The sequence below is a fragment of the Sceloporus occidentalis genome, unplaced genomic scaffold, assembly GCF_023333645.1.
Source record: "Sceloporus occidentalis isolate IW3139 unplaced genomic scaffold, rSceOcc1.0.p SCAF_3, whole genome shotgun sequence".
NCBI classification, from domain to species: domain Eukaryota; kingdom Metazoa; phylum Chordata; class Lepidosauria; order Squamata; family Phrynosomatidae; genus Sceloporus; species Sceloporus occidentalis.
The window spans coordinates 187,640,535-187,712,623 of NW_028316983.1; the positions used below are offsets into that span (position 1 = coordinate 187,640,535).

Genomic DNA, 72,089 nt, shown 5'->3' on the forward strand with positions numbered 1-72,089 from the left:
TCTGGCATAGCCTTGACCTGGCAACCTTAGAAAGAATGGTTCAGCTTAGCTGCTGGCCCTGCAAAATGTCTATTTGAGAAAAAGCCACGGTTCATTTATGTATTCTTGTCAATTACAAAACCGCTTTGCAAATAAAATGACAATATTTTTGTGTGTTTGCTTCTGATCCAAAGGTAGCAGTGTTAATCCCAGAATATTCTACTTGATTCCTTATTAACCGGAGCTCCCTGACAGAGAAGGCTAAATGTCTCACAAAACTACAGTTCCCAGAATTCCCAAGCACTGAGCCAGGGCAGTTAAAGTGGTCTCAAACTAGATTATTCCTGCAGTGTGTTTTGGACCTAACTTTCCTGAAAGCACAATGCATTGCTTTAACTCTTCAAAAGAACCTACAAAAGGCCTGTGTGTAATTTACAGGTTGTTGTTGTTGTTGTGTGCCTTCAAGTTATTTCCCACTTAAGGCAAACCTGTTGTAGAGTTTACAGATGCCAAATTCTTATTCTAAGCCAGCCCTTTTGAAATTTATGGCTAGTTTTACAACTTTCACATCCCATTTCACTCAGATTCCACACCCACAACTATGCATTTGTGCATATAGTGCATACCTTGCATTATGTGTTTGAAGTAGATGGCAACCCAGGAAAAGCTCCTTCTAAAATGCACCAATTCCTCTTAGAGGGGCCAAAAATACCCTCAACTCCCATTTGATCTTGGAAGCTAAGCAGGGTCAGCCCTGGATAGTAGTTAGACAGGAGACCACCGACGGATACCAGGTGCTTCATGGGCAAAAACACCTGGGACTAGTATCCCTCACCTATGAAATTCATGGGAGCTCCATACCTTGACAGGCAACTTGACGGAATATATATATATGACATACTAAAGCAAATGACACTACTTGCCGATAAGGAAACCATGCTTGCCACAGGGAAACATTGGGGAATCCTTGCCTATACTGTAGTAAGGATTCCCCAATGATTCCCAATGGGCAAATATTCCCCAATGATTTTCTATAGGCAACTATTCCCCAATGATTCCCAATAATTGTTCTTAACGCGGTGTGAAAGCGGGTTATCTCTGCAGTGCGGATGGGGCTTCTAGTTCTTCCCTTGACTTCCCATCCATGTCCCTCCTTCTCCCCGCCCAGGCCTCGCCCAGTCCCAGCCTCCTAAGTTCCGAGGGCGGGGAGAGGCCTGTGGCTTGAGTCCCGAGGGGAGCCGGGCGCCGCTTAGCCGCCAGGAGCCATGGGTCGAGGCCGGGTGACGGGGCTGAGCGTGAGCGACGTCCGCTTCCCGACCTCCTTGGCCCGCCATGGCTCCGACGCCATGGTAACTAAGCCAGGCCGCAAAATGGCCCTGAGAGAGGAGGAGGAGGAGGAGGCCTCAGTAGCCACTGGCGCCTCAGCCGAGATTGGCGCCGGATCCGCACTGCGGGGACAATCCGTTTTGACACTGCTTTCACATTCTGGCTCCATGCGATGTAGAACTGTAGAATTCGAAGCTATAGCCACGTTCGTCTCTAGAATCCGTTTGTATGCCCTTTAAATAAGAGGTTTGGACTCCAGCTCCCAGAAGCCTCGGCCCTCTTGGCTAATAGCCTGGGATTCTGGGAGCTGAAGTCCATAGCCCCTTTAAAGAGCACAGTTTGGGGACCACTGTAGAGAGACCTTGCAGCACCTTTGAGACTCACTGAAAGGAAGGAGTTGGCAGCATGAGTTTTCTATTAGACTCCAGCCTACGCTTAGCTAGGCCTGTCCCTGGCTTGCCACTCCTCGAATGCATCTGAGGAAGTAGGTGCAAGTCTAGCTCCTGCTGCCAACTTCTTCCTTTCAGTGAGTCTCAAAGGTGCCTCAGAATCTGAGGAAGGAGACTTAAGTCTAGGAAAGGTCCTGCTGCCAACTTCTTCCTTTCAGTGAGTCTCAAAGGGGCTGCAAGACCTCTCTCAAATGCTGTTTCTACAGACTTATCAGGGTTCTTATCTTTTAATTCCTCAGATGCATTTATTGCAAGAAAATGGTGCAGTGTCTACCCCAGACTTTGAGTGTAGGGCGCTTTTCCAATATTTTTGCAAGGTTTTCAAGAACTGACAACAAGCAGGACTCCAAGTTCCATGTTGTTGTTGTTGTTGTTGTTGTTGTTGTTGTTGTGTTCCTTCAAGGCTTGTTGGCCCTTGAGGTCTCTCTTCCAATCCTATGGTTCTAGGGTCCTGCAGAAATAATCCAGTTTGAGACTGCCCTGGTGCATTGCTGGGGAGTCCCAGGAGCTGTGGTTTTGGGAGGCATTAGCCTTCTCTGTCAGACAGCTCTGGTGCCACAATAACCTACAGTTCCCAGGATCCCCAGCACTGAGCCAGAGGAGTTAAAGAGGTCTCAAACTGGATTATTTCTACAGTGTGTTTTGGACCTTAGTCATTTCCGATTTACAGCAACCCTAAGGCGGTGAACCTATCATGGGGTTTTCTTGACAAGATTTGCTCAGAGGAGGTTTGCCTTTGCCTTCCCCTAAGGCTGAGAGAGTGTGACTTGTCCAAGGTCACCCAGTGCGTTTCATGGCCGAGCTGAGAATCAAACCCTGGTCTTCAGAGTCATAGTCCAACACTGAAACCAATGAGGCACAGACAGTACTCTAGCCCATCATAAAGACACCTGTTGTGTGCCTTCAAGTTATTTCCACCTTATGGCAATCCTAAAGCCACCTTCTCATGTGAGGTTTTGGAGCTGAGAGTGTGTGACTCACCCAAGGTCACCCAGTGGGTTTCTGTAGCCAAGAGGGGAATTCAACCCTGATCTTATTTTAATGTACTTTTATACTATTTTTAAATGATTTTGACCGTTTTAAATTTTATTGTAATTTTTAAAAATGGTTTTATCAGTGAACCACTTTGGCAGCAACGTCACTAGGGTTGGTGTCACCCAGCACAGTAACTCACGGTGTCACCCCCCTATTGACCATCTCTCATGCCACACCATACAGAATCCTTAGTCATGCTTTTTTTTGCTCATAAATTGCAATTCCCATATATCACTGAATGTAATGGTAATAGTTGTGACATAAACAACTAGCAAAATTAAGTTTATACTTTAAATTATCACACATACACAGAATAAATGTGTTTACATATACATAGTTTCATGTGGTTAAAGTTAAAATTTGGCAAAATGTGATGTTTTTAAATATTTTTTTTAAAAAATTAAAAATTAATTTTTAAAAATAAAATAAAAATTGAAATTTTAATTTGTTTTAAAAACCCTGGGGCCTCTCCTTTCTCCTCCCACTGAGCCTCACCCCACTCACACCATCTTTTCGGGATTTTAAAGAGATACAGGCAAATGCCACAGCCCAATTCTGCCAAAATGTAGATGTTTGAGGACCAGTGCTGTCGCATATTAATTAATTAATTAATTAATAAAATCTCCAGAGCTGTAGTCTGAAGCTCAAAGCATTATACCATGGTGGTTCATTCAAACATTAGGGGCAGATTTTCGTATGAAGAAAATATGTCTCTCCCAGACCTCAATGGGTGTTGATATACTAGTAAAGTCTCCCTTATCTGAAATACTTGGGAACAAAAATTCTTTGCTTTTTGTATTTGTTTGGATTTTGGAATATTTGCATATACATAATATCTTGTAGACAGGGCCCAACTCTAAACAAAAATATTCATTTCTGTTTTGGATAAATCTTATACACATATCCTCAAGTTAATTTTATACACAGTTATTTTTAATAACTTTGTGCATGAAACAACATTTGTGTACCTTGAACCATCAGAAAGCAAAGGTGTCACTATTTCAGCCACCCATATAGACAGTTTTGGACTTTGGAGTTCCAGATAAAGGAGACTCGACTGGTAGATGTATTCTTTCTTTTCTTTCTTTTTTTTCTGTCATGTTGGTAGCACAGTTGCCACCAGATGCATAGCCTGCTTTATAGATAGTGATGTACAGCTTGGAAAAGTTATTTCCTGGACTGTTTTTCAAAGAAGTTGTCCTGCTATTCCCTTGCAGTATAAAAAGAGAAAGGAGGGAGGGAGAAAGGAATGTAGCAGCACCTTTAAGACTCAACTGGTTTTTTATTTTCTTTTTGCATGATCTACTTCTTCAGATGCAGTTACAAAGTGAACTATTGTTGTTTTGGACTGTGACTCCCAAAATTGCACAGTTAGTATGATTCTGGAAGCTTTAGTCCAAAAAAGTGACATTTCCAAGTTGTCAAGTACAAGCCAATATTAAGTGTGTAAGGGTGTGTGTGTTGGGTGGGGAGGGGGGGGTTGCATCAACATTGTGAGTTTCTGTTTTTTCCCCCAGCACCCAGATCCAGACTATTCTGCAGCCTACGTTGTCATACACACAGATGCTCCAGATGGGCTCAAAGGCTACGGCTTAACATTTACACTGGGCAAAGGCACAGAAGTGGGTATGTTCTTGTAAAATCTCAACTAGTCCCAAATGTAATGAGTCAAACCATGTCTTGCTTTGCCTTTGGCAATGATCTCTTCATTGTAGACTATGCAAGGTGTGGTTTTGAGAACTTTCTTGACCTTTGTATTAATAAGTGATACATTGGTGCTTGGCTACACACAACTACATCTATGCAACGACAGTGTAGGTGGAAGGGCAGCAAATACTCTGGTGGTCTCCTCCTTTGCTGGGAGAAATAGGTGTAATGTTTAAAAAGCCTCTCATCCATATGAAAAGGAAGGGGATCGTGGGAAAAGAAGGAAGCTAGCAGCTTTTTAAAGAGGAACTGGTTTATGTTAGCATAAGCTTTCATGGATTTTTGGATTTAGATTGAAATCCATGAAAACCCATGCTAAAATAATATCCAGTGGTAGCTGTGTTGCCCATATAGTAAAGTATAGTATCATGCAAAATCCACAAAACAGCGATACCTTTATTGGACCAACCAAAATGTACAATATACATGTTGCAAGCTTTTGATGCTCCACTGGATTCTTCATCAGGCAAGGTGTTAAAAACCATACAGGAGAAAGAAAAAAAGGGTGACGATGTTAGTCATAGGCCTGTATTTTGTCACAATGTTGTGGTTGTTATCCTCCAGTCAGATGGTGTGGAAGGGTATTCATGCAGGATGGCCCCTCTTCCTTCTAGCCTAATTCTATTACAGTATGAGATTCTTAAAATCCAGGAAATAAACTTTAAATTCCATTAGCAAGATAAAAAGCTACAGCCTTTGATATCCAGTTTGTCTTGAATCTAATGTGAGGCTACAAGGCCATTTGTTAGGAAGACAACACTGAATTTCTTAGGAAGCCCCTATATTTTTGCATCAGGAAACTTAAGTGTTATTAAGGTAAAACATGCCAATGCAGTCCCAATTTAAAAGAAAAAATGTTTTACCTTTGTTGGAGGTGGAAATTTCAAAGTTAAAGGTGCTGCTCCTTTATCCTCTTTCCCTTTAATTTTTATACTACAACCAACTAACAAGGTTGTCTCTCTGTCTTAATAATAAGTTTATTTTGTCTCTCTGAAAACCTGTCTACATGAAGTAAGTGTAATCTTCAAATATATCTTATCCTCACTTCAGTCCAAATGTGCCTAAACGTCCTACAGTGATTTTCTAGGTAGGTAACACTGATGTGAAACTACTGGGTACATTTGGACCAAGACACACTGTCAGATATGGTATCATTTGGGAGAAGTGACACCACTTATAAATTCCATACTCACCTGGAGGCCACTATCAGAAAGGATACTTGTTTCTGCAGAAAAAATGAGTTTCTTGGGTACCTTTAAAGACATTCAGCAGAATAGATGTCACTGCTGAAATGAACTTCTACTTTGCAGCTCCCTGTAAGTACCATAGACCTGCCTTGGGCTGGGAAGCCCTTTAAGAGTAGATCTAGATGGGATGGGAGGTGGTAGAGCAAGGGAAACAGAACATTTGTTGCATGAGCAGACAAAAGGCTTACTTTTAGATTTCTTTTAAACATCTTAGGGGCTGTACAGACCGCCCTGAAAGGACGGTCTGCAGCCACCGCTTTCTGCTCCCAGTGGAGGCCCCAGCAACCAAATGGCGCTGCCTCCAGGAGTCCTAAAAAGAACCCACTCCCGGGTTCTTTTTAGGGTGTGTGCACGGGGTGTCATTGGCGTCCATGGATGGGGGTGAGCCATGATGGTGCCGCTGATGCACAGGAGTGCTCAGGAGAGTGGGGATACTCTGCTCTCCCGAGCCTTAGAATTGACCCCAGGATGGCGCTTTTTGCCCGTCTGTGTTGGGCCTTAGTTACCCTCTTCTGCACACTGTCCAGCTTGTCAATATCTTTCTTGGGCTTTGGTGCCAAGAACTAGCTACAGTATTCAAGATGAAGCCTGACCAAAGCAGAATAGAGTGGCAGGCACTATTACTAGTCTCAGTCTGAATACTATAGTTAATGAACCCTAGGCTTGCGTTGGCTTTTTTAGCCACAACATCCCACTGTTGACCCACAGATACCTAAACCAAACAGAAGAGAACCAACCAAAAAAGAGTTTTGTTAGGGACAACCAGTCAAATTTGAAACAGGGCTTTTTGTGGGTTTTTCAGGTTATGTGTCCATGTTCTAGCAGAGTTTCTTCCTGATGTTTCGCCAGCATCTGTGGCTGGCATCTTCATTCTCTGAAGATGCCAGCCACAGATGCTGGCGAAACGTCAGGAAGAAACTCTGCTAGAACATGGCCACATAGCCCGAAAAACCCACAAAAAACTATGGATGCCGACTTCACATTGATACAGGACATCAGGCCTGATAAGTTTTTAACAGATTTGTACATAAACAACATAGTTATAATTACAACCAAGGGTAATAGAACATTTCATATAACAGAAATGCCCGGCTCAACCACAGTGGTAATACCATTTAATAGGTAAAGGTAGTCCCTTGACATGAATGTCTAGTTGTAACCAACTGTAGGGGGCAGTGCTCATCTCCGTTTCTAAGCTGAAGAGCCAGCGTTGTCCGATGACTGCTCTGGTGGTTATGTGGCCAGCATGATTCCACTGAACACTGTTACCCATTGAGAAGTGGTATCTATTTATCTACTTGCATTTGCATGTTTTCGAACTGCTAGGTTGGCAGAAGCTGGAACTAGTGACAGGAACTCACCCCATCATGCAGCACCTGGCCAAGAACTGCCAACCTGCTGATCTTGCAATCAACAAAGTCAGCATCTTAACCACTTGAGCCACTCCATCCCATTAAATACCATTTAATAGACCAGTAAAAAAGAACAGAAAACACATGTGCAGGCTTTCAAGAGCTTGTTCAGTTTTTTGTATTCTTTTTGGTTGGCCAAAAATTACCACAACATGTACATTGTTTCATGGCCAGCACAGCTGCATTTGCTTTCTGTATTGATCAGAGTAATAGGTATGTAGATATGTCAACACTTAACGATGTCATTCAAGCTTGCATAAATGTGGTTTCATAAATAAATAAAAAGGAACAACTGCCTGGGTCCATGCATTTCAAGGAGTCATTTGGAAACATTTATTTTATACAGACACAACCCTAGATCAGCATATGGTTTTATTAGTTGCAAGCCTGTGTGTAAAAATGGTAACAGCAAGTATTTTAAAAATGAATAATATTAATGTGGCTAACTTTTAGGTGATATGGCAGTTATACCAGCCATTATTTTTGTCTAGAATTATTTTAGCTGCTTTTTTATATCACATGCCACTGCAAATTATTTCTCTGTGGCATAGTAACCTTTGAGTCGCTTGAAACTTCTGCTGCTGCCTGACAGAACAGTGACAAAAAGAAAATTAATCTATTAAAGCCTTTCCAACTATGCTTCAGTGTATTTTCTCAACTTCTGTGATCACATTATAAGCCATAATGTTGATCAAACAGCTGTGATACTACTAATAGGATTATGTACTTTTTAGTTCTGTTTTGATATCCTTTACTTTTTTTTTATTGCTCTCAGTTGACATAAGAGCAGTTTAGTAGTATGGGCAAAATAATGTCTAGATATACTAAAAACTGTCAAATTTCACTTCTGTTAGAAATGGATCAATGACACACACAGTCAGCACTTTTAGTGTTTTTTTTAATAAATAATAAATTAGTAGGATCCATAATCAAGCAGTATGCTATATGAAAAACCATTCTGGATCAGACCATAAACCTGTCTAGTCTTGTACTGTAATCACAGACATGCTGGCTTTCTTTTATTTGCATTCCAGAACAATTATGTCTTGCCCAGTAGGAAGAAGTTACATAATCCATCAGTGCAACACTGTTTTGAAATAATGGCTGCTATCTTTCCAGTTCCACCCTTTCCTTACTTCAAGAATGTGTCAGAAATTAGTTAACCTACACCTGATGGTTCTTATTGAAACAAGAGTGTGCAGCCTCCTTTCTGTTGAGAGCCCCATTCCCAGTAGGTGGGAAGAAAAAAATAATAATTGGACAGGTCCAGAGCTAGAAATAGGTGAGCTTACTTCAGTCTCTTTCTTTCCCTCCCTGGTAATCCTCTGGACAACGGAGAGTGCTCATAGCCATCAACCCTACTAGCCCCTTTTCTTCCATTACTTTGGGTGCATCTACACTGTATCAATAATGCAGTTGGATACTACTTTAACTGCTATGGAGCCAGCTACAGTTTAAACAGTTATGAAATAATATTTAATGTAAGATTGCCAAGGGCCATTGATCTGTGCAGAATCCTAGCCAAAACTGGTATTTCACCACCTATGCTGTTTAGTAGAATTGTTTATATGTTCTCTCTCCCATGTTTTTCTGAAGTCATTAAAGTCCTAATGCTTCAAAATATTTATTTTGTAGTTGTCTGTGCAGTCAATGCACTCTCTGTTCATGTGATCAATAAAGACTTGGATGAAATCATTTGTGATTTTCGAGGCTTCTACAGGCAACTCACCAGTGATGGGCAGCTCCGATGGGTAAGCCATTTCACAGCATTTTGTAATAAGGTAATGCAAGAACACAAGTGGGTTTTATTTTTAAGTAGATAATGAGAAAAAATAGACATAACTATGTTTGGGTATTGACTCCTCCCTTGGAGAAATCTCATTGGATAAAGCAGAAAACCAAAAAGTAACTTTCTTGTTGTAATCTAAGAAATACGGCTTGACATCATTGTTTTCATCTAGAAGTCGGATGCTCTCATTCAGTCTCCCTTTTAATCATGTGCACGGTTTTCACTACATCATGGATGCTGCAACTGTCAGAATTCTCCAGCCAACATGTCTAGAAGTCATGATGGTAGAGAGTTTTGAAAGTTGTAACTAAAAATGTTCTTCTTTAGGTTTACTCTAATTTTTAATATTAACAATACATTGTCTGTGCCACAATCTGCTCCTGGTCTTGTTTTTGGAGAGAGAATGGAGCTTTTCCATCTTCTGCCTGTAGTCCATCTGATTTATGCATTGTCCATCAGGTGATGCTCATGTATACAGTTGCCTCTTGGGTTGCCAGAAGTATGTGTTTGCAAAGAATAAACAGTTGGTGTGGAGAGCTGACAGAGATGGCCAGCCTGGTAAAAACCAATAGGAAGAGAGCTGGTAAAAGCTAGTAGACCTCATGTCATCACAGTGAAAGCTGGAGAAGATAAATAGGGCTGTTGCTGAGAGGGAGAGTCAGTTAAGGTTTCAGTTAAGTCCAGAGAGGTACAGTTGTAGTGAGGGTTCCAGTATGAGATAGGGACAATTAGGGGTAGAGTCCAAAAGTGAGGGGTAGGGCTTAGTGTTCACACTCTCCTAGCCCTGCTTTCGTCTCCCGACTGCCATCATGGTGTGTGTCTGTCCATATGGCGCACGCCATAATGACAAATGGGCAGTCCAGCACCCAAATGGTGCTGAGCAGAAAGGGCATCATCATGGCGCATGAGCGTGCCCGTGGCGCCCTTCCGTGAGGTTCTTCTGGAGGCCGTGGCGTCTGGTTGCTGCAGCCTCCATCCGGGGCTCAAAGGGGTGACGTTGAGCCGCCCGTCTATCGAGCCCCTTCATCTCACTTCCCATGACTCATGCTTCTCATATGCCATGTTCCTGTAATATGTGTTGTGCAGCTTCAGTCTTTCCTTTCACTAGTAAGCATGTCAGCAGCTGAATGTACTTTCAGTTTGAATCCAGTTACATCACTAACCACAACACTATCTTGGTCTTCCCCAGTAGCTCTTTGAGTGCTTTCAAATCCAGAAGTATAATCTTCTGGCACATAATTGAGTTTTCAAGGTCTTTAAGGGTGGTTTTACCATTGCTTTCTTCTGGGCATACTAACAAGCATTAGCTATGGTATCATTACTGTTGTCTCAGAGAGATCCTGTGCCAGTCTCACCAAGCTAAAAAAAAATTAAATTAATCATTGGCCAAAATACAACCTGAAGAATATCCCTTTAATGTTTAAAGAGAATAGATTTGCACTATTAAACCTAGTTGACCTGGAGCCAGAATAACTCTGGCCTGAAGGCAGGGCAGGGCAATAGATAATAGGGGGACTTGGAAGTTTCTCATTCATAGGGTCACCATAAGTCAAAGTAGACTTGACAGGTGTTAACAACAAATCCAAAATGTAATTAAGCTTCTGTGACTGGCTGTAAAAAGAAAGATTATATTTATGGTAATGACAAGAGATCTACTAGCACGTGTTACTCATTTTTCTTAGATTTGTTAGAGAGGGAAGAACTGTAATGAGGTTTCAGTTGAATAGAACTATTTATGTTTTGGGTCAGGGGTAGGCAATCTTTTTGAGCCGGGGGCCGGGTTGCTGTCCCTCAGACAACTGGAGGGCCGAAGCCAAAAAATAAATAATTAAATAGGTTTTTTAAAAAATTAAATATATCAATAAACCAGGACAAATGTAGGACAAAATTTTCAAATGGAAGACACTTTTTTTAAAAAAATGGAGGACACGCAAAAAATTTTGCTGATTTTTTAAAAAATGTTAATATAAATGCATGTTTCCGAGGCTTCTATAGACAATTGCCCCCCAAAGGCCCCAGTGGCAATCGGCGGAAGGACCGGGCTGGGGCCGGTCCCAAGGCCTTGCTGGGCTGCATCCGGCCCGCGGGCCGCAGGTTGCCTACCCCTGTTTTGGGTGTACCATTATGCTAGTGGCACCTGTGTGCTTTTACTGTTGCAAAAAGACCTATACTCCAACACTGGAAAGATAAACATTTCATTCCGTTGTCAGAAGGTCTTAATGCCTTAGCTATGCACAGGTGTATATTTATAGAACATTTATTGTAAAAAATTTGATCAATTTATATCAGTGCTCATATCATATGTATTTTCCTCTCCTTCCTTCCTTCCTTCCTTCCTTTCTTCTTTTTACGGAATCCTATTTTAGAAATCCTATAAAAATATTTTTTTAAAGAGAAGAACTATTTAATGTATAGTATTATACACAATGGCTTTGTAATCATTTTTAAATGTCAGGGGTTTTGTTCTTTCCCCTCTATCTGTGTGCATGTATATCATACTGAATGTCAAAAATTTGCAAGGTCAGAATTCACAAAGAAACCTTCAAACAGAGTATGAATCTGGTAAATGTCTCAAAATGTGCTAACAGACTTGCATATGTAGATAGCTTTAAAATGTTAGCCATCCTTGACCTAGGCAGGTAATGAGAAAAGTATTTAGGCAGTTGTGCCTAGGGACCCCCTGTGCATATCTGTGTTTGTAACTTTGTGAGAGCATGTTAGTGAGTACTAGCTGTAAATTACTACACCAGTGAATGGACCTGAATTCTAAATGTAAATCTCTGTCTCCTTTGAAGGTATTTTCACAGCCTGTCTGGCAGTCACTGTTTATAGACTTCAAATATTGCCAGGATCCAAGCAGTTTACTGTTCCATAAACAGGATGGAATCTTGCTGGTGATATAAAATGGCATAATCCGGGGTTTTGGAACTGAGAAAAGAAACATATTTCTTATGATATAGCTGCCTTACTGTAACCATTATGATGTTTGTTTTGTCAACAGATTGGCCCAGAGAAAGGAGCTGTGCATTTGGCCACAGCTGCCATTCTTAATGCTGTCTGGGATCTGTGGGCCAAACAGGAAGGAAAGGTAATGGAACAAACAGATAAGAATGGTACTGCATGGAAAGGAATGTGTGATATGTAGCCCACCAGATGTTGGACAACAACTCCCATCATCCCTCACTGTTGGCTGTGCTGAGCAAGCTTGATGGGAGTTGCAATGTCTTGAGGGCCAGACATTCCGCAGCTTGAATTAAGGCAAACTCAGTGCCAGTTTATGATCATTCTGGCTCATATATACAAAGAACAGGAAAAAGAACTGACTATGACTTATATATTTAACTTTTATATGTTCAAATTTCTAACTTCTGCTGATTAAAATTTTCAATTTCTGCCCCCCGCCCCTTCTTTCCCTTAAAAAAAGCCTCTCTGGAAGCTACTGGTTGACATGGTAAGAACTGTTTTAATGATAATACAGTATATTTATGTTTGTGCTGGGCTGGAAATAATGCTGTGGACCCATGATCCCACATTCAGGGCTCTTCTTGAATACATAGCGTGTGGCAAAAAGCCAAAACAAAATGTTTTCAAGTCTTACAGACTACACAGTTTGTTTGCAAAGCCTTTGCTTCCTGGATTGCTATGTGGAATGGTTTCTGCTTTAAGCAATTGTCTGTGAACAAATGCAGTACCAGATGTAAGTTGACCTTTATACTGCTATGTTTAAAGGTGTGTGTTTTTTTTAAAAAAAGTGCAATAAAAAAGATGTCATGGGTTCACAATTAAAGTGGGAAACCACAGTTATGCAGTGTCATAATACTTGATATTTTAAGCTAATTTCAAGTCTGATATGAAGAAAATGTAAGTAAATATTTCTACACATCTTTTTTGTATTAATTTTAAAACGTATTTCTTAGAGTTACTACTGTAGTGTCATAAGTATATATAACACTTTGCTAAAAATAGGTTTTGCAAGCTTTTATACCTAGGGCAGTTCACCCCCTGGGACACCTTGGAAGGCCACCCCCCCCCCTGATTTTTTTTAATGTATTATTTTATTTTATTATTTTTATTGCCATCAAATGTCCCCCAGCATGCCCTAGTGGACATTAAGGCAATTTCACCACTTTCTTTGCTCTCCCAGGGCCATTTTAAGCCTAGTAAAGTCTTTTTCTTAGAAGAAGTGACCCAGAGGTTGACTTCCAGTGGCATCTAGATGAGTGGATACACATGGAGTTTGTATGTCTAATAAAACCCATGTTCATGTAATCTAATTTCTGTACTTGGATCTTCCCTTCTGGATCAGGGTGAAAATGTTCACTGTCTCTCAACTTACTAAATTAGCATTTTCCAAGACACATTATACACTAGTTTGACTTCCTTTCTTTTTTTTTCCTTTTAATCAGAATCCCAAACAGTTGGTATCATGCATAGATTTCAGATATATTACTGATGCACTAACAGAAGAGGAAGCTTATAGTAAGTTATTTTATAGTCTAAAAACTGCATTGAATTACTTTATCTCAGTCTGGCTAACTTCTCTCAAATATCCAAGTGTGAGCTAGAACTAGGTGTTGTTCCAGGCCTCCCCAAGAATTTGTTTGGTGCCAAACACTGACATGCCTTACTACTAAGATTCATTGATGGTGAATGATGGAAGAGAGCCAGTATTGTATAGTGGTTTGAGCATTGGACTAGGACTCTGGAGAACAGGGTTAGAATCCCCACTTGCCCATGGCCACACTCTCTCAGCTACAGAGGAGGAAAAAGGCAAAACCCCTCTGAATAAGTCTTGTCAAGAAAGCCCCATGATAGGCTCATGTTAGGGTCAGAAATGTCTTGAAGGAACACAACAACAACAGCAACGAAGTACAGCTAAAGCATAACTCCTTGAGTGTGAAGTTATACCATGTCTCCACAATACAGGTTCTCAGCCAGTGTCTATAGAGTTTTATTCCGTCTTGGTTTAAATGTATTTTACTTAGATTACCTCTTTAGACTTTTCTAGAGCCCTGTAGAGTAGCACTATCTCTGTATTACAAGTGGGGAGGGAGAGAAGACTGATTATTAAAATAATAACATACATATAACAAACCAATGTATTCTTGACTAAACTGAACTTTCAACTAGTAACCACAGATCATAGCCCATGCTCATGCCATAGCAGTACAGTGGATGCAGAGTGTAGTCTCCATAGGTATATATGCAGTATCCAGGGCCCTCTATGTCCTGCTGGTAGTGTAACTCTGCCAATGGAGGCCATGGTAGTGGGGAAGGGAGATAAAAGACATCAGCTATGACATTGAGAGGAGGAGGCTGCCATCTCTGTCCCACCTATTTCTCAAACACTTGGCTTCCAAAAGTTCCATGGAGTGAAGGCAATGTAGGACGCAACTGGATAGTTGCCTCTCCCATGGCCTTCCCATATTGCCTTGGCTTGGTAGACCCAAACAGAAGCCAAACATTCAGGAAACAAGCAGCATAGTGCTGACAGTATTAATCTCCTGCCACTGTCACAGCTGCCTTCTGCCTGTATGAGCATAAAGATAGAATGACAGTTAGTATAATGGATGGTCACAGTAACATGCTGCCTCATCACGATCCTGGCCACAGTGCAGTCCCATTTGTTTGTAAATAATCTGTACTCTAATTTTGCTTTATCAGATAGAACACTTATAAGTAAAAGGACAAATTAACTTCCATTCCAATTTAATGTTTTACTTTTTTCTTTTCCTAGCAATACTTCAGAATGGTCTAATGGGGAAAAAAGAAAGAGGTAAGCAACAAAGCTCTTCCTTGTAGAGTTCCTGTTTTATTAATCTGCCTCCCAGGAGGTTCTTCTGAAACTGGGATTAGAAAAGAGTTGTTGATTTCCCACATGTGACACAGAATGCATTGGGGAAGCAGTGATGAATTAGCCCATGGGAGTCCAAAATTTTCATTTGTTCTCAAGGCTTTTCTGAATTATTGTTCTAATGTGCAGTTGTTGTGGGTAATGTAGACATGGTTTCCCTGGATAGTAAATTAATTGCAAAGAAATTACATGTAACTTCCAGTGACATTCTGTATCTTTGTAGAAGAACAAATGTTAAAATATGGCTACCCAGCTTATACCACATCGTGTGCTTGGCTTGGCTATCCAGACCAGCAACTTAAACAGGTTTGGCTCATCCACACTCTTCCCATTTAGACATCTGCTTTGGGTTCAAATGCTAAACACTTAACAAAAGTGATTGGTTTAAGCACTACAAAGGATATTTTAAAAGCAAGTTCCATTTTAAAACTGTCTGATATTGCCTATTTTTTGTGTGCACATGGATTGATGCTATGGATTGACATAGCCCTGAACTTTGCAGAGCTTAAAATGTTTTTGCTGGGAGGGGGTGTGGACTACATGTCCAAAAACCACCAACCTCCCAGCTGGTGGCTGTGCTGCCCAAGGGATTCTATGAGTTGCAGTCCAAAAAAGTAACTTTTCCATGCTGTAGTTATATGTGAAGTAAGATGGGGGTAAGAGGTCTTAGAGTTCTGTGGTCTCTTGTACTAGACATAGGAGAGTTGTGTGAGCCAGGACCCGTGTGTTTAAATCCCATTATAACATGAGTACTGCTTCTGACACTCTGTCTCCTTTTATGGCAGACAGAACTTCAGAAGGAGCCCATCCTCATGCAGGGACTGACATGTACAATTTCTGCTTCATTTCAACACTGGCTGGGATTCTGTTAGTGTCGTACATAAGCTTCAGTCTGACATTTGCCTGTGACTGGTTGTTGTGGACATTTGTATTTTTCTCTTCCATCCTGCCACCTCACCACCCCCAGGACTCAGCTTTTCATGTCAGTAGTCCCTCTCCATAGCCATTATGTCATCTGCCAAGTCTTCTGGAGGACCCCAGGAGATCTTGGAGGATGGTATAATTATTTTGCGTCTGGCTCTGATCTCTCCAATTCCCCACCAGCCACTATATGTCGATAGAAGAAGGGGTTATTGCTGTGAAATGGTGAGTCCAGGTTGGTGAGAGGGGGACCATTGCCTAGTTTTACCTATAGAACTTTTATTTAATGATGCTGAATCTCTGCCTCATGGAGCAAGCATATTTATGTCATGCACATACTTGGCCCTTACTCTCCTGCATTTCCTATTTAAGTTTAAGCAGCTAGACTGCTAAATCTAAAGAGCAAGAAAAAACCCAAATATACTTTTCAGACTATAAAAATATCATTTGTGATATGTGCTGCTACAAAAGACAAGAGACGGATTAACAAATCACAACCTTCCCCAATCTGGTATTTTTGAGATGTTTCAATAACACCTCCTGCCATCTCTGGTCATTGACCTTGCTGTCTGAGACTTCTGGGAGCTGTAGGTCAAAACATCTGGAGAGCACTAGGATGTGCTGGGAGGAGACAGAATTGAGTTACTAAAATCTTTGTAGAGATGGCTTACACTTGCTAAATATTTGTGTAACTGATGTAACTTTCTTGGCAGCTGTGCACTGAAGCTCTGAAGGATGGGTGGACAAGGTATGGTACATTCTTTCCTTAATTTTGTAAGAAATAGACAAGAGGGACATTTGACACACCATGCCAAACAGTTGTCACTATCAGTTTTGACAGCTTTCCTCACTTACTCTAGGTGAGCAAGTGGGTACCTGGCCTCCTGACCCTTCAAGAAGGATCAGCACTGTGGACCCTTTTGCAATATTATATAGGCATTACATGTAGAACACTGGAGCATACATGTCTAGGCCTCAAGATCATGAGTGTATGCTTTTATCTTCTCTTTAGTGTGTGAGGGACCTGATCAGGAAAGGAAAGGAATGTACACATGATTAACCCGTGTTGAATTACAACCTTGCACTAAGTGATTCATACTAAGGTCCTTTTCAACCCAACAGTATGACATTTCACTCGACCTCTTGTCCCACATATTTATCAGACAAAACAGAGCTGAAGTTCAGAATTGTAAATGTATCTGGATTGCTACTCTTAGTACTGAGCTACAACTAACAGCCGAAACAGACAACCCTGAAGGGGCAACTTCAAGCTGCCCCTGAGAAAGCCAGGTGATGGCCAAGCAACCGCACACCATGGCCCCAAATAAGAAAAAAAAAATCCACTCATATTTGGGGTAAAAAAAAAGAGCCCTTTTACTGCTGGAGCCAGCTTTTTGCTGGCTCCCAGGTGAGTGGTATCTAAACACCATGTCCCTGATTTGCCCAGAAGTCACGCCAGCTTGTAATCGCCAGTGCGGCATCCAGGCAACTCAGGGGCATGGCATGGCTAAACGCCATGCCCCCAAGCCGGCTAGAAGCTGGCTTTACTGGGCCATCTGTTTCGGCCCTAAGTCTTTCAGAGATTTAGGCTGAGGACCTGTTAGCTCCCAGCACTGGCCTTCCCTACTGTCAGTTCCACCACCATCCCCATCTCTCAGTGAAACTGTGGGACAGAGACAGTGAATAGAAGGTGCTTTATCATCCTTTTTTTTTAGTTATGAGAGCATTGTGTTGACATTAAGTACAACAACATAATTTCATAGATTTTCCATAAGGACTCAAGGCCCTTGGAATACAATGAATTGGGATAGTTATATTCAGGTACTGTTGCAACAGCAATCAAGGGCTATATTAGCAGTAGTCCTTACTAACCATATCTGGTAAGTTTGGGGAAATAGGTAAGGGGCAACACAGTTTATGTTGATGAAAACAGGAAGACCTCCACAATATGTGATATTCCCTTTGGAATGGGGCTTGCAGGAATGGAATGCCTCTACACTTGCAACAGGTTCTAGACTGTAGAGTAATCAGGATTAAAATAAACTAATACAGTGTAATCGGAATCAAACCCACATTAACTTATCTTAGACAAGCTTGGTTCTTAATTGAACCTGGGGAAGTTTGTTCATCTCTAATGGTTATTATTCTGCTGTTGCATAGGATAGAGTTTCATAATAAAAGAAATGAGTGATTTGATATCATCTTCTAATATTTCTGAGCAAGATATCAGAAGAAAAGAATGTTTTAATAATAATAAAAGCTGCTTATTAACAAAGCTTTAACAGTCTTTGGAAAAGGGCTTGATTATTTACAATTAAATGTGCCTATAGGTTCAAAGTCAAAGTTGGAGCAGATCTCCAAGATGACATTCGGAGGTGCAGACTCATTAGAGAAATGATTGGTCCTGAAAATATACTGGTATATGGATGTATTTGAGTTAAATTGGAGATGTTTTTATTATGAAATTATGCTATCACTGTTTTTTAAAAAACTGAAAATTTTGTCTTTAAGTGTTAAATCAACTAAAAGAGCCAAAGGAAGTAGTTAGATAGATAGATCAATGACATCTATTAAGCTCTGTGGTGAGTTCTCTTATGTATTTTAACATATTTTAAACTATATTTTATATGTTTAAATGCATTTTTTTACAAAACACAACTTAGATATATTTTAGAAAATATATTTTATATCTTGTAATACTGTGTGTTCCTTGAAAAATGTGATCATTACTAAAGTTAATACATTCAAACCAGATGGATACCACTATTCTCAGGATAGTATAAAACCAGGTTTATAGTCTTTGTTTATAGCACAGTACAAGTGAATTTATATTGTTGCTTGATCATGTGTTTTAACTTTTTTATGTTTTTAATCTTAATTTTATTTTTTTTCTAAAAGTTTTAACTGTGTTATTTTAAATTTTTTAAATGTTTTAAGGCGTTTGATCTTATGAGGCACCTTTGGGTCCCTTTTTGGGAGAAAGGCGGCATAAAAATGAATATATATGGGCAGCATTTAACCTCAAGCAAAAAAAGTACAGGTTTTATTTTAAAATGTTTTTTTTAAAGACTGTCAAGCATTATTTTAATATAGTCTTTAGTATAGTATTTCAGTGGTGATTGCAATAAGATTAGTGCAATTCTTGGTCAAAACTGAATGATATTTTTGTGTTGTGGTGTATGAAGCCCAATACTGTACACATTTATTTGGACGTACGTTTCACTGGAGGTATGTTTCCTAGTTCACTGGTTCTTACTCCCAAGTAAATATGCATAGGATTGCACAACTAACATGCTAGGATGTTTTGCTGAACTGGAGTACTTTGTTAGCCTTTGTTCAGTAGGGCTTGATTATTTACAATTAAATGTTTGATTCTTCATGTTGTTGGTTTTTTCTTATTTTAATGGATTTTAGAAAATGCTGGCCAGGAGTATATCATTGGACTGTTATATCATTTCAGCAGTAGGAAGCTAGGCTATGTCATAAAGAAAAGTTTGGCTCAAGTTTCTATTTCTTTCCATCTGTCTCAAATCAAAATTATGATTGTTCAATAGCATAAGAGAGTAAGTTCAATGCATAACTATTCATAGATGTTGGATGCTAACCAAAGATGGGAAGTGGAAGAAGCCATAGAGTGGGTCACCAAACTAGCTGAATTCAAACCACTATGGATTGAGGAACCGACTTCCCCTGATGATATTCTTGGGCATGCAACAATTTCTAAGGTCAGAGGGGGTGTTTTTCATTTCAATCAGATGACAGAATTGCTATCCACCAGAGAACTGTGGTGATTTATTGACTGGAGTTTTTCCCCCCTTAGAACACTCAAAGTTCAGGCTGAAACAGTTGTCAAAAGTCATTAAAATATGCTGGCTACAAGAGCCTGTCACACATATAGACTGTATTCCATTAAGTTTAAATGAGTAACACATTTCTGAAGGCTGTAATAAAAAGTTTAAAGATACATACATACATGTGCAACCCAGTCAGCAGTGGTCCTAAAATAAATGTGATGCATACACTTTTAATGTGTTTGGATTAAAGTTCCAATTGTATGAGAAATATAATACTAGCCAAAGACGTGTGAGCAAAACGTATTAGAGCATCAGTGGTCTCACTTGTACATTATGGCCAACATCCAACATAGAGTTAGGGATATTCAGGCCCCTTTCAATTCAGTAGAACTTACGTTAAGTTAATGGTCCAAGTATATTCCTTGTGGTCACACACACCCTCTTATGTAATTCTTTACACCTAATTTATTATTAAAATAAAACAACATCAAGGAATTACAGCTTTAACTGTACTTAGAATTGCATTGGTTTATTTCAGTCTTTTTCTAAATGTACAATATGGAACAGCCAGTAAACCATAATGTCACTTTCCCTTGTGAATAACTATTTTGAAAAAGTTCTGCTTATATCATGTCATGTGCTGTTCTTGTTTTTAGGCGTTAGCTCCATTAGGGATTGGTGTGGCAACTGGAGAACAAGTGAGTCTGTTTCTCAATTATTTATCTTCATTGTGTGTTTAACCTTAAGCATGAGATCTAGTGTGGCATAGTGGTTTGAGTGCTGGATTATGACTCTGGAGACCAGGGTTCTATTCCCCACTCAGCCATGAAACCTACTGGGTGATCTTGGGCAAGTCACATGGTCTCAGTCTCAGAGGAGGGCAATGGCAAACCTCCTCTGAACAAATCTTGCCAAGAAAACCCAATGACAGGTTTGCCTTAGGTTCACTGTAAGTTGGAAATGATTTTGAAGGCACACAACAACAAATGGGATCATACCTCTGTATCACCCTCCCCCCACCCAAGGACATTTTAATATTCAGCCAACGTTGGAAAATTATATTCTGACTGGCCTATTAACAGGTGTGGGCAACTTTGTGAGGTCTGGGGACTTCACATGCCCTTTACTTGACCTTGGAAGGTCTCCTCTCCTATCCCTTTTTTAATTCCTTAAAATTATTTTTAAAAACCAGACAGACAAACCCTGCACTCCCCTAGAGAAATGGGAGGAATTTTGCCATGTCTTCCTCAAGTCTGTTTTAGGCACAAGAGGAGCCTTTTTCCAAGAAGCAGCAGCAGCAAATTACGTTTGACTTCAGTTTTTGAATCCCAGCTAAGAACCTTAAATAGTTTGAGGGAGCAAAAAAAATAATGCCAGAATTTGAAGTCGAAGGTTTTCATGGCCGGCATCCATGTGTTTTTGTTTTGTTTTGTTTTTTGTGGGTTTTTCGGGCTATGTGGCCATGTTCTAGATTTTCTTCCTGACGTTTCGCCAGCATCTGTGGCTGGCATCTTCTCTGAAAAACCCACAAAAAATTAATCTAAATTAAATTCTTAAATTCAGTTTGCTTGAGAATTATTTTATTGTGTTTTTTAATTATATTTTAAACTCAAATTCTTTAAATTTATTAATTTGGGGTGAGGGGACTGAAAACAAAGCATAATAAATTTTAGCATGTCCAGTTCCAGTTGTGTGTTACTATGTATGTATGAATGTATACACACATACTTCCTAAGGACAGCCACCTAAAAATGTTAATATAACTTTAAAAAAAATACAGTTGTCTGTTCATTATGTTAGTAATTGTTTTTTTTAACAGTGTGTCATTGCCCATGCTATGTGAAGGCCTAAGTGGGCAGATTTGTAATGGTTTTGTCTCTTATTTGTTAGAAGTATAAGATAGTTTTCTCTAAAATTCTACAGCGACATATAATCCCTAAAAGAAAATGAAGCTCAATTGTTTTCTGTTTCCAGCTGTTTTAATAAGTGTTTATATACTCTGGTTTGTCTTCAGATCGTATAAATCTTTCACCTTTGAATAAGTGTTCGCCAGTTTGCAGAACCTTGAGCTAAGCAGTTTTTGATTTCACTCTCTGCAGTGCCATAACAGAGTAGTGTTTAAGCAGCTTCTCCAGGCCCAGGCTTTGAGCTATGTCCAGGTGGATAGTTGCAGACTGGGAAGTGTCAATGAAAACTTGTCTGTGTTGCTGATGGCCAAGAAGTTTGAAAGTAAGGCTCTTTGAAATACTCTTGTAGCTCTCAGATCTATAGGACTTAGTGTTTATCATCATATTTTACGCAATTTTTTATACCTAAAATAGAATTTGATTTTTCTGGGAATCTTATTTGAAAAGAGAGTAGGGAAGGGCTAGACGTGTGATTTCTGCATTGGAAGGAAATTACATATTCTTTGTTTAGAAAGGCCCAGTTTGCTTTTTAGCAGCACCGAAGACATTTATATCTCTTTATTTCCAGTCCCTGTATGTCCTCATGCTGGTGGGGTCGGACTTTGTGAGCTGGTACAACACTTGATAATATTTGACTACATTTCAATATCTGGCAGCCTTGAGAACAGGTTAGTCTTAATTCTTTAGTTCTTTATTGTGCTGAACTCTGAAGTTTTAAGAAAAGTCTGCCCCTGTAGATGTTGTTGGACTGCATTCCCATCATTGCCTATGTAGGCTAGGGCTGCTGGGTGTTGCATTTCCACATCTGCAGAGCAGTACTTTGCCCATCTCTGCTCTAAAATGCTTCAGCTTTTAACATTGAGAGCTAGTGTCTTGTGACTTTAAACAGAAAATAAAATATTTTGATTGACTGAATGATGATTCACAGCCAGTATTCTGTATCACTGGACCAGGAGACTGATCAGTGGCCACATGTCAGATGACAGTTTGAATGGTTGGTTGGTTGTGAGCCATTGTTGGAGCATCAGGTTATTGCTGTGAGCTACTGTTTTAGTTTGTAGCTGTGAAACAGATTGAAAACCAGAAAGTGTGTGTGTGTGTGTGTGTGTGTGTGCGTGCGCCGTTTTACATTGTACATATTATAACTGAAGATAAAAACCTGCAGGACTGGATGAATGAATTTTCTGGTTTTTTTGTTTGTTTGTTTGTTTGTTTGTGAAAAGTGGTCAGTGCACTGCCAATACCAATAGCTGGGGGGTTGTTTTTATACTCTGCTATGTACATTGTTTTAGCTGTAGCTGGGCGATTTTTACCCAGACTGCGCCGGGAGTTGACCTTCAGCCCAATATACTGGACAACAAAAATTACTTAAAAGAAAGAAAGTGGCTCTTTGGAAAGGAAATGTAGCTCTGATTTTTAACTCATAATTCCATTCAGCATCAATTCTGGGGTTTAGTCTTTAAAGCATTAAATACTTTGTGGCTTGGGTCTTTAAGGGACCACCTGCATTGATGGAAGGTTCCTCAGGAAAAACCCTTCTGAAAATATGAACCTCTACAAATACATTGGACAGATATGTGGGAGGATTTATCCTGTGTTCTTCCAGATTATGCAGTGTGTATCCCATTAGTTCTTTACGAAGTGTGTGAAAACATACCATTTCAAGCTTTTAAAATTGTTTTGATGTTTATTGTGGTTATTTTAATTGTTTTGTTCTTTCATTTTGTTTTTACTTTGGTTTTGATGCAAATGTTTTTTGGTGGCTTTTTATTGGAAAAGCAATATAATGAGGTAACAAATGTATCATAAATGGAGATGCGTTCTAGTTTCCTGAGTTTCGGTGCCATCCATTGCAAAACCTAAATCTTTGGTGCTTATAGTTGGCAACTTATGATAGATGTAGTTTGTAAAAAGATTAAAGGTTTTATAAATCTCAGATATATTACTTTATGTTTTTCCTCCAGGATGTGTGAATATGTGGATCATCTACATGAACACTTCAAGTATCCTGTAGTAATCAAGAATGCATCCTATCTGCCTCCACAGGTAATTGTTTGCATTGGCACAGCTGGAGTTTTGTCAGTATTTTCATAATGTCTCTCCATGAATGTTGAATTTTGCTCTTGAGTTTAGAAACAAGGAAATATCCCTAAAATGGGGATTGACATCATGAAGCCCAGATGCTGTTGTACTGCATGCTATAGCAACCCATTTTGAATAATGCTACAAAATAAAAATAAAAAATAATATAATATAATAAAACTAAATTATAATTATACCGAAGAAAAATAATCTGGTTAAACTAAGATAGCCATATCAAACCAAAACCATAGCAAAAAGGAAAAAGCCAATGATATTAAAGAAAAGCAAGTAGAAGATGCTTGGTAGAGCTAACTTTGCTACATATTACTGAACGTATGAACTGCTAGCATCAGGCTTTCAAAATAAGAATAACTTTTATATAATCAACCATGTGGAGAAGACCAGAGTCTTAAAAGGTAGGTAAGAAATATGGCCAGAATTCACTAGGGTAGTTACAAATGTATGACCTAGAATTATGAATTTTTGACTGGTTCATACTCATGATCTATTTGGGTCCAATTCTCACTGCAGAAATAATCATTTGATACTATTTTAACTGCCATGGTTCAATGCTAGGAAATTTTGAGAACTATAGTTTTGTGAGACATGTAGTCTTCTGTCAGAGACCTCTGGTGTCACAATAAACTACAGTTTCCAGGATTCCCTAACACTGAGCCAGGGCAGTTAAAGTGGTCTCAGACTGGATTATTTTTATAGTGTGGATTGGACCGTATTCTCCAGTTAAGGGAATACGTAGGGACTTTGAAAGTCCCCCAATCCTCACTTACTGGGCACAAGCCATTGTGGAAAACTATCTGTTCCCTCATTGATCAGAAAGCAGCTGGCTGACATTTCTACCACCAATCCCCCTGTGAGCAATCTCTGGTGTGAGGGGGAATTGCAACAGAGACCCTTCATCTGACTGTTGCACCAGAGATCACCTACAGAAGGAAGTGGAAATGTCAGTCAGCTGCTTCCTGGAGAGGAACAGACCTGTTGCTCACAGCAGCTGCTGTATGGTAAGTGAGGTTGCGGGATCAGACTGGGAGACTCTACTTAGCTTTAGTGTAACTAAGGTGGTTATGTAGCTAAGGAAGTGATACAGAATTTCAGCCCACATTTCTATGCTGTTAGAACATATCTTTACAATGTGCTAAGCAAGACCTGTGTAACAGATAGTTGTTTTCTATTTAAAATGGAAATGTAGTTACCAAATACAAAATATCTTTCAGGCACCTGGATATTCCTCTGAAATGAAAGAAGATTCCATAAGGAAATACCAATTTCCGCAAGGAGACGTCTGGCAGAAACTCCTGTCTGACCCTCATACAGCTAATATAAACTGAAATGCTGCATCTTCCGGCTAAAGATTAGACTCCTAAGCTATTTTTACTGCTGCAAATAGTTAGTTTTGCTGAAGATACCGAAGATATCCAGTTCAAATTAATGCTTTTAGAAAGCTTCCCCTGGCTTGCATAAAACAAGAAAATTGCAGTCCCAGTTATAGAAGCCTTGATCGGTTTAAGAAAAAGGAAGGCTTTTAATAGTTAAGTTTAAAGGGTAAATGATTCACTTTTCCTGGAACTGATCCAATAGCTATGGCCTTATATAATGAAACACTGCACTTCTGAATGTACCTGCTGAGTTGAGAAATTTCACATAAAGTATGACTAGATGTGCTACCATGAAACAGAGTGTATTCTGTGGTGATGTATAGTATAAATTGTAAAGAATTACCTGTGGATTACTGTTAGCATTTAGGTCACTTTGCTATAATCTAGAGAAGACTGTAAAATCAAAAAAACCTTGGGGAGTTGTCCACTAGCAAAATAAAGTGGCTTCAAACCGACTTGAAGTCAAGCTGTGCAATGTACGATGCAAAACTGGGATCAGACTGGGAGACTCTACTTAGCCTTAGTGTAACTAAAGTGGTTATGTAGCTAAGGAAATGATATAGAATTTCAGGGCTAAAAACCAAAAGAAGCTCCAATACTCTGGCTTAATGTGGGAAATGTGCATCATCGCACATACATATAAACAGCATGGCATCAGTGTAGGACTGTGGTAAAGTAAAAACGCAGAAGTATGACAAACAAGGTAGGTTGCCAGTATCTTAATGGATGTAATTGCAACATATACTAGCCAGTCCCAAAGAGGGACATGGGATGAAAGGGGCATGTATGGGAAGTCATCATGATTGTGCTTTGACAGTGTCACTCGGCACACCGATACGCCACCTGCAATGCACCAAACACACCATGCAGACAGTGTATTGCATTTGCAAGTGGCCGGTCACACGGGTGTCCAATGGGATTGCACCTTGGCAGATGGAGAGAAGTAATTGGTGGTCACAGGCAGTGTTTATGGGATGGTGCACATGCATGGTAGGGAAGCAAAAAAAATTGGCTCAACTTCACTCCACATGGTTCAAACAGCCTATGGGTGTTTAGCCTACCTTTCGAGCTGGCTGTGTGGACAACAGCACTTCCACTTGCTTTTCTGAAAACCATGATCAGCCCATTTTTTCCCTATCTACTCAGCCCCTTGAAGACTGGTCCTCCAGTAACAGGACAGGATCTGTGAAGAGAATACCACACAGATGAAGTGGCAAGCTGTTTGGAGGAAGAGTTGGAATGTTTGCCTTCTCATATTACTGCATAGAGAAGAAACTTGGTGATGGCGGTGATCTTTGGTACAGGAATGTAGACTTTAAGCATCACTTTAAATTAAACAAGGTCCTACTCTATATGTGGCATTGTCTTACAGTGTAACATTTGAAGAGTTACATGTCATGAGACAAAGAGGAACCTATTCTGTATTCCTATAACATCTGTTCCAGTTTAGAGACTAGAATTAAGGATTTTTTTATTTACTATTTTTTATAAAACTAAGACTGGAATCCTTTTGGCTCTGCACAGCATAAAAGCAAAGATGTGGCTACAGCAGTGAGAAAGGTTTATGGAAATACAGAAAAGAAAGGATAAACATTCAACAGTAGCATTAGCAGCAGGCCACCCATTCATTGACACGTTTCTGAAATGTTTGGTTCTCAAAACTAAGGCACTCCAGCAATGATGGTTTAGATGTGGCACAACTGATCATCAAAACTATCTCTCCCAGAGCTTATCTGTGAGCACCTTTCCCAAAAGCCAGGGAAAGTGGACTTTGTTCTGCCATTACCATTTCCCTCCACAAGTGTTCAGAAGTTGCCACCACACACATAGCGTATTGCTCTACCTGTTGTATACTACTTGGTTTCCAACCTAAAACTGTAATTCTGAGTAGAAACACACAGGAGTAAGTCGCTGCAAACTCAGTAGGGTTTACTCCAGAATGAATAGGCCTAGGTTGAGCATTTACAATGGAATCTAGTAAATTGAATGAGTCTTAATTCTGAGTAAAAATGTACACAATTGCTCTTTTGAATTTCATATATTAAGTCATAAATAGTGCATACTGTATATGTTAAATAGATTAAATTACTTCAGGTTGGATCTATATTGTATATACAGTACATTTAACTTTTCAGCTACAGTAAATCAATGGATCCGCACCCCCAGATCTAACATATTTCTGAAAATTTTACATACTGACCTTGCCATACGTCTCCTAAAACCTACATACAGTCTACTTACCTTAGGCCTGAAATGTAGCATTTCCTCTTCTAGTCCCCACCCCCAAGTTTTTTTTTTCCTCCAAGTTAACTTAAAGTCTTCCAAAATCATGAATGTTGATAATGTTCTTCCAATTGTTTTAGGTCAGCTAACACATGTACTATAGTAGTGCACATCTTTTATTTAACAGAACAGAATGATAAACTTTATACAAATAAACCATACAACCAAACTGTACAACCGAGTTCCCTTCTAGCTGATAGAATGTCCTCTATACAAAACTATTCATATTTTTTTAAAATACTTCATTCAGATTCAATGTAAAACCAGCACCATTTATCATAAAAGATGAACCACACTTTGACCTAGATGTTTTAATGGTATTTAAAATCAGTACTACAAATTAAACACGACAAATTAAAAGCAATAATATTGAAATAAGTCCACTAGACAGCCATTTCCATTTTTATAGCTGGATGAGGATTATAACCTTCTATTTCGAAGTCATCTGCTTTGAAATCACTGATGTTTTCAACTTTGCGAAGAATTTTGAGTTTCGGAAAAGGTCTTGGTTGCCTCTGAAGCTGAAATTCAAAAATACATATATTCAGTAGAAACACACCTCAATTATGGAAGTGATTGCACAGTAAAACATTCTCCAAGTTTTAGTTTAAGCTAGTTGTAGAGGCTGCTGGCCATATCATGCGGAGACATGAGTCACTGGAAAAGACAATGGTAGGAAAGGTAGAAAGCAACAGAAGGAGAGGAAGGCCATTCCCCAGATGGACAGGTTCAATCAGGGAGGTCATGGACCTGAATCTATAAGACCTAAGCAGAGCAGTAGAGGATAGGGAGGCTTGGAGATGTCTCATATGCAGGGTCACCATGAGCTCAGGTCAACCTGAGGGCAGCTAACAAGAACAGTGTGCACCCATTGGGTGACCTTGGATAAGTCACACTCTTACCTTCAGAGGAAGGCAAAGGCAAACCCTGAACAAAATTTTCCACGAAAACCCCAGGGTTGTCACAAGTCAGAAACAACTCAAAGACAAACAGCAAAGTGCCCATGTATTCATGTACATATGTAGAAGAAAGTTACCTTTGATTAGGAGATTGCCTGTAGCTTATACCTGTAGCTACAAATGTAAGTTTGACACTATGTAGGTAGGTAAAGATGGGGTTTTCTTTCTTGTGTAATTAGAAACTACAGCAATGTCCCACAATACAGTAAAAGAGTACAGCCTATCATTGACTATCCAAGCCCATGGAAGTTAGGTCCATAAATGTTTTGGTCATGTACAGAAGGGTCCAAGAGGAGAAAAATAACTTTGAGTTTTACTGGCTAGCACAGGGCACAAGTCTGCAGTAAACTGACATTTATAAACTTTGGGAAAGAGGAAGAAAAATAAGATTATACCAAATAGACACTGTTTAATCCTTATTCCATGTCTTCAGAAGACTGATAAAACTGAAGTACACTGGTTAAGGTTATGTTCCATGCTGCAGAAGAATGCAGAATGGAACACAACATTCAGGCTTAGCTCAAATCATGTCAGGTACTTTGCTTGCAGCTATAGAACAAAACTGAATGTTAGGTATATGTGATTAACTAGTCTAAATGCTTACCTGGATTTTTAAAGGTTCAATATGGTTTAGGTATATATGAGCATCTCCCAGTGTGTGTATGAACTCACCAGGCTGTAATTTTTTTAAAAAAGAATACAATTTTAGTGCAGGAGCAGACACAGAATATGCATGATGATGCTGACAAGTCCCTTTGCAAAGTTCTTGAACAGGATTGATGTACTTCTTTCCAAGGCATCTCCCATATTCATACATTGTGTGTCCCCTATGGTGGACACATACTTGTGTTTTATTTAAATTTAGTATTTTTAACTGTGAACAAGAAATTAGTCCCCAAATCAATCCCTGAATGAAATTAGTATTTCTATATGATACACCAACTCAAAGGAGGCTTTCTGATATAAACCATGAAGCCATTTTGATCATTTATTAAGTATGAATATGTATAATCTGCCAAACAAGTATTATATTTTCAACTGGCATTTGTATTCCATTCCTGTTTTTCTGAAGGGTGGGCTGTCCAAAAACAGAATAGACCTGAAGGGAATCGGGGTGAACCAAGAGTGCAATCATATGCAATGATTGTTAAGGCAGTGTTTTCCATGGAGCTTGCTCTGAAATAAGTGTTTAGAGAGTTGCAGTTGAGTGTTAAGAGCTGTGACCTTAACATCAAAGATTATCAAGGCCAATGTTTCTAAAAAAGAACCCCTATCTATAATGGGGATTTTAAAAAGGCACTGGGTTGATAGGTTTAAAGAGGAAAGTGTTTAACAAAACAAAAGAGAGAAACTGCTTAGTTGTAGGAATGAAGCAGTGTGAATCCTCTTATTATACAGTAGATTAAAAGGGTTTAGTGGTCAGATTTGCACTGTTTTTCAGTAGATACCTAGTATCAAAGCATAGCCATGTATGTCCTTGGAGAAAAGGCAGAATATAAATGAATAATTAAAAATACATGGAGTAATCTTTTGCCATTTCCTGAATCTATAAATGATCTGTGGTTCATGAGTTTTCTGATCAATACCTGTCCGGCTACAATTTATAACTATTACCTGAACACTGCAGTGAGTTCTGAGGGATAAGATATCATGCAGGTTCAAAGAAGCAGAACAAATGCAATGCAATTCTGCCTCCTGTGTTTACAAAGAAAAAGTGGACTTCTCCTCCTGCAGAGGCTCCTGCTCTCTGAACTGCAATATTCTGCACGCAAAAGATAATTTTTCACCAATATCCACTATTCTTTATACTATACAGAGCCAACTCCCTTGCTCTTCCAAAGGATCTGCCAACCAATTTTCAAGCAATTGTTTCTGTATACAACTCTTTATATGGTACAACCTTTTCATATTAAAAATATATTTGTTTTAAAGGAAATGTAAAAAGCTAATACCTTTAAGCCTGTAACATGAGCTATCATTGAAGTTAGTAGTGAATAACTGGCAATGTTGAAAGGTACTCCTAATCCCATATCTCCAGAACGCTGGTACAACTGACAAGAAAGTTCACCATTCACAACATAGAACTGGCATAGAGCATGACATGGGGGTAAGGCCATTGCAGAGATATCTGAAAAGCAAAAGTCATGTTAATGATGATGATGATGATAATAATAATAATAATAATAATAATAATAATAATAATAATAATAATTTTTATTTATAAACCGCTATTCCGTGTTGATCATAGCGGTGTACAGATAAGAACTGCAATGACAAATACAAAATACAGGGTAAAAATTGCAATACATAAATAAAACTTCAGTAAAAACATTTCAAAATTACAAATTAAAACCATACATGTTAACAAAACAAAATTAAGTACTTAATATTCACTTTTATTTCTCTCAGTTATTTTTCAAGCCCCTGATTCCCATTTTCCAATATAGTAATACAATGTCATGTTTAGAAATTAAAAAAGGAATCTTTTAAAACTAAATCGCAGAGATGTCACTAGTTCATATGTACAAACTGTGAACTAGTGTGGTGTATGTAGAAACTGCTTTCAATTTATTTTTCAAATTTTATTTAAAAAGGGATGTGTGTGTGCTCAGGTAAATGAAAATATAAAAATAAAAGTGTGTTTATTTTTTATTCACAAATCATAGGACATACAAAGCCAACATGAAGTCAATTTACTAAAAATACATGCTTGATAATAATCACTATTCTGGTGTTGAACAACTGAATTAGTACAGTGTTCCCTCCACATTAGCTGGGGTTAGGGGTGAAAGACCCCTGTGAATGTGGAAAAACCACTAATAAAAAACACTATTCTTTTTACCTGAGAGAACATCTCTCTTGGAATCTCCAAGTCCTCCAGTGCAACTCTATGGTCCATACATGCCAGAAGTTGATCATAAAATCATGCTGGAAGACCTACAAATGCCTAGAGAATGTTTTCTCTAGGAATGTCTAGGTTTTCTAGTGAGAGGTTTGAAATTTATAAAAATGAAATAGCTATGCTAATACTTCCTTACTTTTTGCTTCTGTAACCTGCTTGCTTCAAGAGAACAGGACAATTGACTCATGGAATGAGTCTACAGCGTAAAGTGCAAATGGGCTACCTGGCCCCCACTCTTTCTTTCTGTGTGTGACTATAGCACATACACACACCTCTCTGCCTCCCTGCGTTATCAGTAGCTTGTCTAACTGCAAAACTATTCGTTAATTAGCATCTGCTTGCAAGGCAATTGTTGAAGAAACTGCTTGTTAGTAACTTCAAAGGGCTCAGCTCATGAACTTTTAAACCTTGCCTTAACAACTTAGTGCCTGATTACCTCATGGCTAGGTAGAAAGTGAAACAGCATAAACCGTATTAGGCAGTGGGCTGTTCTTGCTGGGTTTCTGCTAAAAGAAATGTATAAAAATTGTAACACAAACAAGGAAGGCTGCTGCAGCCTTGGAAAACACCTGTTTGGGTGGAGCTGTCAGCCCCGATCGGTGAATAAACTTATGTTTTTACTCTGGACCACACAATCGAGCCTCCGACTTTCTTATTTTGGCTGATCACTCCAAGAACTTTCCCAGAAGGGAAAATCCTTGCTCATATTACACTAGCACAACTCTATGGTCAACATCCAGCAGAATTGTGCTGATGAATTTAGAGATTACTAGAGAGAACATATTAATCAAAACCACAAATAATAAAATCTGCAAAAGTCAAAGCCACAAATGTGGAGAGCCAACTGTATAAACAACTGGAATGGACAATGATTTCCCATAATTCCCATACCTTTGGGATTCCATGCACACATGATAATTCTTCTGTCATCTGGATTGTTTCTGATAGTATCAATAACCTGCTGCAATTGATCTACTCCTTGTCCTGTATAATCTGAAAGGGAAAAACCCATACAGAATTTAAAATGGTGTTGACATATCATACAGACTCATTCTTAGGAGGCGGTTCATGTCACTTGCTTAAAAAAATATGAATTTTTCTTTCAGAAATGTTTACAAAGAAACACAAAGGAAAAATATGAATGCATACCAAGGATGTAAGGAATCACATCCTATTCATACCAAGGATGCAAGGAATCACAAAACTATTGGCAAAAGTGACCACAGATTGGCTCACATTAAGCATGTTTTTCTTTGATAACTGCAACAAGAAGTAATTTACCTGCACCTGAGAATGTACCATCACATACCTCACACCCCACAGAGAACCTTCATACTATCCAGTGCCAACTCAAGTATGTTATTCATTGAAGGCAGTTCACATATTCCTCTGCTGCTAATCAAGTTAAGAAAAATAAAGAATGTGCATGTGCAAACCAGATCTATAATCAGTATAGAAGTGGCTTATTCTCCATAGATTGACAGACAATGATCAAGCAACATCTGATGTCCCTTAGTTTTAAGACGGTGGTTTAAACCATTCGGTAATGGTGATCCCTGTGAAATCATGTCTGTTCAAGGTGAAATTGCAGCTATTAAATAATTCAGTTTCTTCTATATTAATCCAAGTACCAAGCCAGGGATAGGCAATATTTATTCTAGGTAAGGCTGATTGCTATCAATTATCTATGATTTGGACAGTGGTCTAATTGACAGAAATGCATCTTTTAATGTTAGCAGTTTCCAGAAGGAGCTCTACTGAACCTCAGCTAGATGATGGAAATCTGCTTTATTAAAGACATTAGTGTACCATTTTGCAAATACACCTTTAATATCTAGAACACTGGATTTCTGGTTATACACTGAAATCTGACATCAGATTTGAGGATAGCTATGTATATAAAACAATTTCCTCAATTCTCACCTGTGTTCATGTCTTTATATTCAGCTCCAAAATGTCTCCACTGGAAACCATAAACTGGACCCAAGTCTCCTTCCTCTCTAGAACAAAATCCCTGTTTGTCTAAGAACTGACGAGAACCATTAGCATCCCAAATTTTAACCCCTTTAGCAGAAAGCTCTTTTGCATTTGTAGAACCCTGTGTGGAGTAAGAAAGGAATGATTCAGAGTTCATCAAAAAGATTTTTATGATAATCAAAATAGCCTGAGGCACTTCTTGAATTTCTTAGAACTGTAAAGGATGATTCTGCCTCAACTTTCTTCTTCCAAATTGGGAAATGTGGACTAGAACAGACACAAAGTTAAATATTGGGCCCAAACCCTCTAGAACAATGGTTCTCAAATGTTGGCCATTCAGATGTTTTGGACTTCAGCTCCCGAATCCTTTACCATTTGCCATGATAGCTTGGACTTCTGGGAAGTGACATTCAAAACATACAAAGGACCAAGGTTTGAGAACCACTGCTTTAGAAATAAATCCATCTTGCAGCACTAAAATGCAGGTACAGTAAAAATTTCCTTTTTAAAATGTGTCAGGAGTTATTGTAAGCAATGAAATCTCAGCAAAGTAGTAATCTGAACACATCACTATCAGTAAGGTAAAATTCAGATGTATTGTAACAACCAGATTAACACTTATCCATTAATTTATTTCACTGACTAACAGAGTTATATGTGTTGTAATCTATAACTACCATTTTAATTTTTATGCATTTCTGACTTATAGCCTAAGCCCTAAGGCAAACCTACCACAGGGTTTCCTAGCAAGATTTGTTCAGAAGGGGTTTGCCTTTGCCTTCCTCTGAGTGTGACTTGCCCATAGGCAGCCAATAGGTTTCCATGGCTGAGTGGAGATTGAAACATTGTTTTCCCAACATCCTAATACAACACTCAAATCACTAATTTATGTGTAGTCCTGCGTTAATTCTGTTTCCCAATGCTGTTTCTTGCTTTAAAACTTTTATATGAATACAGAGTTTTACCTTCCTTCTGTTGCTTAATATTCAAAATGTTTGCTAAATGAACTGCTGCTGATCACTCACATGATGGGATATATAAGAAAATGAAACACAAAATGCTGTAACAATTTAACAATATAAAATCTAAATGAAAAATATTCAGCAGTTAGAATTATGTTTCTTACAAGCATGAAGAAAACAAAGGGTGTTTTGTACTTTCAAGTTTGATATGGTTGATACTTTCAAGTTTGATACAGGAGAAATTGTCCTGAAAAAAGCCCCACCTGCAATACTATTTTCCCAAACTGCATGCCCTTCTTTTTGAGTTCCCATACACAACTGGACTGTGTGAAGAGTGCTCAAACAGATAGCCTTTTGTTCTGATCCAGCATTGCTCCGCTTATATTCTTAATTCAAACAGTTACCACCAACATACAAGGCTATTGCTCGGTGACAAGTCACATACTTTGCATAGTCACTAGCACCCACAAGTAGGGATAGGAAAGAATCCTGTCTGCAAAGTAGATAACCAAGGCCAGTTAGTATAAACCAAGTTAGATAGATCAACAATCTAACACGGTATGAGGCAGCTTCCTACATCATGTTCTGTCTTCTAAGAAATGTTATTAGTTTGGAAGCAGTAACCTTCCAGCTGGAATTCTTAAAATTCCTATAATTTTCTCCTTTGTGTCTTTCCAACAATGAGTTGCACTTTTTAATTCACTAGGTTTCTGGAATTTAGCTGAAAGTGTGATTAGCAACAGAGAGAAAAGTCACTCTTCCTCATACACTGTGATCCCTCCAACACAAAACCACAATTTTATGCTTCAATTAAGCTTAGAAAAACTGAAGCTAATGGGAAGCATTTTTTGTATCTACTGGCAACATGAAGACAACTGAGGAAGAAAGGTTAAATTTCCTTGTGCTACAACCCTTCTCTACTGCAGTTAGACTTGACAATGCTTTCCACTGAGTCTTTGTGCAAAAATATGAATATATGTTTGTATTAAACCTCAAACAGAGAATAAGACCTAAAATACACTCATCCCTCCACATTTACGGCTTTGACTTTTGCAGATTTGATTATTCACAGATTTTATTATGTTATCTCTAGGAATATCTAGGTCCTCCAGCACAACTCAATGGGCAACTTTATGTTGCACTCAAGGACCTACAGATTCCTAGAGAGAACACTCCACTAAGTATTTGCAGCTCCTCCAGCACAATTTTATGGTCAATATCTGGCAGATGTTGACAGCAGAGTTGCACTGGAGGACCTAGAGATTCTTAGAGAGGTCTTCTCTCAGGTAAAAACATAGTGTTTTTGTTATTTGCTGTTTTTCCACATTCGTGGAGGTCCTGTGCTCCTAACCCTAGCGAATGTGGAGGGACATCTGTACACTACATTGCCCGGTCATGAATTACAACTAGCAGTACAAGAACATACTATCCATTATTATCAATTAAATATCTTACCTTGATAAACCAAAGTAGTTCTTCAAGTACTCCTTTCCAAAATACTCTTTTTGTCGTTAGCAATGGAAAATCATCTGAAAATATACGATGAGTTAGAACATTAGCTCTGTACAAGCAAAACGGAATACAGTCAGCCCTCCTTAGCCATGGATTTCTTATCCACAGATTCAAGCATCCACAGCTTGAAAATGCTTTAAAATATATAAATTCCAGAAAGCAAACCTTGATGTTTCCATTTTATATATATTTTCTATGCCACTGTATTGAATGAGACTTGAGCATCCATGGATTTTGTTATGCACGGGGAGTCCTGGAACCAAATGCCAGTGGATACCAAGGGTCCACTGTACCTCCTATTTTGAGCTACAAACTGCTGCATCCTCTACTACCTTAACACATGCATATTAATTCTTGCCAACTGAAAAACAGGGAGGAAATAAAACCACAAAGCATTATTTGGACAAACAGTCACATGACTGTCACAATTTTTAAGGACTAGGATAGCAGCACATTTTGATATAAAGTTTAACTCAACTTTGAATCACCTTTTCAGTCTTTAATTATCACAAACAAAGAAGCTCCCCTCCACCCCAAGTATGCTTATCTCATGAAAATGTCCATACACACCTGGAACAAAAATTGATCTTGGATCTGAGTGTTATATATGTCTACGATATCAAATAAATTACGCCTTTCAACATTTTTAAAATGATGTTTTAATCCAATATCCCAGAGCATAGTGTAAATATTTGGATGTGGACCTATGCCATGCTGAGCTACATACCCTCCCACACACACATTTACTATAAAGGCACCTTGCACAGCAATTGTGCTTCACGGATTGCAGGCAGGGTCGGAAAATTATCTGACTACTTCCCCATAGCCAGACACACAATAATTACAGGGATGCTGAGACCCCTTGAAGTGGTGGAAGTTGGGTGCTGCTGAGAGAGGGAGGAAATACCAACCCACAGGGCTCAAGAAAGGAGAACCAAAAGGAAACATAAGTGTTAGATCAGGAAAATGGCTCACTTCTGCCTTTTGACAGTTGCCCTCCCGCCAGGCAAATACAAATACCGCCAAGCAAATATAACAGCTATGTGGAGAGATGATAAATATATGGCCTGCTGTATTTTATATTAAAAAATATAAGAAAAGATTGAATAATACGCCTGCCAGGAACAGAAATGTGTTTACTGATCTCGATAGGGAAATGGGGATGTATGTGTGGTATTGTATTTCTTTGATGGCTTCTTCCCTACTTGTCTTTGTCTTCATTTTTAACTCTCATGAATACGTATTTAGAAAAGCAGGTGATAAATAATAAACATGAAGTAAAGTGTTAGCGTAGATATATATTCAAATCTAGGCTGCCAGCCGGTTGGGATTTTATGACATGGTAAACCACCCACCGAAATACCCTAAAGGCACCAGATCCCATCTGATCTTGGCAACTAAGCAGGGTCAGCTCTGGTTAGTACTTGGATGGGAGACCACCAACAAATACCACTGTATTTAAGAGGCAGGAACTGGCAAAAACACCCCTGTATACCCCTTGCCTAAGAAAACCCTTTGAAATTCATGGGGTCACTATAATTTGAGACCTGAAGGCACATACACACTTGCCCTCTATGTGATCCATGGCTCAGTTCTGGATGTAGTCAGAGCAAATCTGCCAAAAATGGACACAAAAAAGTCAGTGCATGGTTAGTACTTGGATGAGACACACACTCTCTCTACATATATATAACTATCTATCTATCTATATAGTGTGTGTGTGTGTGTGTGTGTGTGTTTATCTGCCTGAAATTCACCTCTGTGTGTGTGTGTATATATATATATACACACACACATACTATATATATTTATTTAATAATATATATATATATGTATGTATGTATTTGTGTGTATATACATATACATAGCGTATGTGCCTTAAATTCACATGTATACACACACTTTATATATATATATATATAATATTATAATGTTTTCGTGTGTGCATGTGTGTGTATAGTGTGTGTTTATCTGCCTTAAATTCCCCTGTATATTAACACACACTCTTTACATATTTAATATATATATATTATATATAATGTATTTGTGTGTGTGTGTGTGTATATATATATATTCTATGTCTTAAATTCACTATATATATATATATATATATATATATTGTGTATAATATATTTGTGTGTATATATATATATAGTGTATGTGTGTGTCTTAAATTCACCTGTATATACACACACACTTTATATGTAATATAATGTGTGTGTAGATAGATATATAGATATATAGATAGATAGATAGATAGACAGAGAGAGAGAGAGAGGGGCCTTTTCTTGGCCACTGGAGCCCTTCTTCCTGAGGCGACTGAGGAGTCGAGATCAGAACAAGGCCAAGTACTGCTTCCCGCCAAAACTGCCCCCTCCGCTCTGCTTGGAAGAGTGACTCTGGAGCCTGCAGTTCCCAGAATCCCCTCCAAGAGTGGCCGATGGGCTTTCTAGTCCGAATGGTCACTTCTTCACCTCTGAGGCTGTAGCGGGCTTGCATCCCGAAGACGGAGAGGGTCCCGGTGCCGGTGCGGTCCTCCTTCCGGTGCCCGAAGCGCAGGATCTGCTCCAGCTGCCTCAGGTACTGGAGCTCCCCGTGAGGCGGCGGCGGCGGCGGCGGCGAGGCCTCCTCCGCTTCCTGCCCCAAAGTCGCCTCAGCCGGCATGGCGAAGCCCAGGAGGGACCCAAAAACTCTCCTCCGCCGCTCGAGACAAAAAAACTTCAAAACCGGCGCCACCGAAAATGGCCGCCATTTTCCCGCTCAGCCAATAGGGGACGAGGAGAGGCGGGCACTGCTGCCAATACTCGGCGCTTATTGGCCGACACGGCTTGTGGGCGTTCTATTGCCACAGTCCCCTGCGCAGTAGTCAGGTGTTCCTTAATTTCTCCACAGCAGACAATAGGGAAAGCGGTTAGCCGCCATTTTAACTGCCACCTCTCTCTCTCTCTCTCTCTCTCTCTCTCCCTCCCGTGGAATGCTGGGAGTTGTAGTCTGGTGAGGTGTTCAGCCTCCTCTGTCAAAGAGAGCTCTGGTGCCTCGTCAAACTACAAATCCCAATGTTCCACAGATGGAGCCCTGGCAGTTAAAAAAGTGGATACACTGCAGTGTATTTCTGCACTGCAGAAATAATCTGGTTTGACACTACTTTTAATCGCCATGGCTCAGTGCTATGGAAGTTAAAAGCGGTGACAAACCGGATTATTTCTGCAGTGTGGATGCAGCCTACGATTTTCACTAAATTAGTACAGTACAATTTTTTTAAACTAAGGATTCTGTGTCCACTAAAACCCGCTTAGGCTGCATCCGCACTGCAGAAATAATCCAGTTTGATGCCACTTTTAATTGCCATGGCTCAATGCTATGGAATTCTGGGAACTGTAGTTTCTTCCCAGAACAAACTACAATTCCCAGAAATGTGTAACGGTAAGCCATGGAAGTTGAAAGTGGTGTCAAACTGGATTGTTTCTGCAGCACGAACACAGCCTAAGTGGGTTTAGTGGACACAGAATCCTTAGTTTAAAAAAAAATGTCTACTAATTTACTCATAAATTATAGGCTGCATCTGCACTGCAGAAATAATCCGGTTTGTCACCGCTTTTAACCGCCACGGCTCAGTGCCATAGAATACTGGGAATTGTAGTATGTTCCCAGAACAAACTACAATTCCCAGAATTCTATGGCATTGAGCCATGACAAACCAGATTATTGCTGTAGTGCAGGTACAGCCATATTTTCCATATGTCACTGAATGTAATGGTAATAGTTGTGACACAAGCAACCAGGGAAATTAAAATTATACAGTCAGCCCTCTGGTTTCACTGTGGATCCGTTCTGGAACGCACACGCACACCGCGAAAACAGAGGCTCGCACTGCACATATTCAAGCCCCATAGGCTTTAATGGGGTGCGCCACTGTGCATGCGCCCAGGGTGTGCACACTGGGCACACGCACCATTGAAAATAGTGGAGGTCGCCCCTCCACGGATATTCGAGGTCATGGGTCTCAGATCTGTGAGGGGCAACTGTACGATGGGTCCTTAATATCTGCTGGGGTTTGGTTCCAGGACCCCCACGGATAACGAAAGCCGTGGATGCTTAAGTCCCATTAAATACAATGGATAAATCCCTGGAATTAAAATCTACTTTATCCATGAAATTTGGGCACTTTGCCTCCTATGTGATAAGGTACGGTATTTAGACAGAAAATGCAGCAAGTAGTTTCAGGGTGGTTGTGTTTTCTTTTTAAAGGTCGCATTATTACTACTAGAGAACTAATGTGATTTAACTGATCTCAGTGCTGGACTAGCACTTCAAATGACCTGATTTCAAATTCCTGCTCAGCCATGAAAATCCTTCTCAATGAATGACTTTGGGCAAGTCACCTTTTCTCAGATTTAGATGGCAAACCTCTGAATAAATCTAGCCTCCCCACCAAAAACACCCCTAGAATAGGGTCACCTTAAAGGCATAAAACAACAACCTTTTTTTTTTTACAGCTAGAGATGTGGTAAGGTGCTTGAGTGATTTTCTGTCTCTGTGCCAAAATGATGTGGCTGACTTTAAGAAAGTACTATGAATCTTAACTTTTTTGGGAGGGAGGGTCCTATTGATTCCCATATTGACAAGATATAAATTAAATATATATTATTTTGCTTCAAGAACCAACGTATCTTGATGTGCCCTGAAGTTTATCGCACCAGGATGGATTGGGAACGGAACGAAAGAGGCTGGGAATGACTGCGGAATGAGTGGGGGACGTATTTTACCGCACACAAAAGTCCCCATTCCCTTCCGGTCCCCATCCGTCTCACAGGAGGCAATTTTTGAGAACGGTTACTGAACTCTGCATGTGATCATACTTTAATTTTATGATGTGTTCAGTTTTGAATTCAGTCAAGAGAATATGGGTTGTCTTGTCTTGTCTTTCTTTCACTTTTTTTTTTCCTTTTTAGGATCATACTAACTACAGCATATACCCCCGTGTTATTTTCTTATAATGACACTCAACTGTTATATCTTGCAGTATGTAAATAATCACATTAGAGCCTTTGCTGAGTAAAACTACCAAAATATTCCTCAAGAGATGCAGAACCAGGTTAGAAAGCCTATATCCATTGAATATATTTGTTTTGTTTATCTCGTTTTTTCAATAGGAAATTGCTAAGATTTGACCATAGAGACATAATATATAGGACACAGCAAAGTTTTTTGAATTCTGAATGAATTTATTCCAGTTATGCTATTCAAACTACAAATAAACTCAGTAAAAGAGCTGATTAATTTGTTTATTTTTGCAGTAAAGTATAAATCATATAAAGAAAATTGAATGGAAAACATGTTATAATTTAGTCAGTAATATAAGCATGATACTTTGAGGACAGCTTTGCATACGTGCTCCAAACATGATACCTGTTATTTTCCCCAGGATATGGTTATCTCCATCATGCAGAGAAGTATGGCAGCCAACATTTCTTTTGCTGTTATTTTCCTGCCAAAGTTTAATATTCTGGTTTGGCTATATGCTATCTCTGGGGCCTTAAACATTGCTTGAAAGCATTGGACACAATTCTACATTTACCAACCCCATCCCAGACCTACCATATAATTGCTGAAGTCTCCCCCCTCCCCATGACCCTTTCATTGTTGATGGAAAGCATGGGGGATTGCAGATACATCTAGCTATATCCCCACAGTGCAAAATGATTACCAGGGCTCAGAGCCATATTACAGTCGGCCCTTCTTATACACGGATTTTTTATACACTGATTCAAGCATACACAGTTTGAAAATGTCCCAAAAAAGTATAAATTTACCTTGATTTTTCATTTTTTATAAGGGACACCATTTTGCTGTGTCATTATATTTAATGGGACTTGAGCATACACGGATTTTGTTATACACGGAGGATCTTGGAACCAAACCCCAGCGTATAACAAGGGTCCACTGTAGTCTGTAGAATCAGTATGTAGAGAGAACTTGTAGCACTTTTGAGACTAACAAAGGTGCTACAAGATCTCCCAACATGCCGGGGCTCAGTTTTCCATGTACCCTAGGTTTCCACTGTGGTCCTCCTGAGCTCCTCAAAATAAAGCAGGTTCCACAACTGAAGCAGAGAATCAAGACTAGCTGGAATCATTAGTAAGTTAAACTACTTATCAATTTTGCAAGATCTCATGTCCAACTTGAAAATAAATTTACTGATCCCTTATTTAAATGTTACCTTATCCGACATAATAGGATGTGTTCATTGGTACCATTCCACAAGTGCAAGGTATCTATCACTTGTAGAAATGAAACTGTCATCTTTGCTCAAGTGTCAAATCAATATTCTAAACCTGCATTAGCCCTTGCTCAGCTCATTCACGGTAGGTATTACTTGGGCTAGTTATGCCAGATGTTCATGCTTGAGCATCCATAAGTGGAAAAATGCCACTTCTTCTATTTTCTCTGCTATTATTATGTTGGCTAAAATTCCAAAAAAATGAATTGTATGTGTGCATTTCCCTCCTCTCCCCGCTCCTTTGGACATACAAGCCAAATACTAAGGAGATACATTTTCAGTTAGATCCAGCTACAACACTGATACCCTTCTAGATTTGCTCTTTAGTTTTTACCAATACATTTCATCTATTTGAATAAAATTATAGAGAGGATCGGGGAGGTATATGCATAGTACTATTAACATAAACTTTCATAAATCTTTTCTCATCTGCAATCTCTTCAGTAAAGGTAAATTGTGGCATATGTTATTTTAAAAAAGTGTGCTGGGTTCAAAGTAGACCATGATTTTCCAGAAATCCCTGCCTAGAGAGAGAAACGCCACATTTAACTATCTGAATAAATTTGCAGAATAGTTCTAAAAAGGACATTTCAACACTTTTAATGTAAGAATACTATACAATCTGTATCAATACCACAGAGATGCATCCTTCAGGATTACTACTGGATCTTTACTCTAGCAAAACACATTAGGCTTCCAAAACTTAATGCCTAACATGGCAACGTACAATAAATAAGGACAGGAATTATAACAAAAGTTTTGTTAATCACCATCTTATTTCCGAGACTTAGCCTTAAGTATCAGGTCTACTCTTATACAGTACCATTTTCATACACCAGGTCATCTTGCAAAGGCATCCTACTCACATAGAAATGATCCATTCATTTCCTTGCTACCAATAATGCCAAATACAAATAGTATTTTTTTAGCATAGATGGAACTTCATACATACATGACACTATCTACACACAAAAGAGAGGTAGCTACATGCTTGAAGAAGGTGAAATCCTAAAGTTTGCAGGAGTACAAACCACCACCAGAGGAAGGGGGGGGGCTTTAGAAAACTTCTAAAGAAGGGGAAAAACCCAGAGTAGTTCAGTGTAGTTGAATTCAGATGGCATTGAATGATGTCTAACATTTGTATAAAGGGGACAGAAAATGCATCCATCACACTGTATGAGCCTGGAAAATATACCTATCATGTGCTGTGTAGAAAGTTGGTCAAACATAATGGTTTAATTTTTTTTTTATTTGTAATGTGAAAAGAATCAGCTTTCCATGTCTAGAAATTTTTCTTGTAAAGTTGTAAAGCTTTTCCAGCAACATACTCAATAAATTCAGAACTCTCAGTGTCTAGATCTTGGGGGACCTTAATTGTAAAAGTAGGTGAAGTCAAAATATTCACATCTACCACCGTTTCATTCAGACTGGAAGCTTCACCTCCTTTGGAATTTGATGATACCTGAAAACAATACAGGTTGGAGTGAGCCAACAAGTTAACTGGCATAGAAACTGCCAATATCTCCACACAAAATCAAAAACCTACATACATTGCAAAATAACATGTCAGCTACTGCATTAGCACCATGATGTAGTAGATGAAAGCAATAATATGCTATCATAATATGTCCTCTACTTAAAATTTTATCTGAAATCATGTAGTTGCATAAGTTTTCAGTTTTGTCACCCAATGAGAAAAAAGCAATGGAAGTTGATGGCTTCCATGTCAGCAAGGTGATGAAGCATGCTGTGGGTTCTAGGATAAACTTTAAAGAAGATATACAAAGTGTTCAGTCTATATAGAGTAAGATTTCAGCATCATGGATGCCTCCTTTAAAGTTCAGGCTAAAGCCTGGAGTGGATTCACCATCCCACTGATATGGAAGTTACTGGGGAAAAGTTCCGAACAACTTCAGTGTTATATGACTTGCAACCTATGTGGCAATAAAATTCATAATATTGCCTCTGGCTTGAGCTCTGATTTTGTTATATTGATCTAAAGAAGGTGTATGCCAGCCACTAGCAAAACTCTTTTCATCTGGAAAAGTAATCTCGGGTCATTCAGACCTGTTAGTGCCATTTCATTCCTTTCAGACGGTGATTCAGGTCAGTTATCCATCACACTAAAAGGATTTAGAGTAGGTTACTACCTAAGCTCTGGAGTTTGAGATCATCAAGGGATTGTCAAGTCTACTTAAAATCTACCTTGACCAGAGCTTAGTATTTTCAAAGAACAAAAATAACACACCCCCACATTTCCCTCAGGTAATACCAGAGTGGTAAATGTCAGTCAAATGGAGAGAACAGAGATCATTGTGCACTGGTTACTTGCATTTTTAATGTATGGCATTTACCTTTACTATATTGAAAATGTTTTCAGGTCCAATGGTCATGTTGGATAGCTCAGAGACCCAGCCAAACCTTTCTTTCATTTTATTCAACAAGTAGGATGTGTCTTCTGTATGGCGCTGAACCATCTGGAGAATTTGTTGATACTGCTCACTAGAAATATTGACCAGCTTAAAAGCATCATCAAACTTGATATGTAGTTCAGGGACATTGGGGCAAACTGTACAAGAATCAAACAAAATGTAAAAACACTCATTTAAGAAGATTCAGAAGTTGTCTAATGAACTTAGAAACATTTGCACATGCCATGTACCTAGTATTCAACTGTTTTTCTTTTCACTGAATTGGTAAAAGCTGGTGGCTTCCATATCAATGAAGTGATGCTTTCATTGGTTTCTAGTCCAAACTTTAAAGGAGGTACCCAAGCTGCTGAACTTTATTTTCTTCCACCCACCCAAAAGGATAGTTCCTTTAAAATTCAGACTAAAGCCCAGAGTAGTTGCACAAAGTTGTTCGCAACAACCCTGAATACATTTGTTTGGTTGGGAATAGGTTTCATAGGCTTGAATCCAGGATCTTCATCAAACAGTTGAAAGGCTTCTTCTGTTTGTGAAAGAATTCTGATCCAGTGGAGCTTTTCCCCTGGTGCACAGGGAGAGAAGACTCTCTTTGACAAGTCCTCCCTTTCCTTCTGTCCACTTTGCTCCCTCCCAAAAATCTTTTCTACAAATTAAAGTCAGCCAAGCTCATTTATACTTCCAGTGCATCTTTTTATGTACACAAAAACACCATGCATTAGAAGACAGATGTCATCATATGCCCACAGTTCTCAGAATGGTGAGGGTTTCCTAGGGTGCAACATTTATTGCATATGTGACTTGACCAATTTAGCAGCCTCTTCTTACATTCACAGAAGCAGTATAGGAAGGGATTCTGACAAGTCTTTGCAACTCACCCATCAGTTCCATTTGTTTGAACCAACGATTTCATAGGATAATAATAATTCCACAACAAAATTAATTTGACATTTCAATAGGTGCATTTACTAAACACAAACTCTAGTATAGATTGTAATATATGATTCTCACAGATACATATATTTTGTTGAGAAGGAGGATCATAGCCTCATGAATCTGAGCAGCTAGGCAAGAAGAAAGGTTTTTGCTATTCCCCTAACTAAATCTGCACTGCAGATTTAATGTGGTTAAATAATAATGCAGTTTGACGCTGCTTTAACTGCCATGGCTCAATAGTATGGAATCCTGGGATTTGTAGTTGTGAGATAATTTGCCTACTCTGTCAGAGAGCTCTGGTGCTCCACCAAACTACAAATCCTGGGATTCCATAGCATGGGCCCATGGCAGCTAAAGCAGTGCCAAACTGCATTATTTCTGCGGTGCAGATTAGAACTAAACAAACGCTCTTCATATGGACTGCAGACAGGCAATTTTCTCTAGAAGATGAGTGTGACTAAATATTACAAACAAAACAAAATCGAGCACACTTCTTAGGAAAGATTTAAGGAATCTCTCAACCTAATTTTCATCATCTCGTAACCATTGTGCATGAAATTGCTCCAGAGTGGAAGGAAAATGTGATAGAACATATAGAAATGTATAGCCCTGCAATTAGCTTGGACAGGACAATTTACCTCGTATAAGATCATCCTGACATTCGTGGCATCTCTCATGGAACTGAGGGCATCCTGATAAGTTCTGACGTAGCTGATTGCATGGCGTTCTTTCATGCCCTGATGTGTTCTTAGAGAACATCCCACTTTTGTTGGAATCTAGAGTGACATACACAATAAACATACCATTACTGAGGTACATAAAATTTGCCACATGAATGAGGATGTAAACAGCATTAAATCAAATATGATATTGGGTGAGTTAAATCCCAAAGCAAGCATGAAGGCAGCCACCTTGAAAGCAGCCAACATATTTCTCAGGGCCAAACAAGGGCAATTTGACAGTGCGGAAAGAGGGGTGAGCACCAGTTATGTAGAAAAAGAATGGCAGGGAACCAGCATTTAAAAACACAATGTGTGCACCAGTGAGCAAACCTGAATTCTTCCTATACCACCACTATCCTGTCAAATCACTTTCCTCTTTCTTAGTATGGGCTATCTCTGGCATCAAGAATCCTGGCTGCCAGGAAAACATCTGGGGGAAAGAATTATGAGAAAGTAAGAGAGGTTTTTACATTCCTCATTTAGGTTTTATTTTGCTGAAGAAATTGTACTTCACACACACAAATACACACATCCCTACCCCTTTCTATGTGATTCAAAGAAATTCCATATTTGAACACTGTAAGTTTTGTGTCTAGCTTGGTCCATATCTGTGTAATCCATTCCACATCATATTTCAATAATTATGATATTTTAAAGCTTTTCAGGACACAACCTCATCTCTTCAAACATCCCTATTCAAAATAAAGCCACAATAATGTATGAGTATATTTAGGTCTACCCAGTACAGTATAATAATATACAATACCAGGGGTTCTCAAACTTTGGTTCTCCAAGTGTTTGACACTTCAACCCAGAATTCTTAATCTTTAATTAAGACTGGGGCTTCTGGGAGTTGAAGTTCAAAACACCTGGAGGACCAGAATTTGAGAACCACTGCATTATAACTATGTTGGCACTGCAGCAATGTTACACCAGCCTAACAAGCCAATGTATTATAAATGCTTAGGAGTGGAGTCAAGATTTGGTTGCACCAATATCAAAATGTGAATTATACATATTCAACAACTTTAATTTGCCTTTACCTTTAATTTGCTCTACCAACTCTCTTGCACTTTCTTGGTATCCTTCAAATGCTTCAGTAATCACTTCACCAACACCTTCTAGGACAGTTTTGCTGAAGTCAAAAACGAGCTGAAGGAAGCCTGGCTCTTTGGGAAAGCCAGTGTTTCTTGAGGATTCCTCAGGAAAAGCTGGCAAAAAATAGGGGTCTATAAAGTCTGGCTCAGACATAAAATACATTTGGAAAGACTGGTCAAATTCTTTTTGCATCTGTTTGAAGAAAACAAAACTTTTCTCAAAGATTGTGCCCATGTCAGATAACAGCTGGTTAAACAGGTTCTCCATTTGTACAAGTTGGGCATCCTCTTTCTCAGGTTTCTGATAAAACTGGAGGTCTTTCCCTTGAACTTCATACATAGGAAGTGATAATGGAGTCATTTTCTTGAAAAAGTCTTCAATCTATGAGGGGTAGGAATGGGGAGAAAGCATTTGCTGTCAGCAAGTCAGTCAAATGCAGTTCTTTAGAAACTTTCACAAAGGACTACTTCAAATTTACCCACATATAAATCTCAGCCTTTTGGGGATAGACTACCTGATGTCTTACAGATGTTTTGGATCACAGCTCCCACAATCCCTGATCTTAGGCCATGTTGGCTGGAGCTTATGGCTAGTACAAAATAGCTCAAGGACTAGGTCACTCTCCCTTGAGATGTACTCTGATCTAGGTGTGGGCAGCTTCAGAGATTGTTGGACTGCAATCCCCATGAGCCTTAGTCAACATAGTCAGTGGTAAGGGATGCTGGGAGTCAATCTGACAGCATCTGGAGGGCCTCAGTTGCCCTCAGCACTAATCCAATAAATGAGGATAGCTGTACAAATTTTACCAAACAATAAATCATGGCCAGAATCCTCTTAGTTAGTCTCAGCTAGAGTAGACCCATTGAATCTTCAGTGCTGAGCCAACACACAGGAAAATATAATCACTTCTGTAGATCTATTCTAGTTAGGACAAAAATAGGATTTAGCCCTATATATGATAATCTGACAATGATTATCATTACAGAAAATTCTAATCCAATATATACACATTTCTAATACTGATAATTTTATGGCATAATCCTATGCATATGTAAATGGGAGTAATAGTGACTTCTGAGGCCTGAGAAGTGTTTCAGCTCAGTCTTGACATTAATTCACCTTTACAGTCAATTTTGCAGCGCAGAGGAAAGTTGTGTGGTCTGTAGCTATGATGGATCAAAGCTAGTCTGCATGTATCTGATTATCTCTCAGTCTGTTCCTTTTAATCAAAGGGAAGATCTTCAAAAATGTGTTCAGCACAGCACAAGCATCTTATCACTGGAAATCCTGTTTAGCTCCCCTTTTCATTTGGAGATTCTAGCAATCATTGCTCTTGATTTTAAAATCTATTTTAACATTTTTTTAAAAAATGAGACCTGGTAAATTCTACTCATTTCTTATGCTTTGAGAGAGCATACAATGGACAGAAAGGAATGTAATCACGCAGCTTCCCCACCCCACTCTGTGCAGCACTCACAGGTTACCTTCTTTGTAAATGTGGACAAACCGTGGCGACAGGTAGTATAAAATCTCATGCAGTTGCTTTCAAGACAAGATTTGCATTCATCCCATAGATTCTTCAAAGATCCCTGGCACATGTTTTCTTCTTCTTCCAGCCTTTCTTTCACTTCATTCATAAGTCTCACAGCCTCCTAATGAAGAAATTAGTTATAGTGACTAGATTTTAATTGGTGTCATGATATATTTTATTTTATTTTTACAACATCTGGCTCAGCTCAGCTCTGTTATAAACTTCCTCCTCAATTGTTATGCTCTGTTCTTAAAATACTGATCTAGCCTAGTACTCATAAATTGTTTGCGCAATCATCTTCAACAGATATTATCTGTATTTCCTTTTTCAAGGATAGTGCCAATTTTTCCTGTTTGAAGCTAAAACTAGAATGTAAGTAATGTTAGATGATGCAACAAAATCTCTTGAGTGTGAGGAGAAGGGCACAACGTCATAGAAACATAGAAAGTTGCCTTCAACTGAGCTGAACTTCACTATTATTTACTCTGAATGACAGTTTCTCCAGTTTCAGGCATCATTCTTTCTCAGCTTTGAGGTGCTTGGGATCATCTGTGAGCAAAGGATGTGTCTCATAGGTGAAATGTGACCTTCATTTAGCTGGCTCTGGGGACAATTATGACCATATGGCTATACAGTGGGCCCTTGGTATCCACTGGGGTTTGATTCCAGGGTCCCAGTGGCTACCAAAATCTGTGGATGCTCAAGTCTTATTAAAACAATGGCATAGTGAAGTGGTGTCCTTTATACAGGTACAAAAGACCAAAATAAGATTTTTTTGGGGGAATGTGTATATTTTTTGAACATTTTCAAGCTGTGGATGATTGAATCTGTGGATAAAGAATCCATGGAAATGGAGGGCTGACCGTATTTCTTTTTGAGGTGTTGTGCTTGATTACAGCAGTCCAGCTCTACCCTTCCAGTCCTGGATTTGACAGTAGATGGGTATGTTTGAGACTTTTCCCAATTTAGTCCCCTCCACATGGGTTGAAGGATGAGGGGGCACTACTGTCACATACATCCCCAAACAGCATGGTTGTTGGAGCTCACAACGTGAAGAATAGCATGTACATAGCATGCACATTTCTATACCGCTTATCAGTAAACTCAGCACTTTCAAAGTGGTTTACAAACTTCCATAGATCATAGGTTTTTCCCCCAGTATGGATAGGACATCAAATCAAATAAAGAATACAGGATAAAATAGATGGGATACCACAGAAAACAGAACAGGAACAAGAACTACAGGAAATAAGAGGCTGGTACAAATTCAGCTTTACCTTCTCATATAACAGCCCTACCCCATGTTCATGAGATATGTGCATGCATGTGGGCATGTATGTGTGTCTCCAAGTCACCTGCAGACTTATGGTGATCCCATGAATTTATTTACTCCTCTTTTTTAACAGTATTGAAGCACACCCATTTAAAAATCAGATGGAACAGACCCTCCAGTAAGAACTTACATGGATAAAAAATGTTTTCCATCTATTTCTGAGGCCTGTTACAGACTGCTAAAACAAAGCTGCTTGGGGTCTCTTTGGAGGTATGCTGTTTAAATGATGCATGCATCCTAAGAATCCGGAAGCTGCACCAAAGCTGCACTCCAATGCTTAGGAATGGAGTGTGGCTTTGGCGCAACCTCCGGACTCTTAGGACCCATGCATCATTTAAATAGCATACCTCCAAAGAGACCCGAAGCAGCTTTATTTTGGCAGTCTGTAACAGGCCTGAGTCACAAGGACAGCATTTAGAAAGAATAATGCACTAACATACTTCTAAAACATCATTAGTCCAACACTGAAAAGAGTTTTTGCATACATATTAACACATTACCTCTTTTTCCTCACTGCTCTTCTTTAAGGTTTTCATCAAATCCATGTGCTTGACTTCATTTCTTTCCATCATAATTTTCATCTGCTTTATGCCAATCAATGCTTTCTTTACCTCTTCATCTACATATTTTTCTCCAACATCAGACAAAACTAAGGAGGAAAATGTCATTTAAAAAAATGAACCATCTCTTATGCTGTGACCTAAATACTGAATTGTAATTAACACATTCCAGTTAGATAAAAAATAAATAGTAGTGGGCCGTTGTATTTCTGTCTAACAAGATCAAAATCCTTAGTGTATATAAAAGCAGAGAATATGGAATCCATCAACCAGATGTTGTTCATGCTTCTCAAATGCTATATGTTTCAACTTAATTGATGCATTTGTTTTAAAATAAAGAATCTTCCTTTTTCTATTTAGAAATATAATTTAAAATTTATAAATTATATTTTATACAAATCAGCAGGATTGTGAAAAAAAATTAGGCAATGTTCCTAGTGGCAAAGTGCCAACCAACTTCATTAGCAATTCATCTAGGCCATTTTGGCAAAACAACAGATGTGTTATCAAGCAGAACTCTGAAATGTGTAACTTCAATTTATTCCTCTTTAATGGAAACTCCATTCCTATCCAGTGGAACTATAGAAATAAGTACACAATTTGTCACATATGAAACTGCAAACGAGTGTTTTCATACTGCACCCTCTCCTGAATTGTATCTTTGCTTTTCTTTCACCAAGTAGCATTCAGTTTTCATCAGCCCAAAATAATGTAAGGGAATTCTGTAGCCCCTTGAAAAAGAAATTTCTAGCATAATTTTATGGATTCCATGAAAGCTTATACTGGAAATATATTTTCCTTTCAGGGGTGAAACATACAGGCAAAATAAAACTGCTTCCCACCATTTTGAAGGTGGAGCATTTATATGACATACACCTCCAAAGTGGGTGGAAATCTAAATGAAACTTCACCCAGGGCTAAAAACTAGCACAAAAAGAAGCCAGGATACTCCAGCTCAGCTGGAAAAATGTATATCTTTGCACCTACATATAAACAGCCCAGTGCCAGTGTGGGGCTGTGGCAAAGCAAAGAAATGAAAATGCAACAACTTACAATGTAATTGTAATGTACAGAAAACAGAAAGTCCAATGGGGGGTGCATGTGGCTAAGAGGGCATTCATGGGGGCATCCATGATTGTGCTTTGCCAATGTATCACCTGCACACTGATGTACTGATGCCCTGTACTGGTAGAGCATCGCATGTGCAACTGTGTGCAATCAAAAGTACAGCCATCCAATGGAATGGCACCTGGATAGGAAGAGGGAAGAAACTGGAGTTTGCAGATGGTGTGTTTGTGTGATGGTGCACATGCATAGTGGGAAGGTGACCCAGAAAAAATCCATCCAGCAGCGTGGCTTGACACCACACTGGTCAGTCTGCCCATGGATATCTAGCCTGCCTTGGGAGCAGGCCGTACAGACAGTGGGATTTTGACAAACTTTCAGAAAAAGCACGATCATGCTGCTATTTCCTTACAACTTCTGCTGCTCTCTGTGTCAAGGGTGCTAAAGAATTCCTTTATATATCTTTAGGCTGAACTAGACTAACATAGCAGTCCCTTTGAATATATTTTCATCCACTTGTTATATTGTAAGAGCAGTACGTAACTTTGTTCTGACAGAAGATACTTTTTTGATAGCAGTTTCTCCACTTCCACTGGCATGTACTGGCACAGCCTTCCTCACCAAAGTCTATCCTGTTGGTCACAGTACCATCCTAAACAGTGCAGGCTTTAGCACAGGAAACTGAGAGTAAAGGTACATTTTTACAGGTGGCACTTCTGCTAACATGGAGGAACATGTTTTCAAATATCTTCTTTCTTAACCTCCCCATCATAGCTCATGATCCTCAGGAGAACTTTTTCAGGGGTGGGTGAAGGATGGACTGTAGGAATACATTTCATAAATTCCTTTGTGTGTGTGTATCTGCCTTCAAGTGACCTGTGGATTTATGGTGACCCCATGAATTTCATAGGGTTTTCTTGGGAATACTCAAAGGTAGTTTTGCCAGTTCCTTCCTCTGAAATATAGGTGCAGTACAGACCACCCAAAAAGGGTGCCCTCCCAGCACCTGTTTTTCCGCTGGAGGGAAGCCGCAGCCGCCACATTGGCACACTGGTTACTCAAGTGCAGCATGGCGCCATGCAGACGCCACACGGCGCTTGCATAACAATGGCGGCACCATGTATACAGAGCACTGCCATTTTTACACCCTCGTCACATGATAGGATTGAGGGTGTGTGGCCGGAGTGCCTCGAGGCAACCCTAGCACGTGATGAGGACATTGCAAAGGGCCAGTATGTACCGGCCCATAGCCTCCAGCACCAGTCTCCCATTCAAGTACTAACCAAGGCTGACCCTGCTTGCCTTCCAAGATCAGATAGGATCTACTAGAGTGATGTTGAATACAAACCCTATACAGAACTTAGAAAAGTTACTTTTTTGAACAATAAGACTCATCATACCCCACCGTGGTTAGTCCAAAAATGAACTTCCCCAAATTCTTTTTCTGTATTTAGGATGATCATGTGTCTCCTTGCAGAGAACAGTCCTCTTCTTTTATTTCAGGGGTTCTTTAAAATAAAGAACTATAAGAGGGTTTGGCAGCTAGACAGCAGGCTGAGTGGCACACATGGGTCACTTGGTCACAATCTTCCCACTACAGATATATGTATACAGTAACTATTTCTGAATTTCCATGTCTGTGATCCAAATCACATTGCAGAAATAATCCAGTTTGACACCACTTTTGTTGGATACTTATTGAAACTGAATGCCTATGGGAAGCCCACAGCACAATTTGAATGTACTAAAACCTTCCTTTTTCTGTCCCACAGACATTCCTATATAGAAGCTATTTCTGGATAGGATTCTTACAGGAAAAAAAATTCTTTTATATACAAAATTGTATGAATATAACTAGCTGTTACAAATAATCACAAGTGACAATGAAACATATGTAATTTCACTGCAGAACCTATACAGACTTCTTTCCATATGGCTTCTACTATTTCATAATAAGAATAAGGATAGAGAAATCAGACAATATTAATGTACTGAAATCCAGGCTACTATGGAGAGATCTGAATGGTCTTTATGGGTACCCTTGTTAATCGGTACTAATATAGATGGTTCCTGTCTACCCTAAGCAACCTCACTTCTGTCCGCCGGTTTTAACTATTTTTAATCTGTATTTTTATTTTTATTGTTATTGTTCATGGGGGAGGGTTAGGGGATTATGTAGGGTTGGTTTTGTTTTGTAATTTGTATTCTTTATATTTTGTATATTTTTGTGTTTTATTGAAATATATTGTAACCCACCTCGATCCATAGGGAGAGGCGGGATGTAAATATTATTATTATTATTATTATTATTATTATTATTATTAATGTCAAAGTAAACTATTCTCTTTATTTGATTTAGAGATTATTCTAATAATTCCATAATTAGATAATTTGAGTGCATTTTATGGTTCCTGTTAATAAATATAGAAATTAATATAATATAGCTAACACACCCTGGTTTCATACTCGCAGAAGGTAGCATTGCTATTAAAACAGAACAGTTAAAAAAAAGAATGAAGGGATAACTAATCTGTATTAGTCAGTCATGAGGTTATGTCCCTAGTGAGGATGTAGAAATTCTCATGCTTAATTCTGAACCTGTTTTTTCATGTCCTTATGAGTCTCACAAGATGGTGGCCATTAAAGAGAAAAGTCTAAAGGAAGGAAGGCAGGCAGGCAGCTATTCAGGCAGGTATAAAAAATACATACCTTTAAGGTTTTCCACATCATTTAGTTCTTCTTCTTTGATAGGTGCACAGTGATGTCCTTTTAGCCATAGTAAGTACATTAAGATGAGTAAAAACTTCATTTTTGCTGTGTTAAGAATGATTACAGTAGAATATCTTGTGCGTTATAGTTTTCAGGTGCCCTTAGATGGAACTCTCACTAAGAGAATTAATAAAGAAATATTATGCAGTTAGTTATCTTTTCTCTCAACATTAATACACAGTTTTGAGATCAATTTTTGTCTCCTGATTCCATGTTCTAATGACCCATTCAGTTTTTTTTAAAATGACAGTTTACAAGGGCATGAAAAGTTTTAATCAATCTCCTATTGGAGTTAATGACAAAATCTCTGACTAATCATCATCACTGCATGTTCTAGAATACTATATTCACCCGTCAAATAATTTTTAGTTCATTTATTTCACTGCAAAAAAAAAAAAAAAAAAAAGTACCAGTATGTCAATTCTAAATATTTCAACTGAAATTAGTGGCGATTTCAAATTGCTTACCTTGGGCTGGGTTGTTCACACAGTCTTTACTTTCTCATTGATATAAATACATTTCTGAGAAGACTTTTTTACTTTTTGAAATTTCCTATCATACATGTATTTTCGTTTATTGAGGAGAATGGCACAAGTTTATTTTAATTTCTCCTTTTTTTAAAAAAAGAAAAGAAAATATACCACTTTCATATTAATAGTAACAAAATCAACTGCCACATAAAGATACAGCTATAGGTCATTGATTTATAAATGTCTGCCCAGTAATGGCAGATGGCCAGCACATTTCTTTTAAAAGAAGAAAAATATCAATTAATCATAGAATCTCTAAGACACTCTATTTACCATTAGTGCCGATGTGTCCTCTTGCAAACTTGTTTCTGGCCTCAGGAAAGAGCAGGGCTGTGTGCTGTCCTAATTTCCATGAATGTCACAGATTTTGCCATGTACTACTTATCCAGTGACAAGGTATTTAATCCTATTAATGGGATGTTTTCCAATTAGACTCCAGGATTTGTCTGTGCTTACATCCAAAAATAAACACTAGAGGGAGTATGTGACACAATTGTGGGAAAAGATTTCTTACAGTATTTCCTTGCACTGAGTATACAGTACTAGATGTAACTGACCACAGAACTGCTCTTTTAAGCCTGTGATAAAACGTTCGTTCTAGGCCCTCTGAAAATATAAACCACATATTTTAAAACTAGCAACCTTTCTATATACCATAGAAAGGTTGCTAGTTTTAAAATATGTGGTTTAAAGTATCTACAGATTTTATCTGGGGTACTTTGGAGGTAACTATTTTAGATGAACTCAAGTTCTTCTTAAAATTCTTGAATGTTCTCCTTGAGAAAAATTCAGTTCAACCCTCTATTTAAAAAAACAACAACACCCCAAATGTGTTTTATCACCCTGTTCACATAATAATTGTAAAATTAGAAGGTGATTTCAAGTGTCATTTGGTCCAATCTGCTGACACTGCAGGAATCCATACCTAAGCATCAGCAGATGGCCGTTCAACCTTTGTTTAGAAGCCTTTTGAGGTGGTCCATTCCACTGTCCAACAGCATTTATCATCAGGAAGTTTCTCTCAAACATTTAATCAGAATTATCAGTATCACCTATTATTATATCACCATTTTCTGCATAGAAGTGCATTTTCTGCACTTCATCCTTGTTCTTTCTCTTGCTTCAAACATAGATAAAAAATGCTTTTATTATGCTTAATCTTTCTTGAAACCCTAATGTCATTTTGAGCTTTCTTCCTCCTGTCCTTCTCCCTACAAATATTGGCTATTCAATTAGACTTTGTGCTTTGGCCATTCTTCCATTTCTGATACATGCCTCTTTTTAACCTCAGCTCATCCAAAATCTTCCTATGCAGCCATCATGTTTTTAAAAGATGTTTCCAACTTTTATTTCTTGTTGGAGTTGTTTGTAATATTGCCTTCAGTATCTCATTTTTAGGAAGCCCATCATGAACTCTTTAAGTATTTCTGACCATGGGATCTCAGCCAGTTATTTCCTTAAGCCTATTGAAACCTGCCTTCTTAAAGTCCAAAGTGCACATCTGACTACATTTAGCTTGCCCTTTCCTCTGTATGATAAATCCCAGGATGATGTGGTCACTTCCACCTAAGCTTTCTTTTTTACTTTCTACCTCATTGACCAGTTGTTCCCTATTGTGCGGATCAGGTCCAAGACAGTTAATCTCCTTCATGCTTCTTCCAGCTGCTGGAAAGTAAAATTGTCAGCAAGGCAAGTAAGTTATTTTGGGGACACATTCATAGCAGAGTGTGATTTCCAACAGATAGCAGAGTAGCTGAAGTTTCCTTTTACTGCTGCTTCTCTTCTTTCTAAATGTTTAGTAATCTGTTATAGAAAGGCATTTTCCAAGTCTTTGGTCTGTCTCAGAGGTCTGTTTCTATGGTGACTCTAGTTACAGGCCATGCTCCCCATGTATCTGTTTTTATATGCATATTGTTGCATTTTATAACTGGCAGTTAAATTATACAAGCAGTTACAGAATAAGACAAGAATCTTATAGGACATATTTTATGTGATAAAATTTGAATTACTGAAACTAAACGAATGGCAAGGAAATGTGTAGATTCCAAATACTGGGGGGGGGGGGGGGGGATTAATATAAGCGGAAGAATTCCTTCACCCTGAGCCACCCAAGCTGTGACACAACATTCCAAATTCCAGTCCCAGAATTCATGTGACATGGTTTTTGCAAAGGTTTGTACATTCCCTACAGTATGGATATAATTTTAATAATTTAATAATTTGTTTTATTTATATACCGCTATTCCAAAGATCATAGCGGTGAACAGCAAGTAAGCTAATTAGCAAGTAAGCTAATTTGCCCCCAACAGTCTGGGTACTCATTTTAACGACCTCGGAAGGATGCAAGCCTGAGTCGAGCTTGGGCCCTTTTGCTGGTCTTGAACTCGCAACCTTGTGGTTTTGAGTGAATGGCTGCAGTACAGGCATTTAACCACTGCACCACCAGGGCTCCATAAATCTAGTAATAGAGTTGGGGGTGGGGACACTCACTGACACACAAAAGTGTGCACAAATATTTTGTGGGTATTAATCAATTATAAATGCAATTTCAATAAAGACAGTTTAAAGCCTTTAAAAATATGCAACAAGCTAAGAATGTATCAAGGCCTAAATTCATTTGATGGTCCCAGCCAATGCAGACCAATTGAATCCATGGCTAAATGTTAAGTCAACATGCGTATGTCTCTGATGTCTCAGAATTTACATTTCTGAAATGATTGGCGGATAGAAATGTTAATACTGTTTATCTCTCAGAATTCAGGTCTGGCATGTGCTGTTATCACTGAATTTGGAAAAATCAGTGGTATCAGACTCCACAACATTTCACAGATCAAAAATGATACACATGTGGCCAAAGAACCTCAGAGTGTGGACAAGATGGCAAAAGTTATTAATGAGGAAGAACACACAAGCTAGAAGAAGTTACAGCAGTTTGCTGTTGCCTAAGTCTACTGGGAAGGACAAGTTTCAGCCTTTCTTCTTCTCTCCCCTTTGGATGAGTTAAGTGAGTGTAAACTTTGCATTTTGAATTTTGTAGCAATGGAAGTAAGCAGAAGATGAAGGGGAAAATAGGAGCAGAGAGGAGAATGGCACATTTTAAGCAACTGAAAAAGTGGGACAACAAAATGATTAATTGGGACTGTTCCTGACACCCAGCAGAAGAAGAGGAGCAGTACCTGGGGAATCCAGAGAAGGAATTGGATACATATCAAAAGATCAGCCCAGTAGATCAGCTTTCACCTGTGGGGTAAGAAACAGATTCTTGTAGGGGTGGAGATATTAACACCTCTTGACCACCCCAGTGTCTCATATATCAATCACTGTTTATCACTTATATTAGCAGTGAGGAAATGGCAGTCTGGATCAGGATTGCTAGAAGGCTGGAGAGGTTTTGGTTCCTCACTAAAACTACCATAACCTTGCCCCCTTTTCCCTGATCTCACAGGACAGGGACAAAAAGCTAAGGTCCAACTTATCCCCACACCTGCTTACTCACAAGATAAAATGTATGGCAATCTAGATTTAATATCGACTTTCAGTGTATCTTCTTTTCTTTAAAAATACATTGTCTTATTAATGTGTGTTTTTACGGCTGCTTCTAGAAATATAACTACTTTGCTGCCCAGTTATTACTAGCATATAATTTTATAATGCTTTGAAGTTCTTATATGTAAACATTGGTTACAGTGGGAAAAGAAGGAGTTTCAATGAGTGGAGGGCGGCAGGAAGAACAGGGCATGACTACAGTAGAAAAAGCACAGCTTGGGAATTACAATTATATTTATATTTATTTATATCCCAATCTCGGACTCAAGACAGTTTTAAAAAGTTAAAACAGATACAGCTAAATTTTTTGCACTAAAGAAAAGTAAATAACATAATTAAACTATTAATAAAATTAAAAGTGGTGAAAAGCATAACCATTAAGAAGATGAACAACACAGCACTTCAAAGGCACTTTCCCCCTGAGCAAGCAGCCCTTAAAAGCCTGCTGAAACAAAACATGTTCAGCTGCTTATAAAAGGATAGGGAGTAACTTCACATCACACATTTTGCAATCCCAGATTATACAGGGGAGGGAGGAGGGCTGCTGCTGCTTTTAGGAGACACAAAACTGCTCCCATAACATCCAGCTTGGTCTTAGCCATGTCATTGAAAAATCCTGACAGAAGTATATAATCCTTGTTTCCAATCTATGAAAACCCAAAGGTGAACTTATCATGGGCCTTCTGGGGCTGAGAGTGTGTAACTGTCCCAAGATCACCCACTGGGTTTCCATAGCCAAGAGGGGAATTGAAGCCTAGTCTCCAGAGTCCAACACTCAAACCACCACATTACACTGGCACCCTATACAGACATACAGTATCCCCTGACATTTCACAAATGTAAACTAGGACATGTGTGGCCAAGTAACATCAAAGTGTGGGCAAGATGGCAAAAGTTGATAATGAGGAAGAACACACAAACTAGGAGAGGGTGCAGTAGTTTGCTTTTGCCTGAGCCTACTGGGAAGGGCAAGACACAAGAAACAGTGGAACTATCTTAAAGCAGCTGAAAAAGTTAGATGACAGAGGTTTAATCAACAGGGACAGTTGGAAGATATGCATAGATGCTATATCATTTAATATATTTTTAGACCAGTGATGCACAAATTACAACATGTAGCACCCAACCCCATTTTGTGGCCCTTGAAGTCCCCCATCAGTGTCCCAAAACCCTCATTTTAAAAAATGGTATGTCCCTAAAAAATAACATAAAAGCCCCATAAACATGTGGGGGGAAAAACAAAATACCCCCACTTACTTCCACAAGCACTCCAGAACGGGGATACTTCCCCCAAATACTTCCATTTCCTTCTATATTCCTTCCACCGTCTCTCTTTCTCAAAATGGCAACAGAAAGTGATCCAACGATTTTGAGAAGGATTACAGAGGAAAACAGAAGTACTTGTGTTTGTTGTGCGGAGGGTGTGGATGGGGGAAATTGGCCCTTGTCCCCCAAGCAGTTGTTTACCCTTGTTTTAGACCATAATTTATTTTTTGCTATTTTAAATTGTCTGAATGTTGTTGTTTTTTGTACACCACCCCCGAACTTTGGATATAGGGTGCAAACTAAATATTTGAAAAATAAAAATAAAAATAAAATCCCTAATATTCTAAAGTAGAATGTTAACATGACACAGTCTTAGACATGCCTATACGAGTGCCCTCTTTTTTATTGATGGAATTTCTTTCTCATTCATCTTCCAGTGAACTCAGGGGAGGTCCCCAATTGCTCTTGTTTTATTATCAGAACAATTCTGTGGGGGCTGATTGAGCGGAAGGGGAAAGAGCGGTTGACCCAAGGTCACCTAATGAGCCTCATGGCTAAGTGAAGGTTGAACTCAGGACTCTCTGATCATAATCTGTTTTCTAATCCAGCAGGTGGGAAGCATGCAGTCTTCTATAATTTGTTGGACTGCAGCTCTTAGCATTCTTCCCATTCTTCATAGGCTATATTATCTGGGACTGCTGGGGGTTGCAGTCCAAAAATATTTGTTCGGCCACATGATTTTCAGTCCCACTCTAATCTCTGGTGTAAGAACTAGATCTCTGATGGAGCAGTCTAAAGCATGCTGCTTCAAGTAACAATATGAATTCTAAATACAGTGGACCCTTGGTATCTGCTTGGGTTTTGCTCCAGGACCACACTCCATTAGATACCACAATCCATGGATGGTCAAGTCTCATTATATACAATGACATAGTAAAATGGCAAAATCAAGGTTTGCTTTTTGGATTTTTTAAAATACATATTTTCAGGCCAGGGATGGTTGAATCCTTGGATGCAGAATTCATGGATACAAGGGGCTGACTGTAGATGAATTAGTTCTGAATTCAACAGCAAGGTTCTTTGAACCATTGGCCCTAGCAGGAGTTTCTGCTTCAGTCTTAGGCTGGCACCAGCTACATCATATTCAGCTTTCTTTCAATGTATACCCCCCTTTTGCTGCTACTTCATCTGTGACTATCAATATGGATAATTTTTTCTTCACTACCACCAGCTGTTATTAATGTTCTTTTGTCTCCAGATTTTTTTAAAAATGGCAGACATATTGTACAGACACAACGATGGCACCAATCTCCATCAACTGAACTCTGAGGCTGTTGGGAATAGGCATAGTTTAGCTTAGGGCAGTGTATAGGGAGAGCTACCCAACTATTAATCCTGTCACAATATCCTTGTTACTTGGCTCGCCCAATGTCATGTTAAAATTCAGAACAGATTGTGTTTTAGGGATGTCTCGCCTGTCGTCATCTGTTTCTTATAAATGACAATTAAAAGGATATTGGGGGAAAGGATGGCATAAGTCTGCATCTCACTTTCACTGACTAGGATTCATTTCCCCATGTAACTTGCCACTTTGAGTCACGCTGCCCTCAAAGGCAATGAAGCATAAGCCAATATATATCACTTTACATATCAAGTTAAAGAGGAGCTATTATATCTTTTCCACAGGCCCTTTTAATGTATGAGCTGATTTACAATATGTCTCTCATATATCCTCACAGCATTCCCATGCTTCATTCTTCTATTATATGAGCTAATTTGCTGGGAATGTTTTGGGTGTGGTAGATCCTGCCTCGCTGCAAAAGATTAGAAGAGGAGACAAGTCTTCAAGTCCTCTGTAGATGTTATAGAGATGTTGGCATGTTATGCTGATTAAGTGTTGGACAATTCAGTCAATGGTTAACTTTTTTCCTTTCTTTTCTTTTTTTTTACAGGCTGGAAACACAATTGAAGCTGACTTCAAAAACTTTGGTGCTCTGGGTGGAATAAACTCTCTAATATAAACTGGAGCCATTGTCTCACATTCTTACAGCAACTCTCTCCATTCCAGCACCAGCACCATTTACTCTACGTAAGGAAGACAACCCCCGCCCCCCCAAAAAACAGGACCCAGACCCTTTAATAGTCCCAGATGGTAAGTCTGTCCATATATCTACTCAGGCAATACTAGTGCAAGATCTCATAATGTTAGCATCAACATCAAAGATTTATTTACTTGCTTGTTTTCTGGAGTGATATTCTCTGTCATCTGCTAACAACTGCCTTCTCCAAATTAGTCAACACAGAACAATAAAGGGACACAAATATAACATTATAGTGAGCACCATTCAGACATTTTATTATCCTTATTGGCCTTTCTGAACAGTTTTGTTGCTTCCAGCATTTACTGGATGAAATCACAAAAGTTCATTCACTCAGATTTTATGAAAAGCTTTGTGTGTTTGTGTGTCTGTGCGTGTGCGTGTGTGTGCGCGCCTTCAGGTGACCTGTTGACTTGTGGCGAACCCATGAATTTCATATGGTTTTATTAGGCAAGGAATTAGCTGATTTGCCAATTCTTTTGTCCAAAAAACAGTCTACAACACTTAGTATTCATTGGCTGTCTCTCATCCAAGTACTAACTAGGGCTGTCACTGCTTAGTTTCCAGGATCAGACAGGATCTGGTGACTTTAGTGTATTTCATACCTATGGAAATCTATACAATGACCTAAATCCTGTTGATAGTTCTAGATAATGTAGACTCATTGAATCAATGCAATTTATCAACATGGTGATTAATAATTCAACTATTGATTAAATGAGTCAACATTAATTGAGACTAGCCAACAGGATGCCAGCCAATATCATCCATATGTACACTTCCTGTGTTTTTCTTGTGGTGCATCCATATTTTTTGTTGCTGCACATTTTTTTTGAAGGATGAAAATATAATTTTCCATAGGCATAGATACTCTTAGTGCTAGTCTTTCACTTTTTGAAGAGATGTGCCTAACTGACGGAATGATTAACCTTTCACAATTTGACACTGAGTATGAACTTTGCTGTAGGCATCTTCTTTTAAGTCACCCCTCTTTTTCCATTGGTTACCAATCTTTAGTGTCTTATAGCCTGCTGTTCACCTACCATTGGTTTACCACTAGACTCTGTATGGTACTCACCTCTATTATGTTTCTTACTCTAACACCAGCACCTTTGCTTTCATGTTAATAAACTCTCCCATTCTTCCTTTACACGTTGGAATAAACATAGGAACAAAAGAGATCATTACACAGCTTTCCCCCCTGATCTGGGCACGGGTTGAGACCGTGTAAAAGCAGATGTTATTGCAAAGCTCCATGCCCAGATTGGAGGCATCCTGTACCCGATCAGGACTTCTCCCATACTTTGCAAAAAGCGAGAAAGTCCTGTTATTTGCAAAGTATGGGAGAAGTGCCGATCAGGGCACAGAGCTTTGCTATAACATCCATTTTTACATGGTCTCAGCTCATACCCAGACTGGGAGAAAAAAACCAGTGTTATAATCTCCAAAATGGCCAATGAAGACCAACTACTGCAGCAGCAAAATGTAGAGTCACTGTACACACTTGTTTTAGACCGGATAGCAAACCTAGCAGAAAGATCTGATATGCAAGTGTTATAAAACGGGGATCTGACTCATATGTTGGAATGCCTATTCATTAACCTTTTATTAAAAAAATGAACTTTCAGTTCACAGACTGAAAATTCTATTTGCAATTTAAATAAGTTTTGAATTTTTAGATTGTTATACCAACATATCATGATGTTGAGAAGAATCAGATACAGATGCTTCTCGTTTCTTTAGGAAATGTTTCTGAATTAAGCAGACTAAATTGCAGCATAAATCTTAGTGATGGTTGAGGATCAACAGAGGGATATCAGGGTTTTTAGCTTTTAATTGTTGTTTTTATGCATTGATATTGTGTTTTTAACATGTTATGCTGTTTAATACTGTCTTAAGGGGGGAGGGATAAAGTGTTTTTAATTGTCATATTTTCCTGTTGTTAACCGCCCGGATTGGTTTGCCAGAGGGCGGTATACAAATAATTATTATTATTATTATTATTATTATTATTAAATATTAATAAATCACCTGATCTTTGCAGCTGGGAAATACTATTGTTTTTCACTAAGTAATATCTGCACTTTGTATATTCTAAAAACAGAATCCTGGTCGAGAACCGATAAAATTACTCTCGTGGATTTAGGACTGTCCTGAGCAATTCAAGGATCCTTGACAATTCAGTCCCTCCAACTGCACAGAGATTGAAGATATTTTCCAGCTCTAGCCCAGTCCAGATGTTATATAGATATAGTTGGACCTCCGTATCCATGGGGGATCTGACCCCCCCCCCGCGTATACAAAAATCTGCTCATACTCAAGTCCCATTAAAATCAATGGCGGCACAGTGTGCATGTGCCTGGTAGTGTGGCCCCGTGCATGCACCACCATTAAGCAAAACGGGCTTGCCATCCACGGACAGAGATAGAGGCTTCTGATCTGGCTTTGCTGACACATTGCGGAAATAAATCCAAGGGTAAAAATCCCAGCAGAAGGGCAATAATGGGATATCAGTTGTTTGCTGACACATCCCAACTTCATTTATAATCACCCCAGCAGGCAGGTTTGTTTACGTATTATTGTGCGACCCATCTCTCTCCCCTGCCCGAGTTCATAAACCACACACACAGTCAAGAATGCACTCATCATTAGAGGAAACCATTTTGAAGGAGGGTCTTCCTATACAAAAAACAAACAAGGAAGCGAACAGAGTTAAAACACTAATGAATACCACAACTTCCTCATTGAAAATAAACACCGGAGGAACTACGTATTAGAATTCCTTTGCCTGGGGGTGGAAAGGGGAAATAATGAACATTCCTGCACCACAGTCTACATAATACCATAATGAATTATTTAAAGTCCATGCCATTAATGTCGTCTACATTTCCTCTGTATAAAAAGGAAGAAAATAAAGCAAAAAAATTGGGGGTGAAGTTGGGCCTAACATGAAAATAGAGCTCACTACTTTACAGCTCAGGCTAAATCTACAGAAGAGCTGTATCTCAGGATACTGTAGCGTATTCTGCCCTGGTTTGGCCCCTTTGTTGCTACACACACCTGTTTAATCCACATAGAAATCAGTTTGGAAAGCCACATGGGACCAGATCACGGAGTTACTGTACATCGGGATGTACTGTGTGCACATGTTACCCCTACTGATTTGTGTCCAATCCAGTGTCTACAGGGTTTTCTTTTGTTTCCTCCCACCATGTATTTACATACTTAAATATTCAAATAGCCTTTCTCTGTTTTCCAATGTTTTGACTTCCCACTTGCACGCTCATTGGATTGGGTAATTACTTCAGCCCCCACATGTGTTGCCTCTACCCTCTCTAATTTGCTGTCTCATCTTCAAAATGTAATTCCCGGGAAAGTGAGTGTAGGGTTGACAGCATGTCATGCAAACTGATGCAGGTCTACTTAGATATAAGTCCTACTGAATTCACTAGTACTTGCTCCCACAAAAGTGGTTTATAGTGCTTTCCCATGAAGCCTTTGTCACCTTACTCAAAAGGACACCTAAAGGCCAGCAAAGAGCCCAAAAGCCACATATGTCTGGAGTATAAAGAGAGAAAAAAGAAGAAGAAAATGGTGCTTACCCGTCCAGCCTTTTGTAGGTGAGCAGGAACCTGGGAGAGACATCTCTGGTGAGTCCATACCACTCACCCACCTGCTGGTCACCGCCTACCAACCAGATTTCTTGGAAGCCCAGTTCTTTTTGTGCAGCTTTTCTCTGATGACCCACCCTTAATATGACCCCCTTTGACTTCCTTCCAAATTTGGTTGTCTTTTTAGCTCACCAAAACCTTCTGGAGATTGCAGTCCAAGTAAGATTTGTGTGTGTTTTCAATTTTGCCAAGACAAACCCCTTTCAGGGTGGATTAATGCCAATGTTCAAAGATCCTATATTAGATTTAGATTCTGTCTGTACAATTGTCTATGTATACAATTCCATTTAGAGAATTTACTTCCACAGAGAAACACATTGCTGAAACATGACACTTTTTTCAAGTACAAACTTTAAGATGCTATATTTTATTTTCTACTGGATATCCTGTAAGCAAAAGGAAAATCAATGAAAGTTGACCAATATTTTTATCATACATATTCCAGTTTCATGAAACTTTTATATAAGGAAGTCTTTGTGGCTGTTATTCTTATTTATTTGTCCAAATCTTAAATGATGCAGAAGGGGGGGGGGGGCAGAATTTAGAATATCAACATAACATGTCTGGCAATGGGGGGGGGGGGATAAGTAAGCAGATGGAATTTGGTGTTATGTTGTTCACATATTTTTAAAAGGGCCAGAGTTTCCATCTGTGTTTAATGTTTAAAATAACAGTCAGAATGTAGAATACCATGCAAATTCCTCAAGGTCAAATAAGCTTTAAGCATGTTTGTTTCATAGCATTCCACCAAATACTCACTTCCTGTGCCTTTTTTATCCTGCAATATTTATTTCATGTCATTATCTATCAACAAACACATGTATAAATCAATTCTCTCCCCCCCCCCCCCCCAGTTCTGCTATGGCCACTTATTCTATTCAATAATATTTTGGTATTTTAAGGAAAATATACCAGCTGTTTTCAAACCTTCAGTTTTTTTGGTGTAACTACATTTTTGTTCACTTGCCTCTCACAAAGAGGTTTAAACAATTACCAACATGGAGCTTTGTGCCCATTTTTAGAAAGCAGCCAAGTTGGAGGTGCCGTCCAAGCAAGTAGGTTAAGCCTGACTAATCAGTCTTACCTAGTTCTATTAATAGTGATGTCAGCAATGTTAGTCCATTATTCTTTAGAGAGAAATCTTTGGGGGAAAGTATCTGACCTTCCACTGTATAAAAAGCTTAAAACTATGATTCTAGACACTCATGTAGTGGCTTCATTTATACAACTTTAATGAATGTTGATTCATTAAAGCTTAGGATTACAGCTTCCATCAGGAAAACATTACATCAAGGGCCAATAAAAGCCAATTAAGTGCCTCCATTTTACTTGCATGTGGCCTTTTTCTTTTATTGTGTAAACCATGGATAGTGTAGTGACAGACAATATTTTCTTCTATAGAAGTCAGTCCTCTGTTGAAAGAACTACCATAATTCAGCTTTCTTTTTAAAGGTGTTCTATATTCAAAGCACTATCCAGTCCAAGTCTGGTTGAGAGATAAAAATAAAGATCATGGTCCTTGAAGCTGCCTACCCACAGTATACCATAAATAGAAAGCCAATGTGGTGTTGTGTCTTGAGTATTGGACTAGGACTGTGGGATACCAGGCTTCAAATATCTGCTTGGCCATGGAAACCCATTCAGTGACCTTGGGCAATTCACACATTCAGAGGAAGGCAATGAGAAACCCCTCAGCACAAATCTTGCCAAGAAAATCCCAGGACAGGATTGCTTTAGGGTAGACATAAATAGAAATTACTTGAAGACACATCACAACAACAATATTATAAATGACTAAAAGACCTGATCTCTCATGAAATAGACGATTGTTTTAGGTAGCACATTGGGAGAAGACCCAGATTGTGGCTATGATTCCACACAACATCCATGTCCCTGAGCTACTTTCCTCTCATAGCTATTGTTATTGTTGCTGCTACCATCCATCCATCCCACAAACCCGCTGGAAGTTAATATCATCACTTCCCCCACCTTAGCCTCTCCTAACTTACCCTTTACCTTACAGTCCAAGTCACAGCCAGCACAGCATACCCACCAACTGCCCTGACTTGGCAGTAACTGTACTGATTACTCCTCTGTCATCCCACGTTTTCAGCTACTTTTCAAAATGTCCCAGTTTTTCTCTCTTTCACTTTCTCCTTCATTCTCAGTTTCTTCATTTAGTGTAAACTGAATTCAAAAGTGCAGAAGTAATTTGCATTAAATTAACTCAGTGGGTGCAGAGGAGAAGGGTGGAATCTTGCTTATGCAAAAGCAAACTAGTGCAGCCTCTCCTAGTTTGTCTGTTCTTTTTCATTAATAACTTTTGCCATGGTTTTCATATGTGAAATGTTGGAGGATATGGCATGGCAACATTCAGATTTGCCCCAAACCTGTACTCTTGATTTATATCCTTTTAGCTGCACATTGCACACACTGAGCAGGCATTTTAAAATGTGTGATACATACACATCTGTAATCAGCTTTACCATGTCAATCGATCACTTGTGGAAATTATGCTTCCTTCCACATTAGTGATTCTCAAGACTACAAATCTCATCAGCCCTAGCAAATATCGCTAAAAGTCAGAGATGATGAGAGTGGCAGTCCAACACATCTGGTGGGCCAACATTTGCCCACTCCTACACCAGCCATAACGAATGGCATTTTACTAGCTGTGTTTAAAATAGCAGCTGTTTTTATATGTGATTAAACATATGATATGTATTTAGTAGAGGAAATTACCTTGCCATACTTCCTTTTCAATATTTATTGCTTTCTGGAAATCACTTCTTTTTTTTTCCAAAAGACTTTTTAAAAAGTCTTTGAAATGTGCAAAAATAAAAAATCTCAGTCTAGGGATTGCATTTGCATCTTCTAAACATAAAACAGGAGAAAATAATGACAATAACATTTAAAATACAGGAAAATCTAAAGGATGTCTTCAGTAGCTTCTGTAACATCTCACAATCTGGAGGCTTTTAAGGAATCCACATTCCAAGGATTCAAGCTGTTTCTCTGCTACAGAGATTTTGCTGAGTAGTCTTTTTTGAGTGCTTACATTGCTTCCAATAGCGAATAAATAATCAGAAAATGAAGCCAACCTTGACATGATATGATCACAATATCTGGCACTTTGGCAAAGTGTTTTCCCCTCTTCCAAAGTTATTGAAAATTATGTTGTGTTTGTGGAACATAGCAACCATGATCCACTGAGGATAAACCATTGCATCTTTGGTAAGTAGATGTTATTTAAAACAAAAACAAATCTGTGTTTATAACCATAATGTAGCAGGCAAAACATGGATGTCAGCGAGCATTCACAAACAAGGCTGTAAGCTCTGGTTCCATCGCAAAACAGTGGCAGAACAAAATCATTAAAATGCAGTAGTGCTTACAGCACATCATAACACTTGCAGGGGGAAATTTGCCTAGAGGAGAAAGCAATGCAATGCAATGAATAAAAAGTTAAAAATCTCTTTATTGTTCAAGAAGAAAGATATCAAAAATGGTGGGGATTTCTCTTCTTGTGTCACCCTTTGAGAGGTGAAATCTGGGCAGTGATGAGTGTGCCATAATGATGTTATGCCATAATTGCATTCTTTTGGCTATGTGTGTTTCTTGAAAAAATTAGGCAAACTAATCATGAACCAAAAGACAAGGTAAATGGAGTGGTGATAAGAGCATTAGTCATGATGGAAAAAATTACACTATTAAAACACAAATGCAGTGAGGGTGTGGTAAACAGCATCAACAATCTACTATCCTCATGAGTACAGATGAAATGGTTTTCAGACGGAATAACCCAACATAACAGCATGGTGTGAGAAGGCTCTCTGTCCACTGATTCATGGCCAGGATAGATGTCAGAGAGCAAATAGTCTGGAAAATCTGTCTGTTTTCTGAGTATGTACGTCAAGCTGGATAGCACTTGTGGATCTGTAATGTAAAAATGAAAGAAATAATAATGTGAAAAATTCAGAGTAAGAACAAATAATTGCATCCCATTGATTTAAAGTATGGAAGAAATTCCATAATATTAAGGGCACAAGAGAAAAGGCTTCATCTCTTGTGCTCACCAAGCAGAGGAACTTTACTGGCAGCCCTTGAGCTGAGCTTTGGTGGCTGATCTTCAGTCACAGATGTTGAGGGGTCCCTGAACATGCTGGGGTATAAATCCTGACTCATCTGCACTGCCCTCCCATTACTCACAAGCCAGGGAAGATAGTGTACGTTCATGAAATTTCAGCATGTATCTACTGAAGGATCAAACAAGAGTCTCTGTAGGTAAAAACATTTTTAAAAGATGGTGGGTCACAGCAAGGACCTCACTCAGGGCCAGACAGCTTCAGAGGATCCATGATGCTCTGTGGGCCACACTAAAAATCAAAACAAAATCAAAACTAGAACTGACTAAAAATCCACTTCTGTTGTTTTTGGCATTTATTTTTTATTAAGTTTCCAATATAAACATGTAAGACATATAACAACAACATAGGCCTTTTTTAGTTTTGATGGAGTGGTTTTTTTAAATTTGGCCAGTCTTGCGGGAGGGGGTTAGCCTATTTCTATGTAAAATTACTACTCCAGGAAGCTCCCAGGAGGAGAAAAAACATCTTCACCAAATTTTTTTCTGGGGTATTTTTCTGGGAGCATTGAGTGCTATCAAAATGGCCTGGTGTGGTATGTGGCTAAGAGGCTACATTTTGTCCACCATGCCCTGTCTAGTATAGTGTTATGTTCACAAGTGGCCAACCAGTTATCTATGGGAAGCCCATAAACAGGACATGAGTGCAACAGCAACATCCTGCTTGTGTTATCTTCTAATACACTGACAGGGAAGGGCATATATATCCAACATGACAAGAAGACACTAATAGCCTCCGTCTTTCATTAGTATGTCCAATCCTCTTTTAAAGTTGCTTGTTGCATACCACTACTACACACTTATGTTAGTCAGTTCCAAAGCTTCAACTGCGTGTGTGTACATACCTTCAGGTTGCCCACTGACTTATGGTGACCCCATGAATTTCATAGGGTTTTCTTAGGCAAGGAATATTCAGAGTAGGCTTTGCCAGTTCTTTCCCCTGAAATATAGCCTATAGCACCTGGTATTCCTTGGCAGTCTCTCATCCAAGTACTTGGTGCAAAAATATTTTCTTGTGTGTATCCTAAAAAAATGCTTTCCTTTTTTCTGGCCCTGCCATTCTTGTATTATGAGAGAGAAAAAATCTGGTAATGGCATTGATTCTAAACTAATCTTCCATCCCAAGTTATATTGTTAAGACATCCTAATCTTAAGTAATTTTATATTATAAAGACATTGTCATATGTCGAAACATTTCTCTTTTTGTCTTGTGAATTCTAACCCTATTATCTGAACACAAGAATTGCTCTAATGTAACCATTTGGGGTCATGGTTAATATAAAGCTATTAACAAATTTACCCCTTACCACCACATACTGCGAAGTTATTTAAGTAATTAAAAGAGTTCCTATATCAAGGAACAAAGGCTCCCTATGATAGAGGAATGTGTCGTGTTTGTAGATTTTTCTCTTCCAGTAAAGTCCATCCAGGCTTTCAAAGGGAAAGAGGACAATTGTCTGCTGAGACCAGGAGTCAGGAAGTCTACAGTCTGTTCTTGGCATAGCCATCATCTTGTTCTGTCGGCTGACCCCTATAATTCTGATTTTGATTGACTGATTGATTGATTGATTGATTGATTTTGCTCTTTCAATCACTTTCCAGATCGTCCCCATAAAGAGCATACAACAATGTATATGAAGTTGTTGTTAGTTTTGCAAGGTTTACTCTGCTTATTTACTGAAGTATAACATTAGCTCATTACTCCTCAGGGATATTTTAATTTGATATTATACTAAGGGTACTTAGTATAGGACAGGTCCCAGTACTGCTAATTAAAAACCTTTGTGCACTTTCTTTATTTCCCTTCTTAAATGTTTTTTGTGTTAAATACAAAAACAAAAGAAGCAGTGAGAATACATAGGAGAGTTACAAATAGAAGAGGTTGTTGTCTTAATACCATTTCCCAAATCCTCTTCTGAATGAGGTAGGGCAATCACCTATGACTGCCTGGTCTGGAAGTGTTAAAATGTACACTTGTTTATTTTTTGAACCTGTTTTGTTTTTGGTATGTTAAATGGGAATGAAAAGAAATATGAAACAATGACCTTGCATTCTCATGATAATAACAACAGGGTTCCACTGTTGATTCCCTCTATTATTAGATTATAAGCCCTTTGAACTGGGGCTTTTTCACATATTTTCAAGCAGGCTTTTAAAATATAATCATTTCAAGGAGGCTATTATATGGGGTGTGTGCTTTGGATATTTTAAAAAAACTTTTGCATATTTTTGGCTGCATCCATACTGCAGAAATAATCCAGTTTGACACCACTCTAACTGCCATGGCTCAATGCTATGGAATTTTGGGAAGTATAGATTTGTGAGACATTTAGCCTTCTCTATGACAGAGCTCGGGTGCCATAACAAACTACAGTTCCCAGATTCCATACCATGTCAGTTAAAGTTGACAGTTAAAGTGGTATCAAGCTGGATTATTTTTTGGAGTGCAGATGCAGGCTTTATGTCATTTTATACTGTTTTTAGCTAGTTGATTTTAACTGTTTTTTTTTTTTTAATTATTGTAAAATCTTTTAAATGATTTAACTTGTGAGCCACCTTGGGTCCCTTTCTGGGAGAAAGGCAGCATAGAAATGAAATGAAATAAAACAAACAAATAAATAA

The 72,089-nt window shown here is 38.8% G+C and overlaps 3 protein-coding genes across 4 annotated transcripts; 1 reads left to right on the forward strand and 2 right to left on the reverse strand.

The window, feature by feature from the left end:
* Positions 1-1,172: 1,172 nt before the first annotated feature.
* LOC149317234 (mitochondrial enolase superfamily member 1-like) lies at positions 1,173-26,306 on the forward strand. Of its 2 annotated transcripts, XM_089517143.1 has the most exons (17): positions 1,173-1,328; positions 4,307-4,415; positions 8,791-8,906; positions 11,740-11,838; positions 11,946-12,032; positions 12,369-12,395; positions 13,351-13,423; positions 14,682-14,720; positions 15,022-15,104; positions 16,433-16,467; positions 18,050-18,137; positions 19,310-19,444; positions 20,170-20,211; positions 21,613-21,742; positions 21,989-22,088; positions 23,385-23,466; positions 24,735-26,306. In XM_089517143.1, the coding sequence occupies exons 1-17, from the start codon at positions 1,245-1,247 to the stop codon at positions 24,846-24,848; spliced, it is 1,443 nt and encodes a 480-aa protein (XP_089373269.1). In that variant the 5' UTR covers positions 1,173-1,244; the 3' UTR covers positions 24,849-26,306. The 2 variants fall into 2 exon arrangements, with proteins under 2 accessions (XP_089373269.1, XP_089373270.1); XM_089517144.1 differs by lacking the exon at positions 11,740-11,838 and having other exon boundaries at positions 1,174-1,328; positions 24,735-26,300.
* Positions 26,307-26,975: 669 nt separating this feature from the next.
* On the reverse strand, positions 26,976-38,268 carry LOC149317235 (thymidylate synthase-like). Its single transcript, XM_089517145.1, has 7 exons — positions 37,966-38,268; positions 35,435-35,508; positions 32,964-33,138; positions 31,932-32,033; positions 30,091-30,266; positions 28,743-28,814; positions 26,976-27,700 (listed from the first exon to the last, which is right to left on the reverse strand). Exons 1-7 carry the CDS (start codon positions 38,153-38,155, stop codon positions 27,563-27,565), a joined length of 927 nt encoding a protein of 308 aa, XP_089373271.1. The 5' UTR covers positions 38,156-38,268; the 3' UTR covers positions 26,976-27,562.
* A 2,433-nt stretch (positions 38,269-40,701) lies between these two features.
* On the reverse strand, positions 40,702-55,098 carry CLUL1 (clusterin like 1). Its single transcript, XM_089517146.1, has 8 exons — positions 55,015-55,098; positions 54,152-54,328; positions 50,318-50,466; positions 48,438-48,605; positions 46,899-47,334; positions 45,772-45,909; positions 44,126-44,340; positions 40,702-43,233 (listed from the first exon to the last, which is right to left on the reverse strand). Exons 2-8 carry the CDS (start codon positions 54,249-54,251, stop codon positions 43,054-43,056), a joined length of 1,386 nt encoding a protein of 461 aa, XP_089373272.1. The 5' UTR covers positions 54,252-54,328; positions 55,015-55,098; the 3' UTR covers positions 40,702-43,053.
* Between the last annotated feature and the right edge of the window lie 16,991 nt (positions 55,099-72,089).

Coding starts and splice junctions, on each gene's coding strand:
- LOC149317234 (XM_089517143.1), top strand. CDS start 1,245: ATGGGTCGAGGCCGGGTGACGGGGCTGAGCGTGAGCGACGTCCGCTTC. Junction 21,743..21,988: donor GATGGCCAAGAAGTTTGAAA/GTAAGGCTCTTT, acceptor CTTTATTTCCAG/TCCCTGTATGTCCTCATGCT. Junction 22,089..23,384: donor TCTGGCAGCCTTGAGAACAG/GTTAGTCTTAAT, acceptor TTTTTCCTCCAG/GATGTGTGAATATGTGGATC.
- LOC149317235 (XM_089517145.1), bottom strand. CDS start 38,155: ATGCCGGCTGAGGCGACTTTGGGGCAGGAAGCGGAGGAGGCCTCGCCG. Junction 32,034..32,963: donor ATATAAAGACATGAACACAG/GTGAGAATTGAG, acceptor TTTCCCTTTCAG/ATTATACAGGACAAGGAGTA. Junction 27,701..28,742: donor TTGAACCTTTAAAAATCCAG/GTAAGCATTTAG, acceptor TTTGAATTTCAG/CTTCAGAGGCAACCAAGACC.
- CLUL1 (XM_089517146.1), bottom strand. CDS start 54,251: ATGAAGTTTTTACTCATCTTAATGTACTTACTATGGCTAAAAGGACAT. Junction 50,467..54,151: donor TGATGTGGAAAACCTTAAAG/GTATGTATTTTT, acceptor TTTCCTCCTTAG/TTTTGTCTGATGTTGGAGAA. Junction 44,341..45,771: donor TCAGGATGATCTTATACGAG/GTAAATTGTCCT, acceptor ATTCTTGTACAG/TTTGCCCCAATGTCCCTGAA.